A 72,089-nucleotide genomic window follows, 5' to 3' on the forward strand; every position below is an offset into this window, starting at 1 on the left:
CCATGTGTAGAAGTTCAAGAGGTCTAGAGGTAGAGACACACTTTATGGATTTAAAAGAACTCTTAGATTGTTTGCCATATTGACAAGCTTCACAAATTTTATTTTTTTCAAATTTTAGTTTTGGCAAACCTATCACGGAATCTCTTTTAACTAGTTTTGATATTATATCCATACTTGCATGACCTAACTTATGGTGCCATAACCAACTTGCATCATTATCCTTAGTATCATTAACAACTAAACAGGGGTTATGTTTGGCAAGATCCTCAAGATCTGCTACGTACACATTGCCACGTCTAATTCCTTTAAATACTAAACTATTGTCAATTGAGTTGGTTATGATGCATAAAGATGGTTTGAACAGAACATCAAAACCTCTATCACACAATTGACTAATGCTAAGTAGGTTATGCTTAAGACCATCAACATATCGAACATTATCAATAAAGGTTGAAGGGGTGATTTGTACTTTACCTATACCAATGATGTGACCTTGGTTATTGTCTCCAAATGTCACAGCACCTTTCTTCTTAGGCTCAAGGGTGAAGAATTGGTCTTTGTCACCCGTCATGTGTCTTGAGCAGCCACTATCCAAGTACCAACATTTTTTGTCGACCTTGGCTGCAAGACACTCCTACACAAGGAAATTATACAATTTTAGGTACCCAAGTTTTCTTGGGTCCTTCATGGTTAGTAATGTTGGTTCCTTTTGGAACCCAAACTCTTTTAATTTTTTCTTTAGTTTTTTCTTTTCTATGATCACACACATTAGCTTTATGTCCTATTGTTCCACAGCAAAAACAGGTTATTTTCTTAGTTTTGCTTTCCCCTGCTTTTACAAAGAAATTACTAAGGAGCTTTTGCTTATTTTTAGGTTTATACCCTAAACCAGCTCTATTGAACACTGCTCGTTGACTATTAAGTATCATTTCCAATTTTTCAGAGCTATATGTAAACTTTTCTACAAAAGGTTTGTACTTTTCAAGTTCTAGTGCCAACATTTGTTTTTCTGTTTTTAGTGCATTTAAGTCTTTTGTGAAATTACCTCCAATAGTTTGTTTATCCTTTTTAAGTTCAGAAACTTCCTTGGTTAGTTTTTCGTTATCTTTAATTAAGGTATTAGTTTTTTGAATTAACATTTGGTTGCTTGTCTTAAGTTCTAAATTTTCTTTAGTGATAAAATCCTTATCCTTAACTAATTTATCGTATTTATGGAGGTGAGATTGATTGGTTAGTTTTAGCTCTTTATTCTTAAGGCTTATTGTCTTATATTCATCCATTAATTCATTAAACACATCATATAATTCATCAAAGGTAAAATCTAAATGCGTTTCAGATGTTACCTCATTTTCGTTTGCCATAAAGCATAGATTGGCCTTTTCTTCTTGTTCCTCATCCGATGATGATGATGATGTATCGGAGTCCGATAGGGTGGAGACGAGGACCTTCTTTTTTTTGTACTTGCTGGCCTTCTTGAGCAAAGGACATTCTGCTCTGAAGTGTCCCGACTTCTTATATTCGTAGCATCCGATTCCCTCATTTTCCCTTTTCTTACCTTTATCCTTATGATAGGAACTTGAGGGGCCTCTCCTTTGATGAAAGGACTTCTTCCGGTTGATGAATCTACGAAATTTTCTTACAAGAAGAGCCTCATCATTCTCTCCCTCATTGTCTTCCTCTTCACTGCTGCTGCTGCAAGATAAATCTTTGTTAGTAGAAACATATTTGAGGGCTATTACCTTTTTCTTGTGAGAGGACTCTTCTTCAATGTGTTGTTTCATTGTTAGCTCATGCGTCATGAGGGATCCAAGTAGCTCCTCGAGTGGCAGCTTGTTTAAGTCCTTGGCTTCTTGGATTGCCGTTACCTTGGCTTTTCATGACCTTGGCAAACAACGAAGAATCTTCCTGACAAGGTCACTGTTAGTATAATTTTTGCCAAGGCTTTTTAGGCCATTGACAATGTCAGTAAATCTAGTAAACATGCAAGTGATTGTTTCATTGAAATCCATCTTAAATAATTCATACTTATGAACTAATATATTTATTTTAGACTCTTTTACTTGATTTGTGCCCTCGTGGGTCACTTCAAGTCTATCCCAAATCTCTTTTGCAGAATTACAAGTAGAGACTCTATTGAATTCATTTCTATCTAAAGCACAATAAAGCACATTCATTGCTTTGGCATTTAGTTGTGCTTTCCTTATATCATTATCATCCCAATTCTTTTCAAGTTTGGGTATAGTAACACCTTCTACAAAAATTGATGGGATGTATGGTCGATTAAGTATGGTGGTCCACATCTCAAAGTCTTGTGCTTGGATAAATATTCTTATCCTAGCCTTCCAATATGAGTAGTCGGATCCATTAAAGAATGGAGGTCTATGGGTGGACTGGCCCTCAATATGAGAAGATCCAAATGGGGTTGTCATTTTGATCTTTTACTCTTTTGGTAAAAGAGTTCCGGCTCTGATACCACTTGTTGCCCAGATAGACAACCCAAGACGAGGAGGGGTGAATTGGGTTTTAAAATAATTATTGTAATTTAAAAGCTTTGTGAGTAACTAATTAAAACTTTTGCAAGTGGATTAATTAGTTGCTATATGCAGTGAATGAAAGGAAAGTAAGAGACAATAAAGCAATCACAAACACAAGAAAATTTATAGTGGTTCGGAGCTAACCCTTGCACCTACGTCCACTCCCCAAGCCTCACTTGGAAATTCACTATAATCCCTCGGATTACAGCCGGTTGTTTTACAAGCTCACAACCTAACTTGTTGTTTTACGAGATCACAACGAACTCGGTCGGTTTTTCCAGGCTCACCGACTAGAACCATCCGATTATTTTTCCGGGATCACAATCAAACCCTTACACCGTTGGTTCCAACCTAGGCTTACCAACAAACCTTTACACCCTTGATTCAATCCCCTGATTGAATCAAGTAAGGAACAAATGGTTTGAAAAACAAACAGAAAAATAAAGCTTCTTAACAAGCAGATATTCAGCGATATAAATAATAGAGAAGTTAAGAGCCCTCAAACAAATTTATGAAGATGTAGAGGAGGGCTTCTCGAACTCGAGGTCTCCTCTTGAATGTCTCGAAGACTTGATGACTGACGGAGACTTCTTGAATGCTGGGAAGAGTTGGTTGGATGGAGTTTAATGCCCCTCTTCCTTTTTTTCGGTGTATTCCCTTTGAAATCCTTTGGTAGGTAGAGATTTCTTGTTTTCTTTGAAAGGAATGTCACTTCTCTGCTTTGCTACAGTTCTCTGTGGCTATTTAAGCCATTCCCCACGGAAACTAGCCGTTAGACACAATATTGTAGCCGTTCTGCACATTCTGCAACTCCTGACAATGTTTCCGTTGGGATCGGAGTCGACTCGCGCGATCTGGAGTCGACTCGCCTGTTACAGGAGTCGACTCGTGCTTTTCTGGAGACGGCTCGGCAACTGTTTCAGATTTGAATTAAAGTGCTGTCTCGACTTGGAGTCGACTCGACTCAACCTGGAGTCGACTCCCCAATGTCCGGAGCTGACCTGGCATTTTTGGAGACGACTCGTTCCAAGGAATCCTGAGATGTATTTTTCAAGTTTGCTCACTCGAGTCGACTCGGAAATTCTGGAAGTCGACTCGGCGCTCAGACCCAGAAATTCCGATCTTCTGTCTGTTGACTTGTGCCGTCTAGGAGTCGACTCGAACTGTCTCGGAGTCGACTCGGCTCTCAGTATCCGAAAAACAGTCTTCTGTCTTTTGGGGTTGCGCTGCCTTGGAGTCGACTCGAACTGTCTTGGAGTCGACTCGCCTCTCAGAAACGAAAATACCGTCTTCTGTCTTTGGGGTTGCGCTGTCTTGGAGTCGACTCGGACTTTGCGGGAGTCGACTCGGCTCACAGTGTCCGAAATTTGCTCTCTGACTTTTGCCTTGTTTTCCTCTGGGAGTCGACTCTCGCTTCCTTAGGAGTCGACCTGCCAGCCATCGGAGTCGACTCGAGTTCTTCAGGAGTCGACTCGGCTTTCAGGGTCCAAAATAGCTTCTCTGTCTTTCTGTCTGTTACTCCCTGGAGTCGACTCGTTCTACTCTGGAGTCGACTCGGCAAGCATCGGAGTCGACTCGCGCTCTTCAGGAGTCGACTCGTTGACAGGTTCTGAGATGATTCTTTCTGTCCGTCTGTCTGTTCTCAGTCGGAGTCGACTCGTAATGTACAGGAGTCGACTCGAGCTCGTGCTAGTGCTTCTGATACGCTTGGAGTCGACTCGTAATTTTCCGGAGTCGACTCGAGTCTCAGACTTTGGTTCAAATTGAGTTCTTTACTTATCCAAAATGTATTGAACCAAATCTAGAGACACTTAACCATAAATTTATAAGTATTTGACTGAAACACTAGATTGAATTCATTAGTACAACATTAGATATACTCAAATGCTTTGAGCTCATCAAAATCAAATAGGGTTATAATCAATCACTCCACAGTATTTGAGCTGCTAAATATGAACTTTAGGGAAGAATATATTTCTGGTGAAAGTATTTTGAATTGAATGTACTTCGAATTGCTGAAGTTGAATGCTTTCTTAGCCACTTTTATTCATTCCTTTTCTTGCCATGCTATGTTTCTAACTGCCTTCAGTTAAAATTGATCAAACTTTTGTGATAGGGTGTGCCTTAAGTGATTTGATTTGTATATGGATGGTTGTGCTTAGTTTAGTGCTGAGTTAGGAGCTCAAATTAGTGTTGAGTTTAGCACAACATAGTTGTATGTGGATGATTGGTTCAAAGTTATATGTGCTGAGTTTAAATCTCAACTTATTACTCTCTTGTGCTAGTCTTCTTGTTCAGGTTTAGTGCTTGTCTTTACTAACGGCGCCTCCAGTATTATTTACTCCTCCCAAGTGCTTAGTGCTGCCAAGTGATGAAATAATGGCCAATCAATCTTTATAGTGGTTTCAAGTATCAATTATAGCATCCATATTGGAATGTGGAGTGAATCCTGGATGCATAAATTTTTAGATTGATTATTGGCTAAAATGTGATTCTGTGATGTCAAAATATTGTATTATGATGTGGTTTATATATAGCACGTATCATTCTAGTTTATAAATATCAGATATACAAAATTCTAGTTCTACTCTTTTCATTGATATAAAATTCATACACTTAATTGATGATGGGAAAAATACAGAGAGAACTCTTGAACTTGAGTCGAGAAACACTTCACCCCAAAAATTTAAAAATTTTCCATTGCCTCCCTCTCAATTACTTCACCTATATGCGCTTAAGGAGAGAAACCCTTGATGGTAACCCTAGCATCCCACTTCCCATTATTCCACTTCAATGCCAACACCCCTTGTGACATCTATGAAGCAACCATACACAATGTCAAATATTTTCCACTAGATCTATAGACTCGAATCTTATTCTCTACCTTCTTAATTTTTTGGAATAACTTGTTGATGACCTCTCTCATATATGGTGAAGGTGAAGGATCATGCCATTGAAATACTGATATCCCTTTCTTGTATGCGACAATATCTTGAAGAGATCTATGCGAAATCAGAGATGAAAAATTTGTTATAAATCAACAAATACAACACCTCATACTTGGATAGCCCAAAAAGTGCCATCTAGGGTTAGTTGTGGTCCACGAGATCCTCAACGAAGCCCTCAATACATAGTTTCAATACACGAATGAGCTTTGGTTGGAGCTCTCACGGGAGGTTTGGCTCGAGGGAATTATGCTTCCAAATGTCCTAGGCTCTGGTAGCTTTTCTAGTCGGAGAAGATAACCACGACTGCTATGCAACTCTTCTTCCTTGGCGCCAAAAAGCATGCCCACTTGAAATTAGAGAGAAAAACTTTTAAGGAGTAGCAAGGGTTATCAAGTTATCCTGGGACAAAAACGTGACAATGCTTCCTAAAAGACATGGACGACGAAACTATATTAACATAAAAAATAACTTTTAGGAGTTATTTGGAAATTTTTAATTTTTAGATCAAAGTGTTTTTGAAGGGGGTGTTTGATCTACAAGGCTTATTAGACTCGATATAGATTATTTTGGTTACTATGGATAGGGTTAGACAGAGTTTAGAAACAAAATTTACCAAATCAGGAAGCTGAATTGTCCGCCAACTCTCGGGAGCCATAACTAAGCCATACGAAACTTGATTGAGACAATATTTTTTTATATCTATTTATTTTTTTAATAAAGTAGATAGTTTTTTGATATTTATGATGTGACATCATCTCAAAGGATACAGAACAACTAGCAATCGAGCCCAAATTTTATGTTTGGGCTGCTGATCAGATTGAAATTTTTTTTTTGAAATTTTTTTTGAGCGGATATATTTTTCAATTCAGGAAGAATTAGGAGCGACAAAAAGCAAAATTGATGTAGGGTCGAGATCTATCTTTTATAGGATCTTAATTTTATGTATTTATTTTTATTAGTTTATTGTTGAAAAGCTTGTCCTATTAATTAGAAAAAAAATTCGATTTAAATTATATAAGAATAAAATTTATTATTATAAATAAAAACTTTGTATCTTAATTTATGAATAACCAATAAAAACAAAGGGATGCAAACCATTTTTTTTTGCCGATGTTTTTTATTTTTTTATAATTTTTGAAAGATGGTGCGTGAGCAGTTTAACAAAATTATATCTTCTTCCACGCCGGATCTCGTGTTTTTCTTATCTTCTAACTAGAGGTCACATAGGTGATGGCTCCAGAAACTCCAGTTGAGAATTGAGAAATCGCGAGCTAAAGAAATCTCGTGAGAAGCGGGCAACCCTGTCGCTCTATAATAACTCCATCCGTCCATCCCTCTCCCACGCGCCAACCCCGCATCCCCATCTCTCCCCCTCTCTCTCCTCTCATCGCGGACCCCATTTTGTCTTTCTTTTCTTTTTTTTTCCTTTCTCGAAGAAAATCAAAACCCACTTCTCTTTCTTCCTCTCTCTCTCTCTCACTCATTCTCTCTCTTTCACTTTTTACTCCTTGTCTATATATGAGGCAGCCCTCGCGATCGGGCGGGCGTCGCACAGCCAGGTTCCCAATGCACCCCACGTCCCCCAGCGCCTCCTCCTTCTCGCCGCCGGACGCTAGCGACGCCGTCGGATGCATCCTGACCGCCCTCCTTGTCCTCGCCGTCGTCGCCTTCCCCTGCGCCGTCCTGTACCGAGCCGCCTCCCCGTTCGTGCCCCGCCTGCCCTCCGTCCGGTGGGATCCCGTGCCCCCCGACGTTGACGAGCCCATCGACCCCTTTGATTTGGTGAGCTTGAATCTGATTTCAGTGCTTTTAAAATGATTCCTTTTTTCCCTTAATTTCTCCATCTTTTTCACGTCTTTTTCAATCAATAATTCGTCTCATTTGCTGTGCTTTCCCCCAATTATGTCGCCATCTTTTACGGAATGATCATAATGCCCTTCTCCCTTTGCTCTATTTCCTGAGAGCTGCTCGAAGCTGAGGACTAGTTTAAACTTTCTTTCCTAATAAAACGAAGTAATTTAAGCTTCAATCAGGCTTAGTTTAAGCTTCCATTAAGCTCAATTAGGAGGTTGCTTTCTTCTTTTACTATGGAATACGTTAAGCGGTCGGACTTCTCCTGTCTGCTGTTCCACTGGAACAGGTTAAAGAGAAAGAAAGGGTGACGAGGTCCAGAGGGACATTAGGCACTCGAGTAATCCTCCTTGATTGTGACGTGGGATGTTTGGAAGATGTGAAATGTGGAATGTCTGAGTGGAGTTACCTTTTCCGCATGGCGATGTGACTCAGATTCAGATCTTAACCCTATGGCTTATTGGTTCCAATTAGTTTGGGCCTTGCGGTTCATTTGGTTGACATGGGTCCATTTGGTCTGATGTAGACCTGCTCAACAGATGAGCCAGGCAGGGTTTGAGCTAGGCTCAATCTAAGGTACCCCTTAGGGCCTGTTTTGATATTTCTGCAGGATGGGGCTGAAAATTTTGTAGAATTCATGGATTGGGCTGTCCATTTAAGCATGGTCCTATATTAATGAAATATCACCCATCCCAAATCCTGTGGGAGAAAAGAAAAGATCTACATAGGTCCGGTCCGTTTTTTCTTTTTGCAGTCCAACAACTAGAATCTAGACTGAGTTTGGACAAGATCCTAGAAAATGCAAGCTAGATGGGCCAAGAAGCCCAATTCCTATATGATTTCTAGCCTAATCCTGAAGGAATATCCAAGTAGGCTTTTAATTTTTTTAGGCCCGGTTTCGGCCCGGCCTGGCATTCGGGCTTGCCAGGCCTAGCCCGTTATTTGTCAGGCTTCAGTCTTTCGAATCAGGCTGCGAGCTTTGCCAAAAAATCTCTTTTTAAAAAAAGAAAAGCGGGGAGGGGAGGGAGGGTTCGGGGGGAAGGGGGAGGAGGAGGAGGAGGAGGAAAGGGGGAGGGGGGCGGTTGGACTGGTAGGAAGGTGGAGAGGAGCAGAAGGTGTGATAGGGGGCTGCTGGGGCGGCCAGATTGGTGGGGAGGAGGAGGAGGCGGAGGAGAGGGGGAGGTGGTGTGAGGAGGCGGAGGAGGAGGGGGGGAGGAGGTGGGATGGGGGCGGCCCGTATGGTGGGAGGAGGCGGAGGAGGGGAGGGAAAGGTGGGGGAGAGAGGAAAGATGAGATGAGGAAGAAGATTAAAAAAATATATTATGTTTTATATTGCATAATATAAGTGATATGGCTGGGATTTGACGCCCACTAAAATCGTGCTTGCTAGCTCGGTCAACCAATGATTGGTGACATGTGGCATATGGAACCAATAGCTGAGCAAGCCTTTGGGCAAATAGCGCGGACATATACAGTTTGGCGCGATCGTGGACATTTACGAAATAGCTCTAGAATGGGCTAGACACCATGCATAGCTAGAAGAGACAAAAAATCAATGATTATCTGCCATGCATTGGGGACCAACTAGGTGGGAACCAAACAGAGGTGATTGAGAAGGTGAACCACAAAAGAAGGCAAAAGAAATCTTAGGCTGGTCTTCAGAGTTTCCTTATAAAGGCTGACTTGAGCTGGAGAACGATCGTAGACTCTTTCCTTGGGTCCGAGCAACTTAAGAGAGAAGCCATCAGGCATGTAGTAACTTCTCTAGAATCTATCCAAGTCCTCCAGGTCCAAGACACATTCTTTGGTGCCTAAACCAAAGGGGACCTCCGGCTCGGCATCCTTCGAGCTATAGAGGACCGGCTGGAAGTGGAGGACGAGTTGGACAACTAGTTTGAGGGCAGATCAGTCTCAGGTGTGCCAATCATTGTGGTCCACCCAATCGAGAATGAAGAGGAAGGAAAAAAAATGGGAAAGATGAAGGACCCGAGGAGAAAGAAGCGGAAAACTCCCAAAGCTGAGGAGAATCGGAAGCTAAGAGAACTTGGAAACTGGAGATCACCCATTGAGCAGAGAGCGACCTGAATATGGAAGCTTAATCTCCTCAAATGAGGGAGAATGGTTGTAGGTACTTCCCCTTTTCTAGAGCCTTGAACACCTCTATTCTAGGCATCTGATCGACTATTCGCCCTAGCGAGTTGCCATGCGTCAGCTTGGCATTTGGCATCCCTAGCTCACACGTATTGACTCTTCTATCGCGTCAGGAAGGCGATTGATGCTATTGACTTTCTGTCAAAACCAGTGATGCTTTAGGATAGTGAACCGATGTCACAAAAATTGTGCTGGTCATTTAATGCTGCTTCCAAAGATTTTCAGGCTAAGCTAGATAGCTCGACTTTAGCCTAGCTGGCTCATCCATTAGGTGATTTGGCTATTTCCTTGCCTGAGCCGACAAGAATGGCTCGGGCTCAAGAGTGGAGGGAAAGTGATATGTCCTGGACTCAGAAGTGGAGGGCAAGTGATATGGCTCGAATTCGACATTCACTAAAATCGTGCTTGCCATCTTGGCCGACCAATGGCTGGGTAACATGTGGCATGTACAATCAACGGGCGAGCAAGCCTTCGGGCGAAGAGTGTAAGCAGTTACAATCCAGAGCGATTGCAGTGCACCAGATAAGGGTGGAGCTACCTAGAGCAACAGATGAGGAATGATCATAACAACTTGTCGAAATATCATGCGACTAGATCGCGATGGACTCTCACCCTCCTCTCTATGTAAATCAGGCCGGGAGACTCCAGGTAAGAGGAACTTTTTCACCTCGCTCTTACGTCGTTGCTTTTCTCAGTTTTCTATTGTTCTCTGTTTGACTTAAGCATTGGACGTTCCCCCACTAGACATGTTTCGATGTCCTCAGATCGTTTCTCTTTGGTTGTAGGTCGGCTCTCATATCGCGCAGCCCAGCTCCCACTGAGCCGAGCAGACTAGTCTGTCCGCTAAGTCGCCTAATTTCGTTAGGTCGGCTTTTAGGTGGCAACGTATTTTATATTATACTCTATTATATATATTATATAAATATCAGGCTCGAGCCGGGCTCATGTAGGGTTGATGTAAGCCCGAGCCTGGCTTGTTTAATGGGCGGGCTTAAATTTTAGGCCCGGCTCGGCCCTTCGGGCTTAAAAATCAGGCCTAGACCCATCTGAGATGGTCCAAGCTCGGGTACGCTAGGTGGGATGCTCAGTTTTGAGTAGGTCTAGTCCGATCTAGGCTAGTCTTGAACTGTTAAAGACTTGAAACAGATATAGACTATATAAAAAAGTTGTCAGGTGCGTAGGATTGCTTAATTTTGTTTCTAATCCTGAAATTTTGAACTATGAATAATGGGGCATTGACATCTTGGACCTTAGGTTGGAAAATTTTAGGTTAAAAGTTTGGAATAAAGGAAGTTCATCTCTCTCTCTCTCTCTCTATTTGAATGGCTGCTTTGCATAGCCGTTGAATAAATACATCCATTTGCATCAGACAAGAATATCCTAAAGAGTTCCTAGTAGAGAAGAAGTAGAGCAGAATATCCCAAAGGAAGTTCATCTCTGCCAATTCATTCTGATGGTGGGCAGACAAGATATTTATGCAGGAATTATTGACTCTATGCCAATAAAATCATGTCTCGGTAATTTTTCTGCACTATACCTTGGCCAAGTGGACTCGCCACGATACTACAATTTTATGATCAAACCAATGTGCTATTAGAGAAATCAAATGTTATATGCGACTGATATAATGGTATCAAATAAGAGCCAGTATAATGTTTATTTTTATATTGCTATTTTCTCATATTGATGTTAATAGAGTTGTGTATAAATTCAATTTGAATATAGAACTTATGATATCCTGATGTTACAGTGTTCTATTTTAAAAATCAATATCTAAATTTTTAGCTTAAAAAATTTCTTTGTAAGTGCTGCATTACTCAACAATCTTGAATTCTGCGCACCATCTGCTCATAGTGACTTTACTAAAACCATGCATACTGTGTAATGTTCTGACATTGGGATGAAAGAAAGTTGGATTCTTTTCACTTTTCTGCATCTTGGTCCTTTTTGAACTTTAAATCATTGAGTTATTGCATTCACCGACATGATCATTTCCTTGCATATTAAATTTGGACATTATCTGATATTTATTCCAATTGTAGGATAGTGAGGATGTTAGGCTTGAGAGAATTCTGAAGGAGGCCGCCATGGAAGATAAAACAGTAATCTTGACCACCTTGAATGCTGCATGGGCTTCTTCTGGATCAATTATTGATCTCTTCATTGAGAGTTTCCGGCTTGGTGATGGTACACCTAGACTTCTGAACCACCTGGTGATAATTGCATGGGACCAGAAGGCATACATGCGATGCATGTCCATACACTTCCATTGCTTTGCCCTTATTACAGATGGAGTGGATTCCTCAGAAGAGGAGCGTTTTATGACTCTCGGATATTTGAACATGATGTGGAGAAGGATAGAGTTTTTGCGAGTAGTCCTTGAGAAGGGATATAACTTCATTTTCTCGGTACATTCATTTACTTTCATGTATCTAAGCTTTTAACAGTTTACTTTTTCATGGCAAAGAACTAGGGACAGTGGTATTTTTTTTCCCATAACATAATCATTTTTGGAAATGTCTTTAAACATGTATGCAAATACATGCCTGATATACTGACATTTTTTTTTTGGTACATGGATATACTGACATATTTAGCATGGTATCAGTTGTGGTTCATTTAATCTTGAACTTGTTTATTTATGAATCTTTTTATATATCTCTTGGCCAGCAACTAAGTTTCATGGAATCTTATTGGGGCTTTTAGATGGAAAGTCATGGCTATCTGATACCTTCCCTAAATGCTATGGATGCGCACTAGAAAAGGTTTTGGATTGGGAGGTTCCATGATTTGACATACCAGTTTCCTTTATTTTGCAAGCTTGTGACACTCCCAATGTTCTCTATTTGTACTCTAGAATATTTTCTATTATTACAAAATTTATCTTATGCATCAAATTTTTTCCGCACTTGTCCATATTAAAGAACTTTATCAGTTAATGCATGCATGTTAAAAATGGGAGGATTTTATCTGTATTTCAATTTATTTCAACAAATTCTTTTATTCCAGAACTTCTCATTCATTAACCATATACTCCAATAGTGATACTATTGCATGTAAACCTATAGTAATTTCTTTATGCTCCTTGTTTGGAGTAATATAGAGTTGCATACACGTACATGAGTATCAGTTTTTCTCTTCAACAGCAATGTCTGTATAAGATAATATGACTCTTCTCTATTGCCATGCGATAACACTACTGTTGCCTAAGAAGATATTAAACATATTAGTTCACTAAGAATGAAAATGGTGTTGATCCTTAATAGTGTTCTATACATATCTTTCCAAACAATTTTGAAGAGTATCACTATTATCACAAAACTTTTTTTCAGTCTGAATTATCTGGTTTTTTCTGGAGTTATAATCAATCAATGGATGGATTTATTACTATCTCCATCCTTTTCTTTTAAACCTTTGAATTTGTTTTGGCCTACTGACTGGTGAGAAATGATGTTAAGTTTTGTGTTGATTCACTTCCAACTAAATCCAAAGTTTACCATGTCATATATCTGTCAGATTTCCTCTATAAGATAGTTTACTTGTTTGATAATACTTCTGATCTTGTATGGTGTGGTAGAGTTTAGCATAAATTCATACTCTCTTCTTCTTATTTTCTGTTCCTGATGACCTGCAATACTCACCGCTATCTAGAACTGAAAATGATTTGGTGTGGAACAAATTTTATTATTCATCCAAATCAATATCTGTATTTATTCAGGCCTTTTTTTTTTCATGGTCGCGACTGTTGTATTGTAGTAGGTCGGGGGAAGCTAATACTATTACGAATATTAAATTGATAGTGAAATTTGTTTCTGTTTATTTTCTAAATGGGCATAGACGCGAATGAGATACTAATCACATGCATGTGTTTTAAACAGATATGAATGCAAGTCATATATTAGTTATATCTTTATTTCTTCCAAACAGATCTGGATGCAAGTCAGGTATTAGTTATATTCATATCTATTCTATGTGAATATGTGTATGAATCGGATATTAGTTTGAATTCAAATCAGATTTTTGAGCAAAGTTCAATAACGACAACCAAGGTTGCAAAAAATGGATTTCGTTTTGGCCATCTATGGGGACTCTGTTGTTGGTAGCTTGAACAGATTTGGAAGTTTCACTCCATGTTTGAATAAAAATATTGAAAAAGTTTGAATAAAAGGAAAAAAAAAAGTTATTACCAAACATTTTACAGAAGTTTGTGTTATCTAAGTGCTTTCTTTGTTTAGTTTCAACTACCTCAATTTGAAGTAAATATTATATATTAATGATGTTTATTAAGTATGCAGGTATTTTCTACTAAGAGCATAATTAGTCTTTACTTAAACTTTAGTTGCTCGGAAATACATTATATGTAGTTATTTTTGAGCTTGTGATGCCTAGTGCATTGAAATCTTTCTTCACTTTTTTTGATACAAAACATATTGAATTTGGATATTTTTCCCATATTCTTGAGGTTAAATAGTTATTTTTCAAATACACGTTGTTGGGGGAGCGCAGCTTCCCCCCCCCCCGAGTGCATGAGAACCTTGCCGTCAGAGGACCGGATGACGGCCGACCTCGGGCGGCCGAGCTCGGTGCCCGACCCCGGAACATCTGACCCGAAGAGCTCCCGACCTCGGAAGTCCGCCCTCGCCGCCCACCTGCCGCGGTTGCATCCTGCCAAAGTCTGGTCAGGGGCCATACCCTGCCACCGCCTCTGGCATTTAATGCGCATGACCTCTGCAAAGCCCTGACTCACTCAACAATTAATGTGTATCTCCGACTCACTCAACAATTAATGTGTATCGCCGGCTCACTCAACAATCAATGCGCGTGGCTCCTGTTATCTACGGATCCTCAGTCCTCCACGGCAAATTGGCTCGGCAGCGTTCAGTCAGCCGTGACAACTCTCTGATCCCGGCCTCACCTCCGACATCGAAGCATTAATTCACCTGATCGCGCACCAACTCGAGCGACGTGCTAAGCCGTACGGCGACCTCGCCCCATCACATCACAGGTAATCCGACCCCCCTATAAAGAGGAACCCCTCCTTCTCAATGGGGGGTTGAACGCAGAAGAAAGGAAGCAGAACGCTTCTTTCCTCTCCCTCTCTCCCAAATTTAAACCCCCTCTAACTTAAGCATCGGAGGGTCGGCGCCGGAAACCCCGGCCACCGGCTTTTTGTAGGTTCTCCCTCCACGGAGGACGCCGCTCGCCGATAGATCGCCGCCCGCCAGAGTTCGTTGAAGCTCCTCCTCCTCAGCCGACGGCCGCCCCCGGGTCCAATTTCCAGCAACAGTTGGCGCTAGAGGAAGGGCCCGAGTCGCGGTCATGAAGTTGAGAAGTAAGGGAGCCTCCAATGCTTCCCGGCGTTCCCCGCATAGTCCTGGACAATTTGTCCAGAATTCGCCTTCTCCGGCTGATCCGGATCCCCAAGCTCTGCCGGAATAGTTCAACGCTCTGGTACAACAAGTCTACGCCTTGGCCGCCGCCGTCTAAGGCTTGCGGCGCGAGGAAGCCCTGCCTACGCTCATCTCGCAGGCCCAGGTCCCGCCGGTGCTTCCTCCGAACGGCCCGATTCTCCGAGGTCAGAACCTTCACGGCTCTTTCAGGGCCAACAACGAAGAGCAAGTGTCTCCCCGGAGAGAGCTGCCGGGGGGATCTTCAGACAGAAGACCCCAGCTCTTCGAAGCTGAGTCGGCACCGGACCACCGCGAGCCGGAGCAAACTACAGCGACAATTCCCCGGGCTGGGGAGCTCGACAGGAAAGTCGAGAACCTGGAGCGCCATATTGAAGCGCTCCGCAGCGGGAAAGCAAGGCATGAGGGGGACTTTGAATTCACCACCAAGTCCCCCTTTTCCCGCCAGATTGAGGACGAGCCGGTCCCCTCGAGGTTCAAGATGCCTCAAGTGGAGCCTTACAGCGGAACCACCGACCCCCTTGACCACCTGGAAAGCTACCGGGCTCTCATGGCCCTGCAAGGTTCCTCGGAGGCCGTGCTTTGCAAGGCCTTCCCAGCGACCCTCCGGGGGACAGCCCGGCTCTGATTTTTCGGGCTGAAGCCAAGCACGGTATCCTCTTTCGAGCAGCTCGGCAGGCAGTTCGCCACCAACTTTGCTGCCAGCCGACGCCAGCGGCGGACGTCGGACTCCCTCCTAGATATCAAGCAGAAGGAGGAGAAATCCCTCAAGGAGTATCTTGACCGCTTCACCGCCGCCACGTGGGAAGTTCGCGAGCTCGACCAGTCAATAGCCATGTCGGCACTAAAAACTGGGGCTCGTTCCTACAGATTCCTCTTCTCTATCGAGAAGAGCTTCCCTGCCGACTTCACCGAGATGCTGGCCCGAGCTCGGAAGTATGCTAAGGCCGAGGAGGCTATTGCCTTCAGGCGGGGTACAACGGAACAAGCTTCAAAGAAGCAGAAGAAACGTCGCGAAGAGCGCGGCCGTCAAAGAAGCCGGTCCCCCCGCCGAGAGAAGAACCTCCCCCGGCTGAGAAGCCCGCCTCGACAGCGGGGACAGTTTCGACCGAGGTCCCCGCCTCGGCCCCGGGCCGAGATTTTGATGGAGATTGAAGGTCGGGACTTTTTTCAACCTCCGCCTCCTATGCGGGATACAGAAGTTCTCCGCAATCCCAGGAAGTACTGTCGCTTCCACCGAGACCACGGGCACGACACGAAGGACTGTTTTCAGCTCCGAGATGAGATTGAGGCGCTTATTCGCCGCGGAGTACTCAATCGGTTCGTAAGGAACCGACGTGAGGAAAGAAGGCCGGTGGGAAACGCCATACCACCCGAAAACCCGAATGACAACAGGCCCATCGCCGGCACCATCAATGTAATTGGAGGGACTTCGGCTGGAGAGCCAGCCCGGGAAGGAATCCCCCAAAGCGCCAGCGCACTTCTGAAGCCATCTCGTTCTCGGATGAGGACTTGGAAGGGGTTGAGACCCCTCATGATGACGCTGTGGTCATCTCTATGATTATAAATAAGTTTGATGTAAAACGTGTCTTGGTTGACAATGGAAGCTCAGCTAATGTTTTGTATTACCACGCCTACCAAAAAATGGGGTCAACAGGAAGCCAGCTTCGGAAAATAAATGCCCCACTGGTCGGATTTACTGGGGACTCGGTCCCGGTCGAGGGCGAGATCAGCTTTCTTGTGACGGTCGGCCTCGCCCCCCGAGAAAGTACAGTAAGGACGGACTTTCTTGTGGTCCGCCTACCCTCGTCCTACAACGCCATCCTCGGACGACCAGGGCTAAATGCCTTTCGGGCCGTGGTCTCAACTTGTCACCTACTCGTGCGATTCCCTACCAACCAAGGAGTAGGCGAGGTCCACGAGAACCAACTGATGGCTAAACGGTGCTATATGGCGAGCTGTAAAGCAAAGCAATCAACTGAAGAGTCGAGTCGGCAAGAGCTATCAGCCGAGGCGCCAACTCAAGCAATGGGCCGCTCGCTACCCATAGAAACCTTGGACGCGAGGGACGACCTCTGGAAGAAGCAAGTAAAGCCCGGTGAGCTTCTCATTCAAATTCCTCTACGAGAAAATTTTTCCGAGCTAACCGTGCAGGTCGGCTCCGGCCTTGGTGCTCGCGAGAGAGATAGCCTCATCAGCTTCTTACGGGACAATGTTGATGTCTTTGCCTGGTCGTCCGCCGACATACCAGGAATCGATCCTGAGGTCATGGTCCACCGACTCCAGGTGAAGCCGACCTGCAGGCCTGTAAAACAGAAAAAACGGAGCTCTGCCCCGGAACGGCAGCAAGCCGCAGCCGAGGAAGTGAATAAGCTCCTTGAGGCCGGCTTCATCCGGGAGGTCTCCTACCCAGACTGGCTTGCCAATATAGTCCTCGTGAAGAAGGCCAACGGAAAATGGCGCATGTGCGTGGACTACACCGACCTGAACAAGGCCTGCCCGAAGGATAGTTTCCCCCTCCCCAATATTGACCAGCTCGTTGATTGCACCTTGGGACATCAGCTGCTGACCTTTATAAACGCCTTCTCGGGGTACAATCAGATCCGAATGGCGCCAGAAGATGAGGAGAAGACGGCCTTCATCACCGACAAAGGCACCTATTGTTACAAAGTGATGCCATTCGGGCTGAAGAATGCCGGAGCCACATACCAAAGGTTGGTCAGCCAAATCTTTGAAGACCAGATCGGCCGAAATATAGAAGTCTACGTGGATGACATGCTGGTGAAGAGCCGAGCGGCGGAACGCCATGTGGCCGACCTCAATGAAACATTCTCCAAGCTCCGGAAATATCAAATGAAGCTCAACCCCGCAAAGTGCGCATTCGGAGTTACCTTGGGCAAATTCTTGGGCTTCATAGTAACCCAGCGTGGAATCGAAGCCAACTCCGAGAAAATCAGAGCGCTGCAAGAGATGACTCCTCCAAGGACAGTTAAAGAAGTGCAGCGGCTCACCGGGCGGGTCGCCGCCTTGGGGAGATTTGTCTTCCGATCGGCCGAGCGCTACCTCCCTTTCTTCAAGATTCTTAAGCGGCCAAAGAACTTCCTGTGGTCGGAGGAATGCCAGCAAGCCTTTGAAGGACTCAGGCGCCTTCTGGCCTCTCCCCCGCTACTCACCAAGCCTCGGCGGGGCGAGGTTCTTTACTTGTATCTGGCCGTCTCCCCGGTCGCAGTGAGCTCAGTCCTGGTCTGGGAAGAGGACAAGCTCCAGAAGCCAGTCTACTATACCAGCCGAGTCCTCAGGGATGCTGAGACCCGATATTCTAAGCTTGAGAAGACAATTTTTGCCCTGATCATTTTAGCTTGGAGACTCCGGCCTTATTTTCAAGCACATACCATAGCCATACTGACCGACCAGCCTATGAAGCAAATACTGCAAAAGTCGGATCGTGCTGGAAGGGTTGCCAAATGGGCGGTTGAGCTCGGGGAGTTCGACCTTGAATACCGCCCCAGACCAGCCATTAAAGCTCAGGTACTAGCCGACTTCATCGTGGAGTGCACCTTACCGGACGACCCCGAGCTGCCACTCACACCCACAGAGGAGACCCCGAGGCTGCCATGGGTCCTATATGCGGACGGCTCTTCGACCTCGGGGGGTAGCGGAGCGGGACTCATCCTCACCAGCCCGGATGGGGTGATGGCTGAGCAAGCCCTACGCCTCGAGTTTCCAGCCTCAAACAACGAGGCAGAATACGAGGCGCTCATTGCCGGACTCAAATTGGCGAAGGAGCTGAAGGTGGAAGACCTAAAGGCCTTCAGTGACTCCCAGCTAATAGTAAGCCAGGTCCAGGGAGACTTCGAAGCAAAGGAGCCATCGATGCGGAAATATCTCCAAAAGGTGCGGAAACTTACGTCCGCCCTAGGTTCCTTCAGCATCTAGCACATTCCCAGAGCGGAGAATCTCAGGGCGGACCAATTGTCTAAGCTGGCGACCTTCCGCATGAGTGAGCTTTCCAAGGCAACGGTGCTCGAATATCTCCGAACACCCAGCACAGAGGAACCTGAACCAACCATGTGCATCGACTTCGAGCCAAGCTGGATCAACGGGTTCGTCCGCTATCTCCAGGATGGGACCCTCCCTCACGACGAGCTGGAGGCCCGCCGGATCAGGCGTCAAGCTCCCCGGTACGTCCTATATGAGAACAAGCTCTATCGTCGGTCATTTATTTCTCCTCTTCTTAGATGTCTCCGCCCCTCGGAGGCAGACTACGCCCTCCGAGAGGTCCATGAAGGAATTTGTGGAAACCACCTGGGAGGCCGGGCACTAGCCCATAAGATCCTGCGGCAAGGATACTTTTGGCCCACGCTTCAGAAAGACGCAACGGACTTTGTCCGGAAGTGTGACCAGTGTCAACGGAACGCCAACATCCAGCGCCGACCTTCGGCCCCGCTGACCTCAATTATCGCCCCCTGGCCATTTGCCTAGTGAGGAATTGATATTCTGGGGCCCTTCCCCCTAGCCACCGGGCAAAGAAAATTTCTGGTCGTCTCCATCGACTACTTCACCAAATGGGTCGAAGCTGAACCTGTGGCCCGGATCACCGAGCAAAAAATGCGGGACTTCGTTTGGAAGTTCATAATATGCAGATTCGGACTCCCCCGTATCCTTATATCAGATAACGGCCGCCAGTTCGACAATGTTCGATTCAGAGAGTTCTGCTCCGAGCTTGGCATCGACCACCGCTTCACCTCGGTCGCGCATCCTCAGACAAATGGAGAAACCGAGGTAACGAATCGAACTATTTTGCAGGGGCTCAGGGCTAGGCTTGATCGGTCCAAAGGACAGTGGGTCGAGGACCTGTACAACGTACTCTGGGCTTACCGGACTACGTTCCGATTACCCACTGGTGAGACCCCCTTCAACCTGGCATACGGCACGGAGGTCGTTATCCCGCTGGAAATCGGCCTTCCCTCCTCAAGGGTGGAGCACTACGATGCCGACTCCAACTCTTTCCGGCTCAGGAATAACTTGGACCTTGTCGAAGAGACACGAGAGGTCGCCCGAGTCCGAATGGCAAGGTACCAGCAGAAAACGGCCCAGTACTACAACTCCAGAGTCAAGCCCAAGCTCTTCAAGGTGGGGGACCTCGTCCTCAGGAGAGCCGAAGCTTCTCAGCCCGCCGAGCAAGGAAAGCTCACCCCGAACTGGGAAGGACCGTATCAAATCGCTCGAGTGCAACGACCCAGAGCGTACAAGTTGAAATCTCTTGAAGGAACCCCTATCCCGCGAAGCTGGAATTCCGAGAATCTACGGATGTATTACCAATAAAATCCCAAGGGGTTCCGGGCGATCAGGAACATGGATCCTGTCTCCTCTTTACAATGATTTGTCTCCTCACAATGATTATGATTATGTCTCCTCTAATATTGGGTCGTTTGTGATCCTCAGATACCCCGACTAAGGTCGGAATGCCCCGTGCGTCGACCGTAGAGTCTCAAACTCCCTCGACCTCGGAAAGCGCCACCAGGTCGACGATGAGCCCAAACTCCCTCGGCCCCATACTCGATACCCCGACTAAGTTCGGGATGCCCCGAGTGTCGACCGTAGAGTCCCAAACTTCCTCGACCTCGGGAAGCGTCGCAGGTCGACAGAGCGTTCCCAGACCCCTCGACCTGGCGCACGATTTCTCGACCAAGGTCGGGATGCCCCGAGGGTTGACCGTAGAGTCCCAAACTCCCTCGACCTCGGAAAGCGTCGCAGGTAGACAGAGCGTCCCCAGACCCCTCGACCTGGCGCATGATTCCTCGACTAAGGTCGGGATGCTCCGAGTGTCGATCGTAGAGTCCCAAACTTCTTGACCTCGAGAAGCGTCACGGGTCGAGAGTGCGGCCCCAGACCCCTCGATCTCGTGTACGATCCCTCAACTAAGTTTGAGATGCCCCGAGTGCCGACCATAGAGATCCAAACTCCCTCGTCCTCGGGAAGCGACGCCAGGTTGATAGCAAACCCAAGCCCCCTCGACCTCGCGCTCGATACCCCGACCAAGGTCGGGATGCCCCGTGAGTCGACCGTAGAGTTCCGAACTCCCTCGACCTCGGGAAGTACTGCCAAGCTGACGACGAGCTCACGCCCCCCCTCAATTCGAGGAAACCGGGGACAGTGCCTTGATGGTCCTCCAGGACATTCAACAGCAACAACGGAGCAACGCTCGCGAAAGCTTTCGACAACGGCAATACCACCTGGTTCAATTGGTATTCCCGAAATAGACCCCAAGCTAAAGGGTGACTTCGAAGGCCGGCCAGGAAATAAAGCGATCTACTCCGTTACGAGGCGCGCAATCTCGGAGGTGCAAGAGGTACATCCCACTTGACACCCGCCTTGTTATATTCATCTACCTATGTATTGCCAACAAAATCCCGATTGAGATCGGGACCTCATCCCGGCCAAGGCCGGGTCGCCCCTACGAGTTGATCCAAGACCGAGGTCCCACCGACCTCGTGCACGCTTCCTCTACCGGTGGCCCCCATGACAACTCATGCAAACCTTTTTGAGTAAGGACCTGATTCGGCCCCCATACGTTGAGACATCGATGTCGACCTGTGAAGATGACCTCGATCACGGACGTGCTGATCGAGATCAAGAGGGCTGAGGTACTCTTTACAGGTTCCGACTTCGCTGGCCAGAATCTCGGCAGAGCCCGAGGGCAATAACCATAAAAACCCCGATGACAGTTTGACTATTGGCTCATGCTCCCCTTCAGGGAACGGCCCTAACATTTTTTCGGACCTACGCTCCAAAAAGCCAAACTCAAAAGCTTGGCCAAATACCCCGATAGCGACCTATGCAAATCTAACAAGGCCCCCTCTCGGGGGTCCGAGGCCCGAGCTTGGTGCCTCAGAAATCCAAAAACCAAACCCGGAGACCTCTGCGAGCTTCAAATCCGAGCTCCAAGACTTGGTGAAGCTTCCTAGAATCCAAGCTCAGAGCCTCCTCTAATCAGCGTAATCGGAACTTAGACACTTAAACAAGTTAGGGGAAAGAAAAGCAAAACACAGCCAAGAAGCATGTCTTCATTGACAAGCAGCCCAAAGGCTAGGATACAAAGTCGAGGGTCGGTAAAACAATAAGTTGAAGTACCGGCCTCGCTTACAATTGAAGAAAATAAAAGGGAAAAATAAGCGCAGAAGGGCGAAAGAAAACCTTTTCATTAGTAAAGTGCCGGAAGGCTAAGTACAAAATTGGAGGTCGGCCGTTCAACAAATTTGAAGGCCGACCTCATTTACAACAAAAGGAAGATAAAAGTCTAAGTCCTAAGGGACGGCAGTTGCGTTGGCGTCACCCTCGGGATCATCTATGGCGATGACCTGGGGACCTTCGGCGGACATGGGCTGTCTGCGGCGGGGACCTCGGCGGGCGCCTCGGGAGCGTCCTCGGTGATTTCGCGAGGGAGAGCCTCCGTCATCGCCGGCGCGGCTACGTCCGCCTCAGCCTCGGCAGACCCCTCGGACGCGAGGGCAGCAGGAACATCGTCGTCGGAGGCGGCGCCCAACCTCATCCTTGGACGAATCGTTGAGAGATCGAGCTGGAGGCAGTACCGAGCCATCTGCCTCCGAAAGTTGTCGAAGCCATGGAGGAACCCATCCACGGTCTCCTCCTCTAGCATGTCGCGGAATTCGTCCGAGTCCTTGAAGAAGTCCACGGTATGCTCAGCTCGCTCGAGTGCCCTCCTTTCCCGGGCCTCAAGTTGCTCGACCTTCAGGCGCAAGACCCCGCCCTCGTATTTGAGGCCCGCAACCTCGGACTGAGCCTCCGCCAGACGCGCCTCCGATGCGCGCAGGGCCGACTTGGCCAGGGAATGAGCAGCCCTTTCCTCCTCGAGCTCCTCAACAATGGCCAGTCGCCCAGCCTCCGTCGCTTCCCTCCGCGCTTCAGCCTCAGCCAGCGCGGCCTCCAACTCGGTGACCCTCTTCTTGGCCGGCTCCAACTGCCGGCTGAGTCGCCGAGTCTCCTCCTGACATCCTTGGGTGATGAATACCAAGGTGTCGACTTCGTGAATGTGCTGCAAGAGAAAAGAGAGAAAGCGATTATAAGTAAAAAACATACAATATGTATACTAGTAGCCGAAGGAAGATTAAGGGAATGGCTTACCCGAACAGTATTGCGATAGGTACCGTCGACGATCTCTTCCAGCGATAAGTTCCGGAACTCGGCCCGGTCCGCTGGAAGCATGGCGCGCCGAAACACTGCACGCGCGACATCGGCATCGTGGAAGGCCGAGCTCCCCTCAAGGAGTGGGGACCCTGGCTCGGCTGATTCCCCCCTTTGGCCCCTTGAAGAGCTCGGCTCGTCCGAGCTGGGGACCTCGGGGCCCCTGCTCGGCTCGGGCCCCGAACGCCGCGGCTGGATTACTGTCGGCCCTCCCTGCTGGGCGACAGGGACAGGACAGGATGGGCCGCCGAGCCCGCATCACCGGCGGCCGACACCCGCCCTCGAGCGGTTGCGGAGACCCCCGCCTCCGGGCCTTCCATCCCGGCCGAGGTAGAAGCGGCGGCCGACTTCGACTTCTTCCGAGGCTGGGGAATAGCCCCGCCGGCCTCGGCCTCCCGCCTTTTCAACCGGGAGAAGAGAGATGTGTTGCTGGTCGGCATGTGAGAAATGTCTGAAACAAAAAAGATTTTTCCTAAGTATCAGACCAACGTTAGAAGAGCAAGAGGCAAAGACGAAACAATACGACTACTCTTACCCTCGGGACGCGCCGAACTCAAGCCAACGCTCGCCAAGGCGCTCTCACTTAGGAGCTCGGTTAGGTTGAACCCCTTTCCGAGGCCCCGCAAAGCGTCAAGGACCCTCTGGTCCCTCCCCGAGGGCTCGGAGAGCCTGTTAAGGGCCTTCAGCCGGGGGTGCCCCTACCTCGGGTCAAATCCCCACGGCACCTCGGACGCAAGAAAGAAAAACTTCCCCTTTCACTCATGAATAGAGGAAGGGGCATCCTGAAAAAGCGACATACCATCCCGAAAGGCGAAGTATAGCCACCCTCCATCCGCCGGGTTTGTCTTTAGTAAGAAACACCGGCGGAAAACGCTCACCGAAGTCGGGATCCCATGTGCAAGATAAAGGGACAAAAACCCGACTATGGTCTTTCACGAGTTCGGAGCGAGCTGTGCTGGGACGAGTTGGTACTCCACCAGCAAGCTGTTCACGAACTTGTGTAAGGGGAACCGCAAGCCGGCCCAGAGCGTTTCACGATGAATCGCGATCCGACCTGGGGGCGGCCGCGTCACCCTATCCTCCGGCCCTGCAGTTTCGAGACGAAACCCGGGCTGGAAAAAGAACCGGGAGCGGATTAACTCCAGCTCCTCCCCCGACAGACTAGATCCGACTTCCTCCGGACCAAAATCCATTTTGGAGAAAACAGAAGTAACCTAAAGACGAAAGAGACCGGAAAAGGAGAAAGAAGGAGAACCCCCTAGCTAACACAAAGAAGAAACCTTAGGGGGGAGTCGCCGGAAATCGCTCCGAGCACCACCGGCGAGATTCTGTTGAGAAAGAGGACGAAGGTGGAGACGGCGAAAAAGAGAAGGCAACCGAACAAGACTCCTCTTAGGGCTGGTTTGGGGGGGGTTTATATAGACCCCTCTAACGGCCCAGATCGGCGGGTTCGGTTTCCACCCCCCGTCTGGATCACGCCACGTGTCGGCCTCGGAAGCCGAAACACCGCATTCATTCCGGACCGATGCCTCGAGCGCAGAACCGAGGCGCCGTCCTATCGGATCTCGCAGCATCATCATGGATCCGCTGCGCCGGATCGCTCCGAAAGGCGAGCAGATGCCGCCCCCGCTCCCTTCATTTAAGAAGCCCCAGGACGCGTGGAGCGCCGATGTAATCTTAGCCTCCCAAATCCCCGTTCGACCGATATGAGATTAAATGCGTCCGACCTCGAGTAATTAGCCTAATCCTCGATCCCGGACTACCGGCTCGGCTTTAAATCCCGAGCGGCTGATCCAACACCCGACCTCAAGGCGATCGACCCAATAAATCTCCAGATCACACCACGTGTCCGCCTCAAGGATCGACACAGCATACTTATCTAGGGAAGACGCCTTGACTATAAGATCGAGGAGCCACCCCATCGGGTCCTGGGACCCCATCATGAGTTCGCCATACGAAACGACCACGAAGGGCCAAAAGGCGCAACCCCCTGTTATGAATACTTCGGGATGCGTGAGGGCGCCGACATAATTCAACTCTCCTCGATCTCAGTTACCGTAATAAAGACTTCTACTTTCCGTGCCCGAGCTTGCAAGCGGCTCGAACTCGGAAGTCGGAGGGTAGTGTTGGGGGAGCGCAGCTTCCCCCCCGAGTGCATGAGAACCTTGCCGTCAGAGGACCGGATGACGGCCGACCTCGGGCGGCCGAGCTCGGTGCCCGACCCCGGAACATCTGACCCGAAGAGCTCCTGACCTCGGAAGTCCGCCCTCGCCGCCCACCTGCCGCGGTTGCATCCTGCCAAAGTCTGGTCAGGGGCCATACCCTGCCACCGCCTCTGGCATTTAATGCGCATGACCTCTGCAAACCCTCGACTTACTCAACAATTAATGTATATCTCCGACTCACTCAACAATTAATGTGTATCGCCGGCTCACTCAACAATCAATGCGCGTGGCTCCTGTTATCTACGGATCCTCAGTCCTCCACGGCAAATCGGCTCGGCAGCATTCAGTCAGCCGTGACAACTCTCTGATCCCGGCCTCACCTCCGACATCGAAGCATTAATTCACCTGATCGCGCACCAACTCGAGCGACGTGCTAAGCCGTACGGCGACCTTGCCCCATCACATCACAGGTAATCCGACCTCCCTATAAAGAGGAACCCTTCCTTCTCAATGGGGGGTTGAACGCAGAAGAAAGGAAGCAGAACGCTTCTTCCCTCTTCCTCTCTCCCAAATTTAAACCCCCTCTAACTTAAGCATCGGAGGGCCGGCGCCGGAAACCCCGGCCACCGGCTTTTTGCAGGTCCCTCCTCCACGGAGGACGCCGCTCGCCGATAGATCGCCGCCCACCAGAGTTCGCCAAAGCTCCTCCTCCTCAGCCGACGGCCGCCCCCGGGTCCAATTTCCAGCAACACACGTAATTATAGAATGCAATTATTATTTAATATAGAGAACAAGATGTTAATCTTGTGAAGCTTCTTGTGTTTAGTTCTTCATGTCAATCTTTATAAACAATTATAACAAGGGCCTTTTTGGAGGCCTTGACCCATTAAGGGATATGTTTATTATCTATCCCCTCTTTTAACTCAAGAAAATGAAATCAAGAACATTGAGAATTGATACTATATAAATTATCTACTTACATAACAATAATCGACAACTGTAATATAATAGTAAGCACCAATATAAAACATAAAAAAGTATCTATGGCTAGTGTCAATCAAGGGTTTAGGTCTTGGTGGGATGGTGGGGTGTCCCACCATCTTGAGTGTTGGGATGTAACATTGTCCCAAGTGTTGGATGGAATGGCCCACCATCTTGGATACCGAGTATTGGGGCATCCCACTATCCTTAGTGTTAGAGTGGGCCGGGATGTGGCGCATCCTATTCCACAAGAAAAAGGGATACCCCGTCTCACAGGAATTAAATCTTTTGTCTCAATCAGTTTTAAAATTGCCAAAATTGATCGGAACCCAAAATTGATCTCAATTGACCTATTGGTTTCGGCCGAAATATGAAATCTAGACAACTAAAAATAAGCGGTAAATCATACAGGATTGGGACAGTAAAGGAGTTGTAAATTGATGATTTGGCTACAATTTCAACAAGCATTCATGTGAAAGCATGAAATAGATAATAAGATTCCACACTTGCGAATATTTTTCAAACAAGAAAGTGAATAACAGTTATCTTGTCTAGAGAATTCAGATAATTAACAGTCCTCTCCTTGTTCATCATGCTGTCAATGTCCATGTTGGGCAAGTGCCTATGGACAGGTACAATAATAGGAGAAAATCAACAAAAAGAAAATGAATAATTCTGAATCAATATTGGCTGAGCTAGCAATTTAGGTTTTAAGGTGAAGATAAAATAAAAAGTTGTAAATGCAGAAATAAATAGGTGCTTGTCATGTTTCAACTAAATATTTGTAGAAGTTGGGTAGTTGGATATATACCAAATGCAAAATACAATTTGAAATATTTCATTGTGTTTATGAACCTTCTTACCTATTTAAATTAAATATTATTTCTTATAATTAGCATAAACAAAATAGAAAGCATGAATGGTATTAAAGGAAAAATGCACCTTAATGCCACAAAAGTATTGTAAACTTCAAATGGGAAAATAATTACCCATTTTGCAGATCTTACCCAATCTTGATGGTATATCAAGGCTTCAAGAGCCTCAGGATTCAGTGAACTTAGTAATATATTCACTCAGCCTCTTATGCTAAACATGGACTCCTATGCACATCTAGACATCGGAATGGTCAAAACGCCTTCTGCAACCTGAGCTAACATAGATTACTTTAGGACAGGCCATTGTACTTCCATCAGCTAATATGTCAAATTTGACATCACCTTCAACCTACTCTCTCACTATATATATATATATTGATCAGAGGAGTGGGTAGGAGTCCTACTTCTGCCTCCGTTCATTCTTTAAGCGAATCAGTTGTCTTGTGTTTTTAACTTGGATGGGTACTCAGTGAGATGTAGATTTGGCTAATCATGTTCGAGAAATACTTTTAGGATAGTAGTATCTATGTTTGATAGTGATGACTCTAAGTTTGATTTGTTCTGGAAAAATGTTATATTCCCTATATTTTATATAATACGATTGGATGTGAAAATTATTTGATATGATTTTAGGTCAGGTTAACATAAAAATTTAACACAAAACCTTGATCCATACTTGACCTAACCTTCAGGATTCTTTGACCCAAATCGACCCACAGAACTGAAACCAACTTGAGTTATCCATTCCTTGCTCTATTTGCATGATGTAATGCATGATGCAGCTCTGATCCTTCTCACTTCAATGCAAGGATTGCTAAACCGGTACCGAGTGCCGTACTGGTCGGCGCTCGATCCGGTTTGGTACCGGTTCGGTATCGGGCCCGTACCAAGAGAAAACCAACCAGAGCTGGAGAAGACGAAGAGAAAGAGAGAGTGAGCAGGGGAGGGAGGAGAAGGAGCACCGTGGATGCCTGCAGAGGGGATGCGGTTGCGTCAGAGGATGTGGCTGCAGCCTCGGCCTCCACTGCACCCCCGCGGCTTCTGCCGCCCCCTTGCGGCCCTCCACAGGTGTCTGCGGTGCTCCTTCTCCCTCCCTCCCTCCCTCGCTCGCTCTCTCTTTCTCTTCGTCTTCTCCGGCTCCGGCTGCGAACCGGTTTCAAAGCTAGAACTGTACTGGTAGGCCACCGGTATGGTTCGGAATGGGCGGAATCGTCTGGTTCGGGACGGTATTGGACGGTTCCGCATTCTTTGCTTCAATGGCACCGGATCCAACTTGCTCGAATCACCTGATCCAACATGAAATGTCCTGTTTTTACCTGGCCTTGTGGAACCTATAGTAGAGGAATGGAAAAAATCCCATCTCCATTTAGACCAATTCTTAATAGTTGATTGCAGGTCAAGCATGGTAAAAATCCTATATCCATTTTAGTGAGTGATAAAACATATAAACAAACAATTATGATAGTGGATACGAGGGTGCCATCTGGTTGACTTGGTAAAGTCATTGGGTGTTGGATACAATGACCTGGGTTCAATCCTTCCCTCCAACTTTGGGGAGGTTTCCTCCTGACCTTGTTCTCAAAGAGGAAAAAAAAGGTTATGAAAGTGGATATTCAGATAAATCATGATGAAGTTTAATATTGATGACAGAAATATCAGGTTTGAGTCATACCACTGTACTAGCACGAGCCTGTCATTTTTTATTATTGCATTTGATAGATCAGAATGATAAAATAATAAACACACTCGAAATTCACTTTGAACTAAAATAAACTCAAAATAAATATAAATCATTTGTATTTTTGATATATGGAATCTTTGTTTTTGCTGGATATGTTATTGATTTTAGTTATTTTGTCCTATTCATTCTCTCCTCTAGAGTTCAGAAACAGTAAAAGAAAATCAATTTTAATTAAAACATGAGATAGTTAAGATTTGATCATTAAAGCAGTAGTTAGTGTCCACTTACTCTAATCCCCTTCTCATTAAAAACACTAAAAGCATAGTTAGAGACATGGATATCAAAGGTCTCATCATCTTCATTTGCTACCTATCTATTATAAAAAGTAAAAGAATAAATTAAATATATGATTTTTAAAACTATAAATAGTGAAACCATAAGAAATGTTGAACAAATGTGACATCAAAAACTAATTGCCTTCAGATTGAAACAACCAAGCTCAAGTAAATATCTTCAGTTTAATTTTTGGAGGGCGCTAGAAAATTGGTCTTCCAACCATGCTGAATGAATCTTCTAAGCAACTATTGATACAGGGATGACTAAGACATCATGAACCACTTTTGAAAGTTTATAAAATCAAATTTCATTCAATATCTACCATTGTAAAATATCAAATGGCTACTTTCTATCTGGCTGTTTATTCCAGAAATTGATCTGTTTTTGATTTGTTCTCAGTTCTCTTGAAGAATAGAACTCAAATTCAAAAATAAGTCTTAGTTCTGGATTGAAAGTATTTTGACAAAGTATTTTTTATATGTTACACAACATTGAATTTAATGTGTCACCTCCACTATATGATATATTGTCCTCATTCTTGTTATAACATTAGCGTAGCATCTGTAGTGGTTATTTCAGCTGTAGAAGAATGGCTCCTATTGTTAAAATGAACATAATTTTTCGTTTTACAATATTGATATGCTCTATGCCTTCAACACTATAAATTTTTGAACAAACATGCTCCATCAGTTTCTGCTTGTATATAGGATCATGAATCATGCAACGGCAAATTTGACATTTGATTCCTACTACTATTTCTCAAATCTGTACATTTTGTATGCCATTTTCTTCACAAAACTTTGTATCTATTTCTTCTATCGCATGCCAATAAACTTCCTATAAGCCAATAAGTTTCAAAGGGGATTCAAGGATTTTAAATAAGTACTTGTGGCATCACAAAGGACCTTCAGGAATCTATTCATTTTCATGTATTATTAGTTCATTCATCATTAGAAGGACAACAATGCGACACATATCCCCCAATAATAGAAGGGAAATGTGATGATAAATAACTGCATCCTCACCATAAGGAAATCTAGGTTCTATCTTGTTGGAACATTCTGTAGATACAATATATAAACTTTCTTAATTGCTTTTGTGTCTGTTACTTTTTCTCAAACTATCTCTAATCGTTTAGATGCTAGACCAAACCTCTGTTTTTAAACCATCTTGCACAATAAGGTTTCGAATAAATGCACCACATTGCACGTGAACATATTGCCATTACCATGACCATCTAGCCTTTTCTCAACTATTTTTTTGGGGTCGGCTTGATGGATCTTCATTTGCCAAGTATTCCCATTTAGGGCCATCTTTGTTGTCATTCCAAGTTTCAGAAAAGGAGACGCTTTCGCGCATATCAAATTTGGATCCATTTCATGGTTACTGACATGCTTTTACGACTGGTTGTCAGTCTAGGATCAACCCTCCACCTTCCTCACCCAGGCTTGAGACCAGCCATGGCGGTGTAAGGAAGAGAGCTAACTTTTGCATGAGAATTCGTTTTCAAAGTTAGCTATGCATATCCATCAAACTGTTATTTGGTGAAGTATTATCTGCTATCATTGATGACAACTTGTCCTCAGTGCCTCCTTCCTTTAAAAGACTAGAGTTGTTCTTTGCAAGTGCAACAATGGTGCTTGGAGGTGGTATATGTCTAAGATTATAACCTTCTTTTGTAATTTCCATTTTTTATTCATGCAGCAATGCTCAAGTTGCCATTTTTTTGTGATTCATGTCCTCAACTCAGTAGCAAAACTAATCCTTAATGTAACCAACTATAGTCATGGATGTATTGCTTTTTTCTCCTTGTTATAATTTCTTCATATTACCTTTACCTGTATTGCCTGTGATTACCAGATATGGCTATTTGACTATCAGCTTGACAATCTGAAATGGATAGTAATATTGTTTTTGCCATTGCTCTTTTCTCTCAGAAGATCCTTATTGAACAAATATGATCAAATTGACATTTCTACGATCACTATGGTTTTGAAAAATAGCTTTTGATGTGCATTATGTTTAGGGGTCTTTGGCCTTTAAGCATATTTCAGTTTTGCATTTTGCTTCGGTGTTCCATTTTTCCCAAGAATATATGTTTCTGGACAACTTTCACATTTTTCTCTTTTCCCATCTGGCCTAGACCCTAACATACAGAGTAAACCCAATATTCTGAAAATTTTTTCCTTCTTTTTAAACTCGGGGATATGTTGAAATTAATGTCTGCAATTTTATCATTTCCTTCAACCAAAATTTGGTTGGACATTTTTACCACATTATGCTACAAAAATAAGATAGAATATTCTGCAAACTATTGATATTTGAAATTAGTGTAGACCATAAACTGCAGCTTAAAAACTTGTTCTGCATTATGACAACTCCAAAGTGTCTCAAAGCTGAACTCTGTGGGCCTTTAACCAAAAGAAATCTGAAACTTTGTGAAAATTCTGCTATTTCTTGGTCATTTTTTCATTTGTTTGATTTCGGTGAGGTAGATTATTAGGATTTTGCTAGTTTTGGAAAAAAACTATTAGTATTTCTATCTTTGGTTCTCGGAAATTGAAGAATGGCTGTCAAAGAGATAGAAAGGTGGACTTTAAGTGAAAGAATGATGCTCAGGAAGCAGCACCCATTTTTCACTTTAATTGGACTAGATTCTAGAGCAAGGATAGAGGAACTGTTCTAAACTGCCCTGTTCGGAGCGTACTGAGCCATACTGGCAGTTGATCGGGACGGTTCCGCCCATGAAATTGAGAAACTGGCGAAGGAGGGGGGGAGAGAGAAGGACAATGAGGAAGAGAGAAAGAGAGTGGGAGTGGGAGGGAGAGGAAGAGGAAGGAGGGAGAAAGAAGGAGAGGGCCGCGGTGTCGGAATAGGGTCGAGTGACCGAGGAGAGGGGGCTTTCGAAACCCTCTCTTCTTCATGTGTCAGAATAAGGGCGGAGCCCCTGTTTCAAAAGGAAAGGGGCTTCGGCCCTTTATATATTTTCTGAATATTTTTAAAGTGAAGTTGCATCCACTGACAACTTCAATTATTAATTTCTTTTTTTTAAAATTTTTTAAAGTGAAATCAGTAGCTGTGACTAACATCACTTTAAAAAAATTCAAAAAAAATATAAATGGGGCTGAAACCCCTGTTTCCTTTCGAAATAGGGGCTTCGCCCTTATTCCGATGCATGGTGGATAGAGGGCTTCAAAAGCCCTCTCTTGCCCCTCCTTCGGCCGTGTTTTGGCACCTCCGCTCTCTCCCTCTATCTCCCTCCCTTCCTCTCCCTCTCTTTCTCTCTCTCTCCCTCTCTTTCTTTCTCCCTCTCCCCCTCCCATTGCCTGTCTCTCTGCCGCCCTCTCTCGCTTTCTCTCCCTCGTTTCCTCCCTCTTCCTCTCCCTCCCTCTCCCTATCTCTTTTCCTCTCTCCTTCTCTCTTTCCTCCTCTCTTGCTGGTTTCCCTGTCGGTTCATGCTAGAACAGTATGGCACGTGGGCGTACCATACTATATCTGGCCTATCAGCATAGGTTCTGATTTCGATACTATGTTCCTTACTCAACAGAGTTTCAATTTCTACAATTTTAGCTGATTCAATGGTTTGGGGTCTACTTTTGGTATTTTTCTTGAAATATGTGACTAAATCCAAAAAGCAACAAGTATAATTAGGGAGAAACAAGAAAAGGTAAAGAAATAAAAAATAAGTGAAGAAAAATAAATCAGTCGTAACTTTATAATCTATTGTAGTTTTTATAACAAGGGATGTACTGTTTGGGTGGTTTTGTATTGAAGCAACAAAAAATAATTAAAATCTACAATTTTCAAAAAATCATGTTTCATGTGAAAAAAGGTATTATTTACTATTTGATGGTAATCTAACACATGATAACAGAAATGACTATTGTGTTTAAAATAGCCAAGATCATGTTAGAATTATTACCCCTTTTTTTTCTTTTAGATCTCTGAAATTTGACATAGAGATGGTTGTAATTTCTCAAAACATGCAGAATCTAAGTTTGAAATAGAGGAAATGGTTCCCAACACTTTAAAAGATAAAAATTATCAAAGTATAGCGTAAACAACCTATTTATATATAAATTTGGCCTCATATGTTAGTTTTATATGAAATTTCAAAACATGGTTGGCAACCAGTCATAAAAAAAAAAATCAAGCTATGTACAGAATCCATACTAAAAATTTGTCAAATGTGGACTTATAAAGCCGATCACCAGTATTTGAGACAAGGTTTGGTGATTATGATTTGGTTGTGACAAATTTAACAGAAAAGTTAACCTCAAGATTCAAGAGGCTATTTTGCGATCGAGAGATTTTGAGAAATTAGAGGGTAAGAGTGGTTTGTAGAGTGAACCTGTCAAAGAGCGGATGACCTAGATTTAAGTGCAGTTTTTTTAAAATTTGGGATCAAATCTCCTTTCTAGGGTGATAACTTCACAAACCAAAAAGTTTTAGGCGTATTTCATGATTTCCACTTATGGATCTTGTATATCAATCTTTGCTATTTCAAAATCTTGTTAATCTATATGAAACTTTTATTTTTTATCTACAGCCTTTGTGTTTTTTTTTTCATGAAAAATAGGTACCTTTTCTGTTCTATTGTGAGTTACAGTTAAAACCTTAATTTGTTAGCAATTAGATGTGCTTAGTCTCATAGTTTATTGCTATGTGTGAAGATACATACACTGCTCAATATTTTGATGAGGTAATCAGATTTTCATGTTCCCAGAAAGTTCTATAGAAAAACAGATTATTTTATAGCCAATCTCAAATCAATACCACTTATTTGTGGATACTGATTTGCCTTCTCTGCCACTTGGGAAGTGGAATATTATCAAGCTAGCTGGTTCTATAAAGAAGTGGGTTCATATTCTGTTTTAGTTTGGTGAAATAATGTAGCGAACATCCTTAAAGATGAGGCTGAGATATCTTAATATATTTTAGAAGGAATACATGTGGTGGTTGATTTTTCACCACAGAGAACTGCAAGGATGTGCAATTGTTTGAACCCTTGAAATTCTTCTTTTTCCATTGTTTTACATGTCTTTTCATCGCCATTTTTGTATCTGAACTTTTTTCTTCATGGTCTCATTGTTTAACTGTTCTCATTCTTTAAGTAACAGTATTATAATTTATCAAATTCTTATCATCATGTTCAGAATTTGGCAATTTAATCTGATCCTAGGTACTTTGCAAATGCAATAGGCTCTTAAAATATTTATAGTGGTTGTGCTTTGTAATTAAATGCCCTATATCCAAAACTTGTTTATCTATTAGGCAAGTCCAATGGATGTTTTCTAAAATCTTAGATTTATGTAAAAGGGAATTTCAAAGCGAACGTCTAAAACTTTGAAATTCTCTATATAACAAGAGTTTATACAAATGTTCTTGGAATTTCTATTAGTAACCACTTATTTGAATTTTTGATGAGAAGGGGTCAAGGAACTCTGAAACTAACAATTCAATTCTTGTACAACAAGCTCATTTTTCTATTGTTGAGAGGGATAATTCTCCTATCATCATGCTTTGGTCTTTTTATAACATCAACCACCCACATACACTATCCTTTGTTCTGGGCCTTTGTTTTTTCAATCGCTTGGTGATGTTGATGTGGCCCTTCTTATAACTATGATAGAGATCTTCCTGCAGATTTGTAGTTTGAGTTGCTTATGTACCATATCATACGACTGGTGAAAGAACCCTTTGGGGGTGGAGACCTTGCAGAACCTTTGGTATGCTATAGGAGGAATGGGTTCTTTACTGGTAGTTGCCAGATTAAATTTGTAGTTGACAACGAAAACATTAAGGTGAATCTTTTCAACTCAGATCTGTTACTGATTCTTTTGTCATCTTTGTGGCTGTAAGCTACCATGCAAAACAGTAACAACTCATTTAGTAACAGGAATCACTGTTTCTGTGAAACCAAATATCATATTTTGCATTCACTTGTTGTCATTGCAGCATTGTCTTCATCAAGGTCCGCCGTACCGGTCCGGATCGGCGTACCGGTGGCCGGCCGGACCGGTACCGTACCGGTCCGGACCACTTTCTTTCCCATCAAAAAAAAAAAAAAAAACCACAGCGAGGCGCTGTGGTCCCCCCCCCCCAAAAAAAAACACCGTAGGTACGAGGCCGGTACCAAGCGGTACCGGCCGGTACGGTCTCCGTACCGGCCGGTTCACAGAAGAAAACCGGAAATACCGGTTTTCATCTGTGTCCGGTACCGGTCAGGGACCGGACCGGTACGTACCGGCCTGTACCGGCCGGTACGGACCGGTACGGCATTCCTTGGTCTTCATGATTGTGAACTAATTTGTTACAAGAATCGCCGAATTGGTATTGGTAGGCGTACCGGTCTCCTTAACACAACATGCCGCTGTGGCACCGGAACCGGTGTGGTTCGCACTGGTTCATAGCCCCGTTCGGTACACATCAAGTATCGCTTGGTTCAGGCCGATTCCGGCCCCATAGGGGTAGGAACCGTTTTTTAATGCTAACTGGACTGGTTCGATACGGGCTGAACCGGCCGGTGTGGGCTGGTCCGGTTCAGCATTTCTTGATTTGTTGCTCAAGAACACATTCACATATCAAAGGTTATCAAATATACTCATATTAAATTTGGAAAGAAATAGAAAATTGATTTGAAATGGGTGCCATGCTTGACGTCCAACTGCTGAGTTGTCAAAGATTTTTGACATATCACACGGTTAATTGCTTGTAACATTTTTTAGGAGACTTGTTTCTTTATCTTTTTAGGTCAGGTGCATTATGATAATCTCTCTCTCTCTCTCCGCCCACCCTCTCCCCCGCACACACGCTTTTCTCTTTGTCTGTGTGTTCATGCATATGTTTGCATGTCCTTGGGACGTTATGTGCTTCAAAATATAGATAAATTTAGTAATACTGTTGGACAATTCTTTTTGATGGTTTTCAGCAGAATAAAGAAAATGTAAAAAAAAAATCATGGTTCTGTGCTGATTTGTATAGTTTCAACTTTCACACCACTTAATTTATGAAAATATATTTATTGAATAACGGACTTTCCTGAATGTTTTTATTATTGGTTTAATTGCAGGATGCAGATATCATGTGGTTCCGGGATCCATTGCCACATTTTTATCCAGATGGAGATTTTCAGATAGCTTGTGATCACTACATGGGTGATGCCACTGATCTAGAGAACAGGCCTAATGGGGGATTCAACTATGTAAAGTCTAATAACCGAAGTATAGAATTTTATAAGTTTTGGTACTCATCACGCGAGAAACATCCTGGATCCCATGACCAGGACGTGCTTAATTTTATTAAGCATGACCCATTCCTCACAGAAATAGGAGTGAGAATTAGATTTTTGAGTACTGCTTATTTTGGTGGGATTTGTGAGCCAAGCAAAGATTTAAGTCAAGTTTGTACTATGCATGCAAACTGTTGTATTGGTTTGGGCAGCAAAATTCATGATTTAAGAATTATGCTTGATGATTGGAGAAACTATAAGTCACTGCCACCAAAAATAAAGAGATTTCGCCTGTATTCATGGAGGGTGCCACAAAATTGCAGGTAAGATGGACATTTTAGATTAAAACATAGAATACAATGTGTTATATATTATGCTATATTACATGACTGATATTTATATTTCTCTGTGCATTCCTTTGCACTCATTTCTTGTTTCTATTTTAATCTGATGTGGTGACATGCTCATTTTCTTTCAGTCTTGCTGAACTACATTCATGAACAAATTTGCTTGGAGAAGATTGATAGATGATGTGCAGCTGTAAATAATTTACGCATGTTCCAATCTATCACTTTTTTAGAGGTTAGTAGTAAGATAGATAGTTTCGTTTTTCTTAAGTTGGTGCATGCATTATTTACATTAGATCAGTAAAACAGAATTCATGCATGTTCCATTGAACTATTTTTGTAAATCTTATAACAAAACCAGATAGTGCTGTCTCTTTTAGGATGCACTTGTGGTTCTATTACATGAATGTGACTGTCAGTACAGTTGTCTAGCCGTGTGACTACCAGATGTTGGACTGATTTTCCATGGCCAACAAGCTTGTTGTCTTTCTTATTTGTTACTCGATAGGTCAATGAGGGTTTTCATAATTGAGACATGTTTTCTTATGCTTTTTCACAAATTATGCTGATGATAGCCTTACCATTGGTAAATATTAAAAACTAAGGGCCTGCTTGGTAATGATCCGCTATATCTGGCAGGATCAGGAGGGGAAGAGAGCGCTGGAGGGGGAAGGAGGTAGCAAGAGAAGAAAGGAGATCACCGGTGTCGCAGGCCCAGTCCTCATAGGATTAAAGAAAACGACCACTCCAGGTCGTGGACATCGGGGCTCTCGACCCCTTCCCCTCTCCCTCTATGCTTCCACTACCTCCTCCTCTCCCCCTCTGGCACTTTCTTCCCTCCCGATCCAGCTGGATCGGGTAGATCGTTCCGCGCCCTAAATGTGTAATCATAATTTCTTGATCCATTGATTTATCTGTGGATAGCAGATGCAGTTAATTTTCCAGTAAATACTAGATTAGAAACTCCTTTTGATGAGTTACCAATAAACAAATGCTCAGTTCATCTTACCTAGATGGCTTCAATTTTGGAGATTTGCTATGCCTCACGTCCTGTTATCTTCTCGTTCATGTATTTTCTTGTACTTCTCTTTCAGTATGGTTTTTCTCTTTCGTGATTGCCATATTTCACATTGCAGGTGCATAGCCTTCATTGACGACGTGGTAGAAAGGCACCAGTTTTTTGTGGAATTTTGCAAGATTACATATTTCCTTGGTCTTTGCCACATGAATACTTGATTGGTGAAAACTGAGACCGGAGAATATCAAAAACGGGAAAACAGAAGAGGGGAACTACTGAATCCAGCAACTCGAGCATACGCGAGAAAGTTCTCTAATCAGGACTTGTATACTCCTTGCCAATATTTGTATCTGTAAAATTTTATATATTAGTGAATCTAAATAATCATTCATTTCCTTTTGCTGGTGATGCAGTTCCCGTTTGTTGCTCAATTATCATTGCAGATTCTGTTTGAATTTGGAGAAGAATACCTACATGTCAACTAGGCATTGTTGCAGCATGCTGCACCAGAAATGATTTTAATATTGTGGTGAACAAGTTCATGCAGCATACAGGCACCCTGTTTTGGGGGCTTGACATTCCATAAGTAGTCCTTAATCAAGGGACCTCATTCCTGATAAGATCTAAGAATCTCATCATCTTTGTTATGAGCATGAATTACCTTGCATTTGGAATAAAGCTAGTGCACTTCTTGATCATAGAAATAGCTCAGCACAGATTCATGCCTGAAACCATAATGATGGTTCAGATATCTTTTGAAAGTTGTAACTTACAGCAGCGTGTCTAATATGCCCATCTGCTTGTTTCACCCATATTTATAATCTCCAAAAGCAGTTTTTGTTTTCCTAATGGTCCATTAAGTATGCAAAGAACCTTGTTCTTTTACATGCAGGTATGGAACCAGGGACCGAGCTAATTGCAACATCCATGGGTAAAGGTAATGGAATATCGTATCTGAAGAGGAGCAGATAGCAGAAAAGGATCCACAACAAAATATTCATTTGCAACCATTCTCCCAACTCTCACTCAATTTGTTTCATCTGCAGATTCAACTGGTTCACAGCTTGCTCATTTTGTGAGTAATAATTTTGGATTGTCATATGGCTAGTAAATTCATTTTTTTCCAGCAAATAATTGTGTTATATTTATAAACTTCTGTGGTTCTCATTCCAGTAAACCCAAAAAACCAGGCTATGCAGGTGAGTCTGAAAGAAGAAAATGACTGAAAGACAAGCAAACATCTTCTCTTCTACCGGATGGAGCGACAAACATTATGATTTTGGACTTAAGAGGCCTCCATTATGTCTATTACTCACTATTATAATAGCAATCAAGCAACAATAATAATGCATCATTCCTTTCCATTGTCTATAGATATGAAATTTCAATAACACACAGCAAAATTTATTCTCAAAATAATATACAGCACGGTTTCGATAGCGCTGTTAAGCAAAACAGTAATGGCAAGTATTTGCCCAAATCTATCTAGAGAGGGGAGAGGGAATTTTAAATGTAAAATAATGACTTATAGCAGTTGTTATTTCCTGTGTTGATAAAAAAATAACAGATAAATAATGAGGCCTTCTGCTGAAATCACTATTCACCAAATAAAAGAATAAATTTCACTAGTTGGTATAAAATTACAAACTGAAACTATAAATCTAAACAAAATGCTAAATAGCGGCTATGATTCTGGTTATCTAGCACACATTACCATGATAGTTATTTAAGTATTTTTTTTCCGTAGTTACAACGTAACTGGGGGCTTACGGGCTGTCATAGCAGCAGTTATAATGTTGTAAGTCATTATTTTAAATCTTAATATACAGTGATTTGTAAAATAATATCTTTATCTTGTTATTCTTATTATCTATTTGTGCAAGTTGCTTATAATCCAGTGCGGTAGATCAAATATAATACCAGGGAAGGGCAGATTGAGGCCCTCTTGAAGAGAGAAGGAAAGCAGCCAACTTCGCTTTAGCCGTGATGGGGGAGTGGAAGCAGCAGGAGTGGAGGAGGCAAGCACAGGAATTTGCCTCCAGAAGAAGCACTGAGATGAGAATCTTTCTTTCCTTCTCTCCTTCTCTCCTTCTTGGCCTCTCCTCTGCATGCCCCTTCCACTGCTACTGCTACCTCCCAATTGAATCAATCTCTCTCTCTCGGCTCCTCTGTGATTTTGTTTGGCCGAAGTCTTTTGGGAGCTTCTTTCTTTATAGAGAAGAGGGTAGGGGGTGAGAGCAGTACAGTGGGGCAGTACAGTTAGGCTTGGCTGCGATTTGTTTTGTTGTACGTTACTTCTATATAGATGTTGGTATGTTTGTACTGCCTGTACTGCTGCTTGCTCACAGTCTCTTTCTGAAAACTCCCAAGGCTATTGGATCCCAAAGGATCAGTAGTCCTACTTGGAGGCTGTAGCTTTGAAATGTCTGAGACTGATTGTTTGAATCTAGTAGGTTGCTTTTTAATGGGAGTCATATTTGCTACTGATATGTCAAGCAAAATGGACATATTTAAATGCTGATTTTATAACTTGGGAGGCCAATTAAGTACACATCAACTCATAAAATAAAAAATTGGCAATCTTATAACTAGGAGGAAATTTCACGCTTAATGGGCAATTTTCTAACTAGAAAGAAATCTCAGACTTGATTACTGTAAAACATCAAAAATATCTAGGATCACAACCTGTATATTAGCTGGTTGCATGGACAATTAATTCGAAATTTTCAGAACAATAACCAATAGCAAGATTCCATAATATGAACCACCGATCACAAGCTCACATGTGATCCAATAAGGACAAAAAAACAATTGTTCTTGGAATATTTAGACAAACAAAAGAACTAAGTGCTGTAATTGGAAACATAAATACTACACTTAAAATTGAAGAATAAATGAATAGAACTCTTTTGACATCATATGAAAGAACTCTGCCATGCTTTGCAGTAGTGCGATTGGACTGTTCATCTATCAATGGATCATTCCTATTGTCTGGCGCTTTGAATGAGGAGGGAGCCTGAAATTATCCTCACATCCCTATCATGATCTTTCCTGCTCCTTTGCATCCATCTTCCATTGACATTTGGCACACGTTCTGGTTTATCACCACCGATTGGAATTGAAAGCTTGAACTTTCTTCTCCACCATAGCTAAAAAGCCTTTTGGTGATATATTTCTTATGTGGCTAAAAATCTTTTTCATGCTGCATTCTAATATAAATGCTATCACGTCCTAAATTCAAAACATAACACAATGACACAACCATGGTACCGAGGGTACAACCCACGGTAATACGAATAAAATAAAAGTTTCACATCCATCATCTATTAAATAATTAAATAAATATTGGTTTAGAGCAACTAAATTCAAATTTAAATATCAAAATCTATAACCTGAAAATTCAGAAAATTACTAGCTACAAATTTATAGTTAATTAAATAACTAAAATTTCACTAAAAAATCACCAAGCTTGTTAGCATGAACTCTAAGCGTAAACTATTCTTCATTTTTAGTAATCCTATTTGTCTGAAAAATAAATAAAAAGAAATGTGAGATATATAGCTTAGTAAGTAAAACTTACATTATCTTACGTGATCAAGCATAAGTTTTTTTATGAATAATTTATCATTTAAAGAATAATAAATATTACAAAAGTAAAGTATTTCATAGTACAATATAATAAAATAAGTGATAAAGCTAATCATGCATGCAATCATCAATATTTCATAAACATGGTTCCAAGTATATTGTACAAATAAAATTATAAATTATTTTTTATCATTTAGTTATATCATAGTTTAAAGTATTGCTCACAAATATTCGTGTTAAGGTCATTTTATGCCCAGAAAAGGGTCGTGATTTGTAATCGACAAATTATCATATTTCGTATGCTAACTTTATAACTATTGGCAGAACCATGTTTTATATGAAACTAGTTTCGAATGTTGATGTACCTCAATTCTAAGGGTTATTCGTAGCTAGTTGAGAGCATTTAAAATATTTATACTTTTCTTAAAACACATATAAATAGGTAAAAAAATACTAAATGATATGATAAGATCTGTGCTTCACAAATATGTTGTTTTCATTAAAATATTCATAGAATCACTTTTCATAGTAAAGCATATTTTCTTAATACATAAGCTGATCTTTTATTTTAAAAAAATATGGCATCATCATTGGCAAACCATATGCATGGAAGGCATGATAGTTTAAAAATTAATAAGGAGTGAAAGTTCTACTTACCTCTTTCACTTTGAATATTCAAAATTCATTAGGTAAATCAACTAAACCTATTTAAAATATCAAAATCCAAATTAGTTCCTATTCAATGACTTCAATAGTATTAAAATAACAAGAAAATAAGATGTTTGACTAGGCGTGCAATAGTTACAAGTGGCTCTGGTCTAAGTGATTCGATCAATGAATCATGAAGCAAGGACTCGATCAAAACCAAGATTATTCGTCAAAGATCATCAATAGGTTTCAAAGATATATACTCAACAAAGGCCATGGTGATCGTTTCGATAGATTGCTCGAGCACCAAGATGGTTCAAGGCCTCTTTGTGGGAAGAGAGAAGAAGAGAAAAACTAGCAAGACAGAGACTCTTCATTTCTCCTAGAAGAGGAAGGCAAGGCCGAAATTGTTGAAGACCCTACCAGGGAGTATGATTGGCGGCTGAAGGTGGTAAACAGCCAACGACGGTGACTAACCAACGAGAAATCAAAGGTGGAGGGCAAAAAAATTAGGGGAAGAGAGTTTTCTTTCTCATAGCCGCTCACTAGCGGCCGTGGAGGAAGGTAGGGAGGCGCTAGAGTCTCTCCAGCAGTCCGGCATCAAAAGTTGCTGGCTAGAAAAATACAAAAAGGACAAAATAGGGCGTAAAGGGGGTTTCTTATTCTTGGTGGACTTCCGGCGAAATCGAAGCCAATGGTGGTGTTTTAAGGCCCTGATGGGGACATCAGCTAGGTCCCCATTTTATTTGCATATTTGCTTATTGTTATTTCTGGGTTTATTTGTGTTTTAGGATTTATTTGGGGTTTATTTTATTCTGGGCTTATTTGCATTTTAGGGCTTATTTGTGGAGAATTATTTTATGTAAGGGGTTTATTTTAATTGTTCTTATGGGGCCCTATTTAAAGGGAACTTTATGTTGATTAGGGTTTTAATGAAGAATTAAAGATTTCTTTCCCCCACGTTTCCTCTTCTTCTCTTCTCCTCCCTTCTCCTTCTTCTCTTCTTCTTCCTCCTTCTCTTCCCCTCTTCTCCTTCTTCCATTTAAAACTTGGTCCGGCATCAACTTGGTATCAGAGCCAGGTTATCTGCCAACGCCCGGGGTCTAGCTTCTCTCTCTCTCGGTTCTCACCAGAGGCAAAGGGAAACCCTGTCTGCGTGCCCTTCCCACCAGCCGTCCCCACCGTGAACACCTCTACCACCCACCGCCAGACCACCGGTGGTTCTTCTGCGGTCTCCCAGAAGTTAAGCCGTAGCCGTCCGGGATCAAGCGTCACAGGCAAACAGCAAAAAAAAAAAAAAAAAAAAAAGTCTGCAGCCGAGAGAGAAGAAAGAGCCACAGTCCCTGTGCCGGATTTTCCCCCTCGCGTCCATCTGACTTGATCCCTCGGTCGTCGCCGTTGCCCCACCACCTGCAACCACCGGCAGCCGGTGTATGGCCGATCGTCGCCGGATTTCCGGATTCCTGTGGCCGCACGAATATTACGCCGTACGTCGACCACGGACACCGGAGCGCGTCGAAGGGCCACGTGTGACTCCCGCTGCCGGAAAGAGGAAGAGCGTCGCCGACCTGTTCTCGACCTTGTCCCTCGGCCCTGTCGACGCACCCGCCGACCACCGCGCACAAGGAAATCCCGGCCACCACCACGACCAGCCGCCGCCTGTCGCCGCCGACAACGGAGCCACTGTCACCGTTCCGTTCGGCCGCTCCGCAACCACCGCCGAAGCGGCCGGAACGCCCTCCCGAATCGATCGGGAGGTTGAAGAAGGAGTTACGGTAACGGGTCAGTTCTAAACCCGTTACCCAACCCGATAACCCGGGTCTCCAACAAAAAAAAAAAAATCACGTGATCTGCACGTGCCGGTTTTACAGTTATCGGAGCGGGTTTCATTCGAAACCCGAAACCGATAACCCGAACCCGTTAAGGTTCAAAAAAAAAAAAAAAAATCCCGTAGGATCACGTGACCTGCACGTGTTCCCAAAAAAAAAAAAAAAACTAACCTCTGTTTCTTTCGAACGGAAACCCTAGGGTTTCCGCCGCCGACGCCATTGCCGCCGCCCCCTGCCGTGCCGTCTCTGCTGTCGACGCCCTCTCCTCCGTCAACCGAGCCGCGCCGCCCCTGTGTCCGTGCCGTCTCCTCCTTCGCCGTCTCCGCCGGCCTCGCTCCATCTTCGCCGTCTCCGCCCGTGCCGCCTCTTGCCGCCGCCGAGATCCGCCATCGCCCGATTCCCGTGTTCTCCCTCCCCACCGAGCTGCACCGCCTTGCCGTCGTCGTCCCCGCCGCTCCCGCAACCGCCCGATTGCCACCACCGCTGCATCCTACCCTCCTTGCTTCGCCGCTGCCCCTCTGCTCACCGCCTCTCCATCGCCGTCGCACGCCACCGCAGCTCCGCCCCTCCTCCTTACCACTGCCGACCGCCGCCTGCCGTTTTCTCCTTTCGCCGAGAGGCACCGAGCCCCTTCCCCTAACTCCATTTTTCCCCACCCCCTGTTGCAGTCATCCAAGCCACCATCGCGGGCTTCCTTGGCCCGCCTTCCACCAAACCCTCCCGTCTGGCCCTGTTGCCACTTGTCCAGCAGGCCACCAGCCCAGTCCGTCTCTACGGCCCGATTCTGTCCGTCAGCCCAAGGCCCTTGGCCGCAGGCCCTGTTTCAGGCCCAAGCCAGGGTGTTCTTCAGCCCATTTCAACAGCCCAGGAAGCCTTGTGCTGTAGATGCAGGTCCAAAACTCCAGCTAGCTCTGCCCGGCGCCAACTTCGTGTTCGAGACTCCACGAGCAGACGATTCTGGTCCACTGCATTCACCACAGGTAATAGGTTCTTCCTCCTTTGGGCTTGCTTATCTAAATATGTTCTAGTTCTCTTGCATGACAGCCCTATTTTGAAACTTATTTTCTTGTCAAACTGCAAAACCTAGAACATTTTCCACCACACCCGTCCTACCTACCAATTAAATCTAAATATTAAATTAGCACACTTTAGTGTCAGGACATCATCAACATCCATAGATCAGATTACTTTCAGACTTTGAATGACTGTAAAACGTGTTTGCAACCTAACTTCTTATAGTGACTAATTTTCTACTTTAATTCTGAAATAACCAAAGTACAAATTAGTAACATTTAATTTTAAGTTATTGTTGCCCAGAGATGGTCACCCAAGAGGGGGGTGAATTGGGTGTTTTAAAAACTTTTTGACTATTTAAAAGTAAAACACACAAATATAAAAGCTAAAGCAAGAATAAAGCTATGAAGACAACCAATCGCAAACACAGGCTTTTATAGTGGTTCGGAGCCTCCACTGCTCCTACATCCACTCCCCAAAGCACCTTTGGGAATTTCCACTATAATCCACGATTACAGTACGGTAGTTTTGCGAGTTCACTACCCAACTCGTTGTTTTACACCGGGCTCACAACAAACCCTAAAACCCCCAATTTAACCTAGGCTTGGGACGCCTTTCCCTTGTTCCAAGTCCCTTGACTGGAATAAGCACAATGTTAAAAGAGTTTTACAAACAATTGGAAAGCTCTAAATAAGCAAATATGACAATGATAAACAATAGAATCCGGAAGAATCCTTTTGCCGTTGGAAGCGTGGGAAATGGTGATTCTTCCGATGTGGATCGCGTAGGTTTGAGTGTGAGCTTTGAATGCACGAGCGGAAGAGAGTAGTTGAGCTTGAAATCACTTGGAAAGCTTGAAAGCACTTGATTTCTTCACTTGAATGCACTAACTCCCTTGAACCTCTTTTTCTTTCTTCTCTCTTGAATGATTTTGCTTTGGGTTGGTGAAGAGTTGTTTAGAAGCACTTAAGAGGTCCCTTTTATAGCCCAAAAAGCAAATATAGCCGTTAGAGATAAAGTGAAGGAGATTTGAAATTCAAACCAAACCTGAAAAGTTGTCAGTCGCGTCCCAGGCGTTCCGGGGACGTCTCCGCTTCAACGAGAGACGTCTCGGCTACAAGATTTTACTTTTTACGTTGTCTGGGGACGACTCGGCTCTTTACGGGGACGACTCTGGAATTGTACCGTTTGAATCCTTGCCTTTCTGATTTGCTGAGAGGGTCGTCTCTGCACTTTACGGGGATGTCTCGGCTTGTTTGCACTTTTTGAATGGGGACGACTCCGCTCCCTCGGGGACGACTCCGCTCCCTCATCTCAGAAAAACATGTCTTCTGGAATTCCCTGAGAGAGTCGACTCCGCTCTTTCAGGGGACGTCTCCGCTGCTTTATCACCGAAAAAATCATTCTCTGGAAAACCCTGAGAGAGCCGTCTCCGTTATCTAGGGGACGACTCCGGAGATCTGCTTTTTACTTGCGGGGACGACTCCGCGTATGGTGGGGACGTCTCGCGCATATCTCTTGAAAACTGCCTTTCTGCCGCCACTGAGAGAGTCGACTCCGCTACTGAGAGAGTCGACTCCGCTATCGCGGGGACGACTCGGCAGGTGCCGGGGACGTCTCCAGACGTGCCAGTTCTTCCTGTTTGTGCCAGAGACGTCTCTGAGACTATCAGGAGACGTCTCGGCTGTCCCTGAACTTTTTCTTTCATCTCAAAAAATTCTTCAATAAATTCATAAAAATTATGGGAACTTGCCTAGACATTTCTTAACAATATTCTTAATAAAACACATGAATTTCTCAATTAAATTGTTAAGATAAATGGAATTATACTCTAGTGTTTTGTATTCATCAAAATCCATTAGGGGGTCAACAATCTCCCCCTTTTTGATGATGACAAAACACTGAGTATATGCAAAATTCGAAATTTAAACATATACACAGTATTTGCTCAGATGTACAGGTATAATGTTTTGATTAGAACTAGATACAATGTGAAATGAAATATTGATGCTAAAGATAATTGAAAGCTAAGTTCTTTTTGACTCCTCCTTTCTTTTCGCCAATATTCTTCAATTTTATCTCTTCTAATTCAACTTTTAAGCATGAATTTTGTATTTTGCATTCCAATGTATCCATATTGGTTCTACTCCCCTTATCCATATTGGTTCTATGGTTCTACTCCCCCTTTTTGTCATCAACAATGAAGGGGACAAATTATCTGTAGGTGCTTAAAGCATACTTCCTAGTAAGATTCAGCATATTTCCATGAACCACTCAAGAATATTCAAGTTGTGCTCCCCCTGTCCAAGTCATTTCTATTAATGAATTCAGTCATTCATATCACTCCCCCTTTGTTTTGGAATTCATTTCAGACTCATCTTTTTGTTTAGTATAGTTATCACAAGATGTGCTCCCTCTGTTTTATATGCATTGTTTCTTTGTATCAAATTTGAACACTCAAGGTATGTGATAAGATTTTTATGGCACATCACAAAATCACATACACAATCACATACACAGAGTTAGAAATGTACACAGGGTTTCAAAAGAAATTGTATGTCATTCATATGTCATTGTAAACCTTTGAAGTCAGTACATAGTCAAAAGAAGAAATCATTACAAGTATTGATTTCTAATACAAAAAGTGTTTCAAAATAGCCTAGGGTTTACAAAAAGAAGATCCCTAGATGTTTACAAAACGTCCCTTATCGGCGACGTTGCTCATAAACCCTACAAGCTGCATCTATAAAAGCATTGATTGAATCCATTAGGGTCTTAAATTGATCTCCCTGTGACTTGTGGAAGGCTGCCACAAGTGCTTCAAATTCTTCAGTTGCCATTTCAATCCTCCCTCTAAGTTGGGCAACTAAAGTGCCCACATTGCCTCCTGGGCTTGTCAACTCTTTGAGACTCTTGGAAATGGTCTTCAAGCTGTCCTTGAGCTCAATTGACCTGCAGGTTTGGGTGGCACCCACACCAATCATTTCTTGCGTTGTAGCTTCAATTTGAGCTCTAACTTCCTTCAGCTCTTGTAGAAGCCCTTCATGTGAAGCTCTGATGGGGGCCAACTCATTGGAGATCATGGATCTCATCTCCTCCCTCATCTGCTGGCAAATGACAGATGCTAAGGTGCGCATCTGATCCTCTGATAGGAAGGAAGGCCCACTGACTGGAGGAGGTGGTGGCATGGATGTGGAAGGTCCAGCTGAGCTGGAGGGTATATCAGGGATATCCATGTGGCTAGGTGGAGGAGAGTGATGGTCAGACTCGTGATGTGGGATCTCAGGCTCTAGGGTTTGTGCTTTTCTTTTTGGAACCTTGACCCAAGATCCATCTATCTTATGAAACTCCATTCTTCTCATTGTGCCCTCATTATAGTAGTCGGTGTTTCTCAAGGGCTTTGCAGGTTCATTTTCGGAAATGTGAACCTTAAAGTGTTTGAAAACTAAGGTAAAGATCATGCCATAGGGTAAACTAAACCTAGAATACCTATGACATAGGGCAATGTAGTTTAGCATGAGTCTAGGGAGGTTTAGAGAAATCCCTAGTAGGATATGGTGCATTATAACTAAATCTCGCTCCGAAACAAAATCGAAGCGACCGGTTTTGGGAAATAAGACCCGGTTGACAATACTTAAAAGTAATCTCATTTCGGCGTTTAGGTCTTGGGAGTTGACAACATCAAGAGGGCCGCAGTCCTCTCGTCCTAAAAGTAAATTTAGGGCTGACTCCCTTTGGGGATGTGAGGTTGGAGCCTCACCGTCCTTAGGAATTTGCAAGACAGTGGATAGGACATCTTCATTGACTTCTACTAATGTCCCCCGGACATATGCAGTGTACCCTAGGTCCCCTAAGGCCATATTGCTAAAAAGTTCTCTAACTAGGCCGGGGTAGGTCGAGGTATTAAGGGTACAAAGGTGCTCCCACCCTTGGGTTCGGAGTCTCTCTCCAATAGAGAACCCCTCATTATCTAAAAATGAAAAATCTATATACGTACCGGTCGTGACTGTGCGATTTGCACAGGAGATGGTTGTGGTTGGCGGAGCAACCGGAGGAGACGGCGCGGAAGGTTCTTCCCTCCGTTCCTCACCGTCGGCCGCTGCCCTAGGTCGCCTTCCACGGGTCGTCCTAGCTCTTTTGGGTGCCATTGAGTGGAAATCCTAAGGAAATGTGGAGAAGGGGGCTAGGGTTTGTGATGGAGAACAAGCGGAGGCTAGGGTTTTTGGTTTTGGTCGGGAATGAGAGAAGATAGCTCGGGTCGGCTCGAGCTGTTTCACTTATTTTAAAAACCCTAGTTCGGTCCCCGAGACGTCTCCGCGACTAAGGCGAGACGTCTCGCCTGGGGGGACGTCTCTGCGATTTGCCAGAGACGTCTCCGGCACTGAAAAAATTTCAGACTGAACTCTATCTTTTCTCAATTTTTGTTTAATCACCCTAATCAACATGATCTCTTTTGATAAACTCAGAGTGAATTTGTTTGTGATCCTCCCCCTTAATAATACATCCTATAATAATTTGATAATGATTTTTGAATTATTAATATTGAAATGAGGAATGTTTGACCAAATTTCGAATACCTATGAAATAGGCTCTGAAAATATCTCCATAAAGAGTCCAAGGGAGGGTAACCATCCTCCGGAAAGTCAAACAGTTCGTCATTTAGCTTAGATGAATTCATGTTTTCACTTATGTTTACTTTGAGGTGGATTACTAGTTTGAGTAGCAAAGCAATGCAATACAAATTCAATTCATTTACTAGGATCATACAAGCTCAAAGCATTCCTTAAGAAGTTGAATCTATCTTTACAAAGGGGCTTTGTAAAGATATCGGCCAATTGATTTTCAGTGCATATATATTCAATCATCACATCATTTTTCAGCACATGATCCCTAATAAAATGATGCCTAATCTCTATATGCTTTGACTTAGAGTGTTGAACAGAATTTTTTGTTAAATTAATTGCACTTGTATTATCACATTTAATTGGTATATTATCCATTTTGATACCGAAGTCTTCAAGTTGTTGCTTAATCCAAAGAACTTGGGCACAACAGCTTCCAGCTGCTATGTACTCAGCCTCAGCTGTGGACAAGGCAACTGAATTTTGTTTCTTGCTAAACCAAGAAACCAAATTAGCACCCAAGAATTGACATGTGCCACTTGTGCTTTTTCTGTCGAGTTTGCACCCGGCAAAATCAGCATCGGAATAAGCAATTAAATTTATGTCAGATTGTTTAGAATACCATAAGCCTACATTAGATGTCCCTACTAGATATCTAAAAATTCTCTTAACAGCTTGCAAGTGTGATTCCTTAGGACATGCTTGGTATCTAGCACACATACAAACACTGAATAATATATCTGGTCTACTAGCAGTAAGGTAAAGTAAAGAGCCTATCATACCTCTGTACAATTTGCAGTCTATACTTTTACCTTTTTCATCTTTGTCAAGCTTGCAACTTGAGCCCATGGGTGTGCTGATTTCCTTTGCATCCTTCATCTTGAATTTTTCCAACATTTTCTTGATGTATTTGGATTGACTGATGAAGATGCCTTCCTCTGATTGTTTTATTTGTAGCCCAAGAAAGAAGTTGAGCTCACCCATCATGCTCATTTCAAATTCTCCCTGCATAAGCTTGGCAAACTCTTGACACAGATTATCATTAGTAGCACCAAAAATTATATCATCCACATAAATTTGCATAAGCAATAAGTCATTTCCTTTTCTTTTGATAAAGAGGGTTTTGTCTACATTTCCTCTCTTAAATTTGTTTTCAATTAGGAAATTACTTAACCTTTCATACCATGCCCTAGGAGCTTGCTTAAGTCCATACAATGCTTTATGCAATTTATACACATAATCTGGATGTAAGTGATTTTCAAAATCTGGAGGTTGTCCTACATAAACTTCTTCCATTATATAACCATTTAGAAATGCACTTTTTACATCCATTTGATAAAGTTTAAAATCCATGAAGCATGCATATGCCAAAAGTAATCTAATAGCTTCTAATCTAGCAACATGAGCAAAAATTTCATCAAAATCTATTCCTTCCTCCTGATTATATCCTTTGGCCACTAGCCTAGCTTTGTTTCTTATTACTATCCCATCTTCATCTAGTTTATTTCTATATACCCATTTGGTGCCTATAATTGATGTTAGATGTATGCCCTAGAAGCCAATTTGGCTGACACATTTTTGATTCTAGGGACATAATTTTGTACTTGACTATTTATTATTGAATAAATAAAAGACATTTTTCATTCATATTGTTTATGTGTCTATGAATCGTCCAAGAAATTAATAAGATGATGATACATATTCTCAAGAGTTGAGAATTTGAGCCATGTATCATTGGTGATTAATTTCTAAATGCTCCTGATCAATGGATCATCACGAGGACGGTGATCGATCCGATCAGTGCACAGATCATTTTCCTTCTGGATGGACGAGACTTGAGTCCACAGTGTAGGGACACTGAAGTGATAGTGCAGGTGCTTGTTAGAGAACAAGGGTACTGAGCGTGACCAAGACAAGAAGTCACTTGGATGTCTATCCACTCGTCAGTGACTTGCTTGATGTTGCAGTAGTGTGACTGGTCCTTTGACCTGCGGTGCTTCGGCTACTCACAGTGAGATTATTGTAGTTTGACTGCACACATACATGGTCTCTAGCCATATGGGTCCATGCAGTGTAGATTGGCTGCAGTAGGTTCACTGTAGGAGTAGGGTATGCACCTATAAGGAATCTATCGACCTTGATAGAAGAGGAGTGATCCTATGTGATTTGTTAGACTGAGTTCTAAGACCTTGGCCAGGGCAGTAATATAAAGTGGAAAAAGAGTTTTCCACTATCGAACTCGAGTCGAATAAATCTTGACATATGACAGACGATGGGGTTTGACGAGTTGTCCATGACCTCCGTCCTGTAGGGATCCACGATAGTAGGACTGTATCACATGTTAACTGCACCTAGAGGTTCATCATTCCATTCTGCTGGGTAGCCACTACATGCTGCTAGGTGTCACTGGTGGATGGTGGGACTCATAGGGATTATCTTGATGATCGATAAACCCTAATGAGTTGAGTTGGAATCGTTCCAACCCAATGAAAGGAGTTTTCAATGATATTGAGATAGAGATCACAATATATCTCACTACCAGTCAGAATAGAACCTATGGGGTCACACACACTAGAAGTATTGACCGATCCGATGGTTGAAATTGTGATTAGGAATCACAAGAAATCAATTTAATTGATAAGAAGTTGAAGAAGGAACAAAGGGAATTAATTAATTGGACTTAAACACAAATCCTACTTCGAATAGGATTTCTAGAGTCACAATTGGATTAGGACTGGGAATCCTAGTTGGAGTAGGACTGGAATTTCTACTTGGAATAGGATTCCTACAATCCTAATGAGATTAGAAATTTTGAATTAAAATTGGATTCCTACTTGGAGTAGGATTTCTAGAAATCCTAATTGGATTAGGACTTCGGATTCAAATAGAGTCCTAATTGGATTAGGACTAAAATTAAATACATCCTAATTGGATTAGGACTCCTTAAGTCTAATTTAATTATTAATCTAATGAATCAACATGACTCCTAATTGGATTAGGATTGAAGAGTTCAATTAAGTCATGATTCATTCAAGTCCTAATTGGATTAGGACTAGCGTAGATTGAACCCAAATTTGGCTAATCCTAATTAGATTAGGATTAAACCATGAGAGAGGCACCTAATCCTCTTTGGAAGAGGATTGGGTTAACCAAGTAAGAGGGGCATCAGCCCCTCTTCACTTAGTTGGTGCGACATGAAGAGAGAAGGGGGCCGGCGCCCCCTCTTGGAAAGTAGTCAAGGGCTCCTAACTTGTAGGAGCCCTTCATCCTTATTAAAGGAGGACTAGGGCCGGCGCCCTAGATGAACCTTTCTCCTCTTCATCACGTGGCCACCCTCTCTCCATCTCTCCTTGGTTCAGCCGCCATCAGCAAAGGGAAAAGAAGAGGAGGCGTCTCCCTCCTCTTGGTCTTCTTCCTTGGCTTCAGCGCGTGTGAAGAGAAGAAGGCTGCGAAGGGATTTGATCTTCTTCCTCTTCTTCATCCTTCTTCTTCCTCCTCTCAAGTGCAATCAAGAGTTGATTGAAAGAGAGGACATCAGCCATCAAAGCTATCTCTGCAAGGGAGCTAGCACCCCGGTGAGATAGAGAGCTTGGATCGGATCCTGCTTCGTGTGGATACCCGTAGAGGCCGGACGTTTGAACGGCTTCAAGCGAACCCTCTTCTAAAAACCACGAATTCAGATTTGTGGTGATCATCTACCCGCGCAAGGTGAAGATCTGATCTTCCTATTAGTTTTAAAAGTTTTAATTCTTACCTAATTACGAAAGGTCTCGAAACAACGTTCATGCGATGAACGTCAAACCCGTGCATGCCTCTTCCGCTTTCATCTGAAAAATTTTTGAAATATCAGCGGCATGGGCGGATTCCCAACAGTGGTATCAGAGCCTAGACTTCGTAGATTAAGGTAGGAATTAAATATCTAAAGGCATATTAGATCTGAAAATTAAATGATCATGCATGCTGAAAAATTCTGCATGCAGATTTTTCAGGGGTGCTGATTTTTTACATGCTGATTTTTATGTGATAAAAAGATGATTCTAATTGCATTGTTAATGGGATTACAAAGTTTAGAATCATGATTAGCATGATCAGCGACCTATGTCATGATATAATCAGTTAGTTTTCAGATCTGAAAATTATAATTGTTGCATACGGTGATGATCATAGGATTCAACCCCTTTTGGTATCAAATGTAATGACCTGCGATGTGATCTGCGATGTCATGTAATTTTTCAGATGCTTGCATGCATCTTATTTGATGTTTTGAGAGGCCTGCGTGCCTCCTAAAAGGAGATGTAATTTATTTTTATTTTTATTTACATCTGGTTGTATTTCTGTGATGTGATGTACATCAACGATCAAGTTGAAGCAAAGGCATGAGATGAACGGTGATCCAAGCGGTTGATGGCGATGGGATCAAGGGTTGATCAAGGATCGAATCAAGGAGGCTTGGAACCAATTCAAGAGTTGAAGACCACTTGATCGATTGATGTGCATGTGCTTGTAATACGACCTAATTAGAATCCATGATCATCACCTAGTTAAAGTTTAGCTTTAATTTGATGCTGCGATTATAACTGCCTGTGATGTGCCGTTTGCATGTGATGTGAATGCGAGTCGGGTAGATAGGTTTACATGTGATGTAGCAAACCCAATTGAGACCTAAATCAAAACCTCCTCAATCAAGTCGAGAGTGAACCGACATGAGCAAGTCATATTAGATTAATTGATCTAATTGGTGTCTAGGAAAGCATGAAAGGTGGTTACTTAATTAGGACCTTACTCTCTGAGTAAGGGGAGCCTCCCACCTGCTTACCTGGCCAATTGTTCGATTACCTCTTATGAAGGGCTCAAGTTGCAAACACTAAGACCTGATTAACCAATATTAAGTCAATAGGTCTTCCACTGTAGTAGAGCTGCTAAGGCCTTTCTGATGTTGATTTGTCTCGGCTGGACACAGTGGTCAAGTTGCATCGGGGGGCTGGACCTCTCTATAGACATGAGATGTTGTAGGGTAAAGGTGGGGTTGGGCACCAATAACTGTTAGGTGAGGACCCAATGACGACTTTATTCCTACGGTTATACGGTGGGTCTGACTTAACTAAGAAATGGGACCAATAACTGTTAGGTGAGGTCTTCATGGCTTAGAGACCAAGTTACACTGCACCATGCTTGAGAAGCATTGTACAAGAGTTGTACACTCATCCATCTATGTGTCACCAATAACTGTTAGGTGAGGTGGCATGTAAATCGGTGGGACCGCAGTACCCACTAGAAACCCTAGTCGTGTGGGGTTTCCGTCTTCCTACCAGGGGAGTGTGAGGAATTCGAGAAAATAGTGGGAGTCACATTTGTTCTAAAAGACCTTAGAACAGATTAGGATCAAGTACAAAAGTCTAACTAGAATCTTTACTCTCTGCAGATACAATGTCGGCTTCAAACCCTTTGACCCGAATTCTTAAGACCAACCGATTGACCGGAACCAATTACAAGGACTGGCTTAGAAATCTCAAAATTGTTTTGGACTGTGAGAAAATAGGCTATATACTCGATTCAGATATCCCCACACTACCAGCACGTCCTACTGATGTTCAGCGTGAGATGCATAAAAAGTGGTTGGATGATGACATTAGAGTAAAATGCTATATGATGGCATCCATGTCTAATGAACTCCAATGCCAGCATGAAAATATGAAGACTGCTAGGGAATACTGGCACACCTGCAAGAGTTGTATGGTGAGCAGAGTCGCACAGCTCGTTTTGAAGTGTCCAAAAGGCTTTTCAAAGCGAAGATGCGCGAAGGGCAGTCTGTCCATGATCACGGTCTGACCATGATCAAGGACCTAGAGGAGCTTGAGAAGCTCGGTATGGACATGCACAAGGAATTACAAGTGGATTTGATCCTACAGTCACTTCCTGATTCATTTGGTCAGTTTATAATAAACTACCACATGAATAAGATTGAATGCACTAAGACTGAACTAATCAACATGTTGGTAACTGCTGAGGGAGCCTTGAAAGGTTCAAGGGGCAATGTCCTTGCTGCTGAGTTGACTTCTGGTTCCAAGAGAAAGTCTACTTGGAAGAAAAAGAAGCCTGCTAAGAAGCAGAAGAAAGACAAGAAGCCAAAGAAGGAAGTTCAAAAGAAAAAGGCTAACGACAAAGGAAAATGTTTCCACTGCAATGTCGAAGGCCACTGGAAAAGAAACTGTCCTTCATACCTCGAGAGCCTGAAGAACAAGAAAGGTGACACACCTTCAGAAGGAATAGACTTGCTCATAATTGAAACTAATCTAACGGTTTCTTCTACTTCTAGTTGGGTTATAGATTCTGGTTCTAATGCTCATTTGTGCACTACCATGCAGGGTCTAAAGGAAAGTAGAAGGCTGGCGGAAGGTGCGGTAACCCTTCGGGTTGGCAACGGGGCAAAAGTTGCTGCTGTGGCTGTGGGCACCTACCATCTGCGACTACCGTCTGGATTTAGTTTAATACTTAGAGACTGCTATTATGTACCTGTTGCTAGCAGAAATTTGATTTCTGTTTCATGTCTAGCACAGGAAGGTCATGTTTTTACATTTGACAAAGACTGATGTTCTATTTATTTGAGAAATAAAATAGTCGCACGTGGTTTTATGATTGACAGTCTCTATCATTTACATATGGATGTATCTGTGAATGTTACCGAGCAAGATGTGAGTGCCAAAGGATCCAAAAGATCCAGAGATGAGATAAACCAAAGATATTTGTGGCACCTCAGGCTTGGCCATATTGGAGAGGACAGAATGAACAAAATGGATAAAGATGGGCTTTTAGGCTCATTGACTTCCGAGTCATATCCAGTTTGCGAGTCCTGTCTTCAAGAAAAAATGGCTAGACTGCCCTTTGTAGGACATGGGGAGAGGACCACTGAAATACTTACCCTAGTACATACAGATGTATGTGGCCCATTCGATGTGCTAGCCAGGGGACGTTATTCGTACTTCATTACCTTTACAGATGATTATTCACGGTATGGGTATGTGTATCTTATGAGACACAAGTCTGAATCTTTTGAAAAGTTCAAAGAATTCAAGAATGAAGTAGAAAAACAAACTGGAAAACCTCTTAAGGCTCTTCGATCAGATCGAGGAGGAGAATACCTTAGTGGGGAATTCCGGGACTATCTCAAAGAAAACGGCATAGTCTCACAATGGACACCTCCGGGTACACCTCAACTCAACGGAGTGTCAGAGAGGAGGAATCGGACCCTATTGGATATGGTCAGGTCCATGATGAGCTTCACTGATTTACCTACGTTCCTTTGGGGAGATGCCTTACTCACAGCGATTTATTTATTGAATAGAGTTCCCTCTAAATCCGTTCCTACCACACCGTATGAGATATGGCATGGTAAGAAACCAAGTCTGGGTCATCTCAAGATTTGGGGATGTCCGGCCCACGTCAAGCGACTACAGGCGGACAAACTAGAGGCTAGGACCATAAGTGCTCGTTTTATAGGATATCCTAAAGAGTCATTAGGATACAATTTTTACGTCTCAGAGGATCACAATGTGTTTGTGAGCCGTCATGCCATCTTCTTGGAAAATCAGTTTATCCTTGATAGAGGCAGTGGGAGGAAAATTGAGCTTGAAGAGAAAGTCTCTGAAAAGCAACGAGTCATGGATCCTATAGAACCCATTCATAAAGAGCCAGTACACGATGTCCCTCAACCACCTCGTAGATCTAGTAGGGTCTCCCATCCTCCCGATAGATACTTAGGTATACTAGAAGAGGATACCGAGGAAATGTTCCTAGTGGGAGATAGGGATCACATACAGGATCCCAAAAACTACAACGAGGCGATATCTGATATCGATTCCGAGAAATGGCTGGAAGCTATGAAGTCAGAGTTAGACTCCATGCGTTCCAACCAAGTCTGGACCTTAGTAGATCCACCAGAAGGTATTGTACCTATTGGATGCAAATGGATCTACAAAAGGAAGATAGGTTCGGATGGAAAGGTAGAGACCTATAAAGCAAGGCTTGTGGCGAAAGGGTATAGTCAGCGCGAAGGCATTGACTATCAGGAGACCTTTTCACCTGTAGCCATGCTAAAATCCATCCGAACATTGCTTGCCATTGCAGCATTTCATGATTATGAAATCTGGCAGATGGATGTGAAAACTGCTTTCCTGAATGGATATCTTGATGAAGATATCTATATGGAACAACCTTTGGGTTTCACTTCCAGTGATGGAGATCACAAGGTCTGCAAGCTGCAAAGGTCCATCTATGGACTAAAGCAAGCATCTCGGAGTTGGAACACTCGTTTCGATGATGCAATCAAAACGTTTGATTTCATCAAAAACGAAGAGGAACCGTGTGTTCACAAAAAGGTTAGTGGGAGTGCTGTCGTTTTTCTCGTACTGTACGTAGATGACATTCTCCTGATTGGGAATGATATTCCCATGCTAACCTCGGTCAAGGTCTGGTTGTCAAAAGAATTCTCCATGAAAGACCTTGGGGAAGCATCCTATATTTTGGAAATAAAGGTCTATAGAGATAGATCTAAAAGAATGCTTGGCCTTTCACAGAAGATGTATATAGAGGAGGTGCTGAAGAGATTCAACACATGAGCAAGATTCCCTATGCATCGGCAATGGGAAGCCTCATGTATGCCATGCTGTGTACACAACCTGATATAGCTCTTGCTGTGAGTGTCACAAGCAGATATCAGTCGGATCCAGGCAAGAAGCACTGGATAGCTGTGAAAGAACAGTCTTAAGTACTTGAGAAGAACTAAGGACATGTTCTTGGTCTTTGGGAGAAGATCAGAGTTGAAGGTAGAAGGATGCACACATATTGATGATAGAAAGTCTACATCAGAATATGTGCAATTGTGGTTCAGTAAATTGGAAGAGTTCCAAACAACCGATCATTATAGATTCTACCTTAGAAGCTGAATGTTAAGCCGTATCTAAGGGTGCAGTGGAAACCTTCTGATTAAAAGTTGATTGCAGAGTTAGGTGTAATGTCATTAGATGCCATAACACTTTACTGTGATAACATTGGCACCATAGCACTAGCTATGGAGCCATGGTCTCATCAGAAATCCAAGCACATAGAGCGGCGCTTCCATTTCATACGCGACTATGATGTAGAGGTGCAGAGAGTAGACTCCGCGGATAACGTGGCAGACCCGTTCACTAAGCAACTGAGTCAGCAAAAGACTGAAGCCCACCTTGAGAAGATGGGCCTAAGATATATGACCAATTGGCTTTAGTGCAAGTGGGAGATTGTTAGATGTATGCCCTAGAAGCCAATTTGGCTGACACATTTTTGATTCTAGGGACATAATTTTGTACTTGACTATTTATTATTGAATAAATAAAAGGCATTTTTCATTCATATTGTTTATGTGTCTATGAATCGTCCAAGAAATTAATAAGATGATGATACATATTCTCAAGAGTTGAGAATTTGAGCCATGTATCATTGGTGATTAATTTCTAAATGCTCCTGATCAATGGATCATCACGAGGACGGTGATCGATCCGATCAGTGCACAGATCATTTTCCTTCTGGATGGACGAGACTTGAGTCCACAGTGTAGGGACACTGAAGTGATAGTGCAGGTGCTTGTTAGAGAACAAGGGTACTGAGCGTGACCAAGACAAGAAGTCACTTGGATGTCTATCCACTCGTCAGTGACTTGCTTGATGTTGCAGTAGTGTGACTGGTCCTTTGACCTGCGGTGCTTCGGCTACTCACAGTGAGGTTATTGTAGTTTGACTGCACACATACATGGTCTCTAGCCATATGGGTCCATGCAGTGTAGATTGGCTGCAGTAGGTTCACTGTAGGAGTAGGGTATGCACCTATAAGGAATCTATCGACCTTGATAGAAGAGGAGTGATCCTATGTGATTTGTTAGACTGAGTTCTAAGACCTTGGCCAGGGCAGTAATATAAAGTGGAAAAAGAGTTTTTCACTATCGAACTCGAGTCGAATAAATCTTGACATATGACAGACGATGGGGTTTGACGAGTTGTCCATGACCTCCGTCCTGTAGGGATCCACGATAGTAGGACTGTATCACATGTTAACTGCACCTAGAGGTTCATCATTCCATTCTGCTGGGTAGCCACTACATGCTGCTAGGTGTCACTGGTGGATGGTGGGACTCATAGGGATTATCTTGATGATCGATAAACCCTAATGAGTTGAGTTGGAATCGTTCCAACCCAATGAAAGGAGTTTTCAATGATATTGAGATAGAGATCACAATATATCTCACTACCAGTCAGAATAGAACCTATGGGGTCACACACACTAGAAGTATTGACCGATCCGATGGTTGAAATTGTGATTAGGAATCACAAGAAATCAATTTAATTGATAAGAAGTTGAAGAAGGAACAAAGGGAATTAATTAATTGGACTTAAACACAAATCCTACTTCGAATAGGATTCCTAGAGTCACAATTGGATTAGGACTGGGAATCCTAGTTGGAGTAGGACTGGAATTTCTACTTGGAATAGGATTCCTACAATCCTAATGAGATTAGGAATTTTGAATTAAAATTGGATTCCTACTTGGAGTAGGATTCCTAGAAATCCTAATTGGATTAGGACTTCGGATTCAAATAGAGTCCTAATTGGATTAGGACTAAAATTAAATACATCCTAATTGGATTAGGACTCCTTAAGTCTAATTTAATTATTAATCTAATGAATCAACATGACTCCTAATTGGATTAGGATTGAAGAGTTCAATTAAGTCATGATTCATTCAAGTCCTAATTGGATTAGGACTAGCGTAGATTGAACCCAAATTTGGCTAATCCTAATTAGATTAGGATTAAACCATGAGAGAGGCACCTAATCCTCTTTGGAAGAGGATTGGGTTAACCAAGTAAGAGGGGCATCAGCCCCTCTTCACTTAGTTGGTGCGACATGAAGAGAGAAGGGGGCCGGCGCCCCCTCTTGGAAAGTAGTCAAGGGCTCCTAACTTGTAGGAGCCCTTCATCCTTATTAAAGGAGGACTAGGGCCGGCGCCCTAGATGAACCTTTCTCCTCTTCATCACGTGGCCACCCTCTCTCCATCTCTCCTTGGTTCAGCCGCCATCAGCAAAGGGAAAAGAAGAGGAGGCGTCTCCCTCCTCTTGGTCTTCTTCCTTGGCTTCAGCGCGTGTGAAGAGAAGAAGGCTGCGAAGGGATTTGATCTTCTTCCTCTTCTTCATCCTTCTTCTTCCTCCTCTCAAGTGCAATCAAGAGTTGATTGAAAGAGAGGACATCAGCCATCAAAGCTATCTCTGCAAGGGAGCTAGCACCCCGGTGAGATAGAGAGCTTGGATCGGATCCTGCTTCGTGTGGATACCCGTAGAGGCCGGACGTTTGAACGGCTTCAAGCGAACCCTCTTCTAAAAACCACGAATTCAGATTTGTGGTGATCATCTACCCGCGCAAGGTGAAGATCTGATCTTCCTATTAGTTTTAAAAGTTTTAATTCTTACCTAATTACGAAAGGTCTCGAAACAACGTTCATGCGATGAACGTCAAACCCGTGCATGCCTCTTCCGCTGCCATCTGAAAAATTTTTGAAATATCAGCGGCATGGGCGGGTTCCCAACAATTGAAACATTAGGGGGTCTTTTCATTAGAGTCCAAACTTCATTTCTTTCAAATTGATTTAATTCCTCTTGCATAGCATTCATCCAATTGTCATCTTTTTCAGCTTCTTCTAGTGATTTAGGCTCTATTTGAGAAACGAAAGCAAGATAATTACTAGTATTTCTTAGAGAGGATCTAGTTCTTATACCTTGTGAAGGATCACCAAGGATTAGATCCTTTGGATGACCATGTGCATACCTCCATTCCTTAGGAAGATCTTGATTTCTTGATGGAGGTTGATCTTCTTCACCTTGCTGATTTGTATCTTCTTTGATCTCATCCTCATGTTGTTTGTCTTGAAAGGAGAATTCCTTCATTCGGTCTTCAAGTATACCTGCATCACCATCTTCTTCTTTTCTAGAAGAATCTCCATTAGCTTCATCAAAAACAACATGAATGGATTCTTCAACAACGAGAGTTCTCTTGTTGAAGACCCTGTATGCTCTACTAGATGAGGAATAACCTAAGAAGATCCCCTCATCTGATTTAGCACTAAATTTGCTTAGATTGTCCTTTCCATTATTTAAAATAAAGCATCGACAACCGAAAACATGAAAATAGCTTATATTTGGTTTCTTACCTTTTATTAGCTCATAAGGTGTTTTCTTCAAGATGGATCTAACTAAAGCACGATTCAAAATATGACATGAAGTATTTATTGCTTCAGCCCAAAAATACTTTGGTAGATCCGATTCGCACAACATGGTACGAGCCATATCTGCTAGTGTGCGATTCTTCCTTTCTACCACCCCATTTTGTTGGGGTGTCCTAGGTGCCGAGAAGTTGTGATTGATACCATTTTCTTCACAAAATTTTTCAAAATACTGATTTTCAAACTCGGTACCATGATCACTCCTAATTGCTTTTAGTTTAAGATTGAGTTCATTTGAAACCCTATTATGAAACTTGATAAAAGCGGAAAAGGACTCATCTTTGTGTGCAAGAAATGAAACCCATGTAAAACGTGAAAAATCATCAACGATTACAAGACCAAATTTCTTACCCCCTAGACTAGTAGTTCTAGTGGGTCCAAACAAATCCATGTGAATTAGTTCTAAGGATTTTGATGTTGAGACTATGTTCTTAGACTTGAAAGAACTTCTTGTTTGTTTCCCTAATTGACATGCAGCACAAATTTTATTCCTTTTAAAGTCTATTTTTGGTAGTCCTTTGACTAGATCCTTTGTAATTAATTTAGAGATTAAATCCATGCTAGCATGCCCTAACCTACGATGCCATAACCAACTAGTCTCATTGACTTTGGGATTCATGGCTACAAGACATTGGCCATCCTTCATGGTGAGATCATCAAGATCTACCATGTAAACATTTCCATGCCTATGTCCTGTGAGTATGATCTCATTATCAATTGGACTACTAATTATGCATAGTGATGATTCAAATGATACTTTAAATCCCTTGTCACAAAATTGACTTATACTTAATAAATTATGTTTTAGTCCATTAACTAACAATACATTATCAATAAATGAGGAGGGTGATATGGAGATTTTACCAACACCAATGATTCGGCCTTTAGCATTGTCTCCAAATGTGACTACTCCTCCTTCTTTTGATTCCAAGGTGACGAAGAGACTCTTGTCACCGGTCATATGCCTTGAGCAACCGCTATCAAGATACCACATTCTCTTTTTATTTCCGGCTGCAAGGCATACCTGCAAAATGATCATGTGAAGCTCTTAGGTACCCAAGTTTTCTTGGGTCCTTCGTGGTTAGTATGGTTGGTTCCCTTAGGCACCCATACTTTAGTTATGTTTTTGGCTTTCACAAATGTACTCTTGTTAGTTTGGATCTTTCTTTGAATACAAGAGTAGGCTTTATGTCCATTCTTTCCACAATGAAAGCATGTAGGTTTTTCAGTTTTTACATCTTGTGCTTTTATGAAGAAATTCTTTAGATACTTTTGTTGTTTATTAGTTTTATATCCTAATCCGGCTTTATTGAAAACAACTCTTTGATTTGAAAGAATAAGATTTAGTTTTTCAGAGCTTTGTGTAAATTTTTCAACAATTGGTTTGTACTTATGTACCTCGTTCTTAAGATTCAAATTTTCTTTAATTAGTTCTTCCTTATCCTGTTTAAGAGATTCAACATTTTGTGCAAGTGAGGTATTATTATTGAGTAGGGATTTTATTTTTAGATTTAATTCCTTAATTAGTATTTTTGCCTTTTCATTTTCAATGCTAAGTTTTGAATTTTTGATTTCTAGGTCAATAGTGTTAATATTTATAATGCTCTCTTTTTCAATTAATAGGTTCTCAATATCTTTCTTCGAGTTTTGATTGGAGACTTTTAATTCTTTATTCTTTGCTCCTAACATACTACAATCACCCATAAGTTCTTGAAAAGCTTCATACAATTCTTCTAAAGTAAAATTTATAGTTGGGTTTTGACATACCTCGTCGTCTTCGAACGCCATGAAGCATAAATTGGCGGTCTCTTCCTTCTCTTCCTCGGAGGATGATGTGTCACTATCATCCCATGTTGCCTTCAATGCCTTCTTCTTCTTCTTTCCAAAGTACTTCTTTTGTTGAGGGCATTCGGAACGAATGTGTCCCGGTCTCTTGCAATCATAGCATATGATTGGGTCTCTTTCTTTTTCTTTTTCCTTTTTCCAATCATTTCTCCCTCCAAACTTTTTCCTAGGGAAGGGTTTCTTTTTTCTCATGAATTTTTTAAACTTCCTAACTATCAAAACCAAGTCCTCGTCCTCACTTTCTTCCTCACTCTCACTTCTTTCTTCTTCACACACACTCGAAGTAGCCTTGAGTGCAATTGTCTTCTTCTTTGGCAAATCATCTTCATGTTGCTTCATCGTGAGCTCATGCGTCATTAATGAGCCCAAAAGTTGTTCTAGCCCCAAGGTGTTGAGGTCTTTGGCTTCTACGATCGCCGTGACCTTTGCTTCCCATGCTTTTGGCAAAGACCTGAGAATTTTACTCACAAGTTTCGGGTTAGTATAAGATTTACCCAAACTTTTTAGACCATTAATTATATCGGTAAAGCGTGTAAACATGCATGTGATGGTTTCATTGGGTTCCATCTTAAACAACTCATATTTGTGAACTAGAATGTTCACTTTGGACTCCTTGACTTGATTTGTACCCTCGTGGGTAACTTCAAGCCTATCCCATATTTCCTTAGCGGAACTACATGTGGAGACTCTATTAAACTCATTTGCATCTAAAGAACAAAATAATGAGTTCATGGCTCTAGAATTGAGTTGAGCCATCCTATCATCATTCTCATCCCAATCCTCCTCAGGTTTGGGAACTCGAATGCCATTAACCATGTGTGATGGTTCTTGTGGTCCCTTGACTATAACCCTCCACAAGGCATAGTCTTGTGCTTGAATGAAGATTCTCATTCTAGTCTTCCAATAGGTATAATTTGTCCCATTGAAGAGTGGAGGTCTATTGGTTGCTTGCCCCTCGGCAGGAACATTGTTAAAGGGTGTTGCCATCTAGATCTTTGGCTAAGACGGTTAGGTCTTTTACACAGAGCACCCGCTCTGATACCACTTGTTGCCCAGAGATGGTCACCCAAGAGGGGGGTGAATTGGGTGTTTTAAAAACTTTTTGACTATTTAAAAGTAAAACACACAAATATAAGAGCTAAAGCAAGAATAAAGCTATGAAGACAACCAATCGCAAACACAGGCTTTTATAGTGGTTCGGAGCCTCCACTGCTCCTACATCCACTCCCCAAAGCACCTTTGGGAATTTCCACTATAATCCACGATTACAGTACGGTAGTTTTGCGAGTTCACTACCCAACTCGTTGTTTTACACCGGGCTCACAACAAACCCTAAAACCCCCAATTTAACCTAGGCTTGGGACGCCTTTCCCTTGTTCCAAGTCCCTTGACTGGAACAAGCACAATGTTAAAAGAGTTTTACAAACAATTGGAAAGCTCTAAATAAGCAAATATGACAATGATAAACAATAGAACCCGGAAGAATCCTTTTGCCGTTGGAAGCGTGGGAAATGGTGATTCTTCCGATGTGGATCGCGTAGGTTTGAGTGTGAGCTTTGAATGCACGAGCGGAAGAGAGTAGTTGAGCTTGAAATTACTTGGGAAGCTTGAAAGCACTTGATTTCTTCACTTGAATGCACTAACTCCCTTGAACCTCTTTTTCTTTCTTCTCTCTTGAATGATTTTGCTTTGGGTTGGTGAAGAGTGGTTTAGAAGCACTTAAGAGGTCCCTTTTATAGCCCAAAAAGCAAATATAGCCGTTAGAGATAAAGTGAAGGAGATTTGAAATTCAAACCAAACCTGAAAAGTTGTCAGTCGCGTCCCAGGCGTTCCGGGGACGTCTCCGCTTCAACGAGAGACGTCTCGGCTACAAGATTTTACTTTTTACGTTGTCTGGGGACGACTCGGCTCTTTACGGGGACGACTCTGGAATTGTACCGTTTGAATCCTTGCCTTTCTGATTTGCTGAGAGGTCGTCTCTGCACTTTACGGGGATGTCTCGGCTTGTTTGCACTTTTTGAATGGGGACGACTCCGCTCCCTCGGGGACGACTCCGCTTCTTTATCTCAGAAAAACATGTCTTCTGGAATTCCCTGAGAGAGTCGACTCCGCTCTTTCAGGGGACGTCTCCGCTGCCTTATCACCGAAAAAATCATTCTCTGAAAAACCCTGAGAGAGCCGTCTCCGCTATCTAGGGGACGACTCCGGAGATCTGCTTTTTACTTGCGGGGACGACTCCGCGTATGGTGGGGACGTCTCGCGCATATCTCTTGAAAACTGCCTTTCTGCCGCCACTGAGAGAGTCGACTCCGCTACTGAGAGAGTCGACTCCGCTATCGCGGGGACGACTCGGCAGGTGCCGGGGACGTCTCCAGACGTGCCAGTTCTTCCTGTTTGTGCCAGAGACGTCTCTGAGACTATCAGGAGACGTCTCGGCTGTCCCTGAACTTTTTCTTTCATCTCAAAAAATTCTTCAATAAATTCATAAAAATTATGGGAACTTGCCTAGACATTTCTTAACAATACTCTTAATAAAACACATGAATTTCTCAATTAAATTGTTAAGATAAATGGAATTATACTCTAGTGTTTTGTATTCATCAAAATCCATTAGGGGTCAACAGTTATTTTTGTGAAAAGTTGCTGATTTCCGAATTCATAGTAGGTTGCATTAGTGGGTTGCATCAGTAGGTTGTCCTGCATTACATTTGGACAATTAGGGTTCATTAGTAGCATTGCATATCATATCACCAACTAGAGTAGTTCCTGTATGCCCACCCGTAGTGGTAGAGAGTACCTCCTCACTGACTCTCAGACCCCTTTATCCACCATGGACCCCAGAGTTATACAAGATATTCTGGAACAATTAGCTGCAATACGAGCTGATCATGACGAATTCAAACGTGAGATTCGTGCTCTAGTACAACACCCTAGGACTCCGGAACCATCATCCCCAATCGCAGCTTATCCCGAGTTTGGTTTGACCACACCGCCTGTAGCTTTTCCCCATCCCCCTAGGAACCAACATCATCCTAATCACCAGCGCGATCTTGACGAGCGACTACTTCGTACCGTGCGAGTAGAAGCCCCCACATTTGCTGGTCAATTAGAGCCGAGTGTGTACCTTGATTGGAGAGCAGCCATGGATAATTATTTTGAGTGGTACGATATGACCGATGATAGAAGAGTACGGTTTGCCAAAATGAAGCTTATTGGGCAAGCTCACTGGTACTGGCATAACGTTGAACATCGGCGTGAGACCCAAAGGCTTCCACGTATCACCACTTGGGAGGATATGAAAGAAAAACTGAATGAAAAGTATCTGCCATTCTCTTACCGACAACGTCTTATGGATAGGTGGCAGAAACTAACTCAAGGAACCTCAACTGTTGCCGATTACATTGCACGATTTGAGGAGTTTCACATGAGGTGCGGTGTAATCGAAGAGGAGACTGTTACTCTTTCTAGGTTTCGAGCAGGACTCCGCGAGGAGATCCAGAAAGAATTAATCCTCCGAGAGATTACTACCCTTGGCCAGGCATACCAATTGGCTCAAGATGTGGATAGTTTTTTACGAGTCCCTGTGGTGAGACGTACCGACTCTCGGTTCTTACCCCCAGGTGCCCGACCTAATCAAAGCCATCTTCCACAACCCAGACCACTCTCCAACCATCCTTTCCAGCCCGGTTCTAGCCAAACACCGACTAGGACGTTCCCGGTGCCTGCTCAAAGTACATCAACTGATAAAGGAAAAGGCATATTAGGGTCCAACCCGCCTTTAAGAAACCAAACCCAGTGTTTCAGGTGCCAAAAGTTTGGCCATATTGCGTCCCAATGTAACGCCAAGACCTATTTAATGACTGAATTGGAAGCAGGAACCCAGGATACTGAATGTGTCGAAGAAGTCTATGAACAAACATTGAGGATTTTGTAGATGACTTTGGAGACGAAAAGACTGGGTTAGAGTTTGTTCAGACTGAATACCAAAATGAGCCCACTGATAGGAATGACCAAAACCATAGGCTCCATGTGGTTAGGTGCACACTAGCCCAAACAAAGACCGAACAAGACTGGCGAAGAACCTCCCTGTTTTATACACTTATCAAGATCAATGGTAAAACATGCAAAATCTTATTTGATAGCGGGAGTTGCATCAATGCCATTGCGTCTGGAGTTGTTTCTCGCCTTGGCCTGAAATCTACCCCTCATCCTAATCCATATAAAGTAGCCTGGATAGATAAGACGTCCATTTCAGTTTCAGAAAGATGCCTTGTCCCGATTCAATTCCTATCTTACAAAGACAAGATTTGGTGCGACTGCCTCCCGATGGACGTAGGTCAAGTCATTCTAGGAAGACCTTGGTTATACGATAGGGACGTCACACTTCATGGTCGGTCAAATTCGTGTAGTTTTATGTTCTAGGGTCGGAAAATTATACTGAACTCATTGCCTCCTAGAGAGCCCGGCTCTGAGAAGAAGGGTGCTACACCACAAAAAGATGAGTCACTTCACATCATTACTTCGAGAGAGGTAATGAAAGATATCGAAAGCCACTCACCTGTGTTCGCCCTTGTGGCTAGAGTTATCAATGTGGAGTCAAATGCCGAACATCCGGCCGCCGTAGTTCCTCTGTTGGAGGAGTTTCACTCTGTCTTTCCCACTGATCTTCCAGAGGCACTCCCTCCAATGCGTGATATCCAGCACGTAATTGATCTCATTCCTGGAGCGTCACTGCCAAATCTTCCCCACCATAGACTCAATCCAAACGAGCACACTGAACTGAAACGCCAAGTTGACGAACTAGTCACTCGAGGGTATATTCGTGAGAGTTTGAGTCCCTGTGCTGTACCTGCACTCCTCACTCCCAAGAAAGATGGCTCTTGGAGGATGTGCGTCGATAGCCGTGCTATCAATAAAATCACGGTTAAGTATCGTTTTCCTATTCCTAGGCTGGACGACCTTTTAGACTATATGTCTGGTGCTACAGTTTTTTCCAAGATCGACCTAAAGAGTGGGTACCACCAGATTCGGATTCGTCCTGGGGATGAATGGAAAACTGCATTTAAAACCAAAGATGGACTCTACGAATGGTTAGTAATGCCTTTCGAATTAACAAATGCTCCAAGTACTTTTATGAGGGTGATGATACAGATCTTTCGACCTTTCTTGAACAAATTTGTCGTTGTATACTTTGATGACATCCTCATTTATAGTCAAACTCAAGAGCTCCATCTCTCACACCTGAGGCAGGTTTGTGAAGTCCTGCGGAAAGAAAGCTTTTTTGCAAACCCTAAGAAGTGTGCCTTCCTGACTGATCACGTCACTTTCTTAGGATTCATAGTGTCTTCCAAGGGTGTCTCCGCTGATCCAGAAAAAGTAAGCGCGATAGTCGATTGGCCTGAGCCCAAGACTTTAGCCGAGGTACGTAGTTTTCATGGTCTGGCTACTTTCTATCGTCGCTTCATTAAGAATTCTAGTTCAATAATGTCTCCCATCACAGATTGCATGAAGAAAGGAGACTTTATCTGGACTAAGTCGGCATCCCAAGCTTGTAAAGATATTAAGCATAGGATGACCGAAGCACCTGTCCTGCGCCTCCCTGATTTCACTAAGGTATTCGAGGTCGCATGTGATGCCTCTGGCGTTGGCATAGGTGGTGTGTTAAGCCAAGAAGGTCACCCTGTCGCGTTCTTTAGCGAAAAGTTAAGTGATGGCAGGTTGCGTTATTCCACCTATGATAAGGAATTCTATGCGGTAGTGCAAACTTTGCGACATTGGCGACACTATTTGCTACCGCAAGAATTTGTTCTGTATTCAGATCATGAGGCTTTAAAGTATCTCAATTCTCAAAAGAAATTAAACCTTCGACATGGCCAATGGATTGAGTTTCTACAAGCCTATACTTTTGTGCTGAAACATAAAGCTGGAGTTGAGAATAAGGCTGCTGATGCACTCAGTCGTCGGATCTTCCTCCTATCCATGATAAGCACTGAAGTAATTGGTTTTGAAAGGATCAGGGAACAATATACCACCTGTCCCGATTTTAGTAATGTATACCTGATCTTACGAGATGGAGTTGAGAGAGAGCACGATGATTTCTTTTTACACGATGATTATCTCTTTCGCTCTGACCGTTTGTGTATTCCTCGAACTTCTTTGAGAGATTTTCTAGTATGGAAAATACACGCTGGAGGACTGTCTGGGCATTTCGGGAGAGACAAAACCATTGAGATGGTGGAAAAACGTTTCTTCTGGCCGAGTCTCAAGAGAGACGTGGCCAAGATCGTCGCTCAGTGCCGCACATGTCAATTAGCCAAACAACGTAAATAGAACACTGGGCTTTACACTCCACTACCTGTTCCTGATTGTCCGTGGCAAGATATTAGCATGGATTTTGTGTTAGGGCTTCCACGTACCTCGACCAAACACGATTCCATTTTTGTAGTAGTGGACCGATTCTCTAAAATGGCTCATTTTCTCCCATGTTCTAAGACTTCTGATGCTTCTAGGATTGCGAAACTCTATTTTGACGAAGTCGTTAGACTCCATGGTCTTCCTAAATCTATTGTGTCCGATAGGGATGTTAAATTTATGAGCTATTTTTGGAAAACTCTTTGGCACATGATGGGTACCAAATTAAAATTTTTCTCTGCCTATCATCCCCAAACTGATGGCCAGACCGAAGTGGTCAACCGAAGTCTAGGGAGTCTTCTCAGATGTCTGGTAGGTGAGCATACTAGGACTTGGGATCTCGTGTTACCAACTGCCGAGTTTGCATATAATAGTTCGGTCAATAGGATCATAGGCATGAGTCCTTTTGAAGTGGTGAATGGCTATAAACCTCGGCAACCTATAGACTTGATTCCCATATCTCATCAACATAGAGTCTCTGAGTCTGCACAATCATTTGCTTCACACCTGCATTCATTGCATCAGGAGATCAGCAAACTTATTCACTCTAATAACTTAAAATATAAATCCTTTGCTGATTTGCACCGCCGTTACAAAGAATTAAATGTAGGTGATTCAGTCATGGTAAGAATTAGACCTGAACGACTTCCTTCGGGGACGTTCAAAAAGTTGCAATCTCGTAGTGCGGGACCGTTCAAAGTCCTAAAGAAAATCAGTTCGAATGCGTATGTTGTAGATCTTCCTGAAGACTATGGGATTAGTGCGACATTTAATATTGAAGATTTAGTCCCATACAAGAAATCAACATTCATTCCTTCTGACCCTTTTGTTGATACATCCACTGTTGTTGATCACCCTGCTCTAGCACCTGCTAGTGAGCCTCCACCTCCACAGTTTCATGCACGCAGAGAACACATAGAACATATATTAGATGAGCAGGTTATATCTACCAGGAGAGGAAGCTACCAACGTTACCTTGTTCGGTGGAAAGGTCGACCCGAATCAGATGTGTCGTGGATTTCGCGAGCTGAGTTGCAGCGCCTTGACCTGGATCTTCTGGAGCAGTACGACAGCCGACCCGATTTACACTCGACGGGGTCGAGTTTTTCTCACCCGAGAGGAGTTGATGGGGACATCAGCTAGGTCCCCATTTTATTTGCATATTTGCTTATTGTTATTTCTGGGTTTATTTGTGTTTTAGGATTTATTTGGGGTTTATTTTATTCTGGGCTTATTTGCATTTTAGGGCTTATTTGTGGAGAATTATTTTATGTAAGGGGTTTATTTTAATTGTTCTTATGGGGCCCTATTTAAAGGGAACTTTATGTTGATTAGGGTTTTAATGAAGAATTAAAGATTTCTTTCCCCCACGTTTCCTCTTCTTCTCTTCTCCTCCCTTCTCCTTCTTCTCTTCTTCTTCCTCCTTCTCTTCCCCTCTTCTCCTTCTTCCATTTAAAACTTGGTCCGGCACCAGGCCCTGGAAAGAAGAGGAAGCAAAAAAGGAGGAAAGCCGTGGCTTTACCTCGACTCTAGCAGAGTTCTTCAACCTCGATTTCGGGCGGCCATAGTGAAAGGAGAAGGGTAAAAATAGAGAGAAAGACGGAGAAAGAAAAAAGGACCAGTGTTGGTGGTGGAGTGCCTTGGTCCTTTGCCATGAAGTCTACCATGAGGTGAAGAGACTACAAGTCTTGCTTTCTGATCATGGTCCTTTGCTACTCATTTTAGATGCCTCGAGGGCGAAGTTGTGAAAAGAAGAGAAGCAACATTCTAATGATGGCACAAGTTAACCATTCAAATAGCAACTGAGATAATGATTCTAGTGGAACCACATGTCAGCAGAAATGCAGGTAACCTGGATGCTTACTATGGCCAAAGCAAAATAGTTGGGCTCTTTGGCTATTCTCTACTTTTCATGGCAGCACATTAAAGTTGATATTGCCATGAGAGGTTAGGTATGAAAACATAGAGTCAGCACTCGATCAAGCTGCAAGATTTTATGGGATATTATGGAAGCACTCAATTGAGATACAAAAGAAGCTATCAAATGCTTCCCACTGGGTACCAAATAGTTTAATCTCAAATACACAAGATTAATCTA

At 43.1% G+C, this 72,089-nt stretch overlaps 2 protein-coding genes across 22 annotated transcripts in view; one reads left to right on the forward strand and one right to left on the reverse strand.

The window, feature by feature from the left end:
* The first annotated feature begins 6,785 nt into the window (after window positions 1-6,785).
* Window positions 6,786-40,201, forward strand: LOC103697205 (uncharacterized protein At4g15970-like). Of its 15 annotated transcripts, none has more exons than XR_015987856.2 (7): window positions 6,803-7,264; window positions 11,527-11,892; window positions 36,208-36,689; window positions 36,845-36,948; window positions 37,850-38,056; window positions 38,145-38,806; window positions 38,905-40,201. XR_015987856.2 is itself a non-coding variant. In XM_088723261.2 (4 exons), exons 1-4 carry the CDS (start codon window positions 7,001-7,003, stop codon window positions 36,864-36,866), a joined length of 1,134 nt encoding a protein of 377 aa, XP_088579387.1. In that variant the 5' UTR covers window positions 6,799-7,000; the 3' UTR covers window positions 36,867-39,095. The 15 variants fall into 15 exon arrangements, 3 of the variants coding, with proteins under 3 accessions (XP_088579388.1, XP_088579387.1, XP_088579389.1); XR_015987857.2 differs by having other exon boundaries at window positions 38,922-40,201; XR_015987853.2 differs by having other exon boundaries at window positions 6,799-7,264; window positions 36,845-37,596; window positions 37,850-38,806.
* Window positions 40,202-71,966: 31,765 nt separating this feature from the next.
* Window positions 71,967-72,089, reverse strand: part of LOC103697207 (putative protein phosphatase 2C 27) — a 3,341-nt gene continuing 3,218 nt past the window's right edge. For all 7 annotated transcript variants that reach the window (XM_039126872.3, XM_008779021.6, XM_088723260.2 and 4 more), the window contains one exon: window positions 71,967-72,089. This exon is cut by the window's right edge and continues 666 nt beyond it. The gene's annotated coding sequence lies outside the window, so the exon portion shown is untranslated.

This window comes from Phoenix dactylifera, chromosome 6, assembly GCF_051530095.1.
Source record: "Phoenix dactylifera cultivar Ajwa chromosome 6, Ajwa_hap1_PhDact_Kaust_v1.1, whole genome shotgun sequence".
Taxonomy (NCBI): domain Eukaryota; kingdom Viridiplantae; phylum Streptophyta; class Magnoliopsida; order Arecales; family Arecaceae; genus Phoenix; species Phoenix dactylifera.

Bases quoted from the DNA above. Each gene is read 5' to 3' on its own strand.
- LOC103697205 (XM_088723261.2), top strand. From the start codon at position 7,001: ATGAGGCAGCCCTCGCGATCGGGCGGGCGTCGCACAGCCAGGTTCCCA. The intron at 11,893-36,207 runs GTACATTCATTT...GTTTAATTGCAG, and splicing joins GATATAACTTCATTTTCTCG to GATGCAGATATCATGTGGTT. The intron at 36,690-36,844 runs GTAAGATGGACA...ATTTTCTTTCAG, and splicing joins AGGGTGCCACAAAATTGCAG to TCTTGCTGAACTACATTCAT.